The following is a 70618-nucleotide window of genomic DNA, read 5'->3' as shown; positions in this document are numbered from 1 at the left end:
AGTGCATACTCCTGAGCATGGACAGTCCGGCGGTGAAGAAGTATACAAGTCAAAAGTATCTGAGCTGTCCACCATTGGCAATTGTGATGGTCTTACTGGCCTTGCACTTCCTGGACCCAGAGTTCTCCCTGGCTTCCAGAATGCTACCACCATCCTTTACCTTCCCAGAGAACACAGGCTTGTCCTTGAACTGCTCAGTGGGATGACATCAACGAGATGAAACACTGGGAACGACTTCTGTCGTTTTGTCCTGTGTTGAGTTGTATGAGGTATCAGTGTCAAGTTCTCATCCTCAGATTTCTCCCAGAGATGGACTTGCCTCGAGTGCCATGGTGTGTGAAGTCACCGCCCTGGCATATGAATCCTGTGATAAAACTTGTGACTATTTATTACAATGTAATTGTCGTGAAAATTGTTGTGAATGAGCATGTGAAAGCAGAAGTCCTTGTAACCAAATCCTCTCTCTTTGGTACTCCCGGTGTCTTAGTTAGGGTCTTTATTGTCACGAAGAGACTTTATGACTAAGGCTGTGAGGTCCAAATTGAACCTCTTCCAGAACCTCTTGAATGAGACTCACGGAGACAGTGATTGATACGATAGCAAGAGGAGTTTAATTCCAGTATGTCAGGGTCCTCCCACTTCAAGGGGAGACAACCCTGAGCAGACTATAACAGAGAGTTATGTTGCAAACAACTGGGGCAGAATTCAAACAATTGGGGCAGAATTCGTACAGCGGTAACGAGGCAGGGTACTATGCTCATGTGGTGGGGCAGAACAACTTTCAGATCGGACTCAGTGTACCGTTCAAGACTTTCCCAAGGGGGGTCGGTTGGAAGCCACAGGTAGCTTTGTGTGACAGTTTGGCTTGTAGCTTTCCAGGAACTAAACCAGCTTTTTTTCTTCCTGGAAGGGAGGGGTCCTTTCGCTCAGAGGTTTGTGGTGGGAATTTTCCCACTGGCCCTAGATTGGCCCCCAACTCTGGCTCTTTCAAGGCAACTCTTATAAAGGACAACATTTAATTGGGGCTGGCTTACAGGTTAGGAGGTTCAGTCCATTATTATCATGGCAAGAAGCATGGCGGCATGCAGGCAGACATGGTTCTGAAGAAACCAAGAGTTCTACATCTTGATTCTCAGGCAGCAAGGAGTAGACAGTCTTCTGCAGGCAGCCAGGAGGAGGCTCTGACTCCACACTGGGAAGAGCTTAGGTAGAGGAGACCTCAAAGCCCCACTACACAGAGATACACTTCCTCCAAAAAGGCCACACCTACTTTCAACAAGGCCACACCTCCTAATAGTGCCACTTCCTGTGGGCCAAGCTTCAAACACATGAGTCTATGGGAGTAAACCTATTCAAATCACCATACAGAGTATGAAAGTTTCCTTCTGTGTTTGGACATTTGTCTGCCATCAGCTCAAGGGCTGATCAATAGTGCTGCTAAAGAAAATGATAAGGTTAACCGTGGCTGACAGCACACTCTTCCAGGGGACAGTGGCATTTGCCACTTTGTTCAAATTAATACAATCATCTTAAATCTATATTAGTGGCTTCGTGAGGAGGTCGTAAGCTTTGATCTTATTTACCTAGCCTTCTACCTTTAATTCACAATACGTTTCTTTATATTCTAGATGGTGTTCTTGTAGACTGTGTTGGCTAGCTCTCCTCTCATAACCCACTTTGATGCCCTATTTAGGTAATGTGTATTTTTGAGCAGACTTATTTATTTATTTGCTTATTTATTTTATTTATTTATTTATTTACCCGGCTGAACTTAAGATCCTTCCCACTTCTGCTTCTGTGTGCAGGGGTTATAGGAGTCCGCCACAGCAGTGGACAATTTTCATGCAACACACTATGGATGTAAGTATCAAATTAGCTGTTAGAGAAATCAAAAAAAAAAACCATAAAGCTTTATTTCTGTATCTTTAGCATTTTTTGCTACTCTTGCTTTTTCATTTTCTCTTTTGTTCAAAGAACCGTCTTTAACATTTCTTACAGGGCAGTTCTGGTGGCAACGCATACCTTTGACTTTTGTCTGAAAGAAGAACTCTTTGGTTCACCTTCCTTTTGGTAGACATTTTGCTGAGGATAGAATTCTGGGATGACAGGGTCTTTTTCTTTAACACCTTCACAGTGTCACTCCTTTGACTTGTGTCTTGCAAACTGAGAGGAAGTCCACAGCCGCTCTTTTTCTTGTTTCTATGATGATTTCTAGAAGGCAGTCATTGAACCTCTCTTTTTATCCCCGGCTTCTCAGAGCCTTAACGCTTTTTCTACTGGGGTTCGTAAGTTTTTGTGGATCCCTGTTTCTTTTAGTTTTCATCACCTTTGGAAATAAAATGGCCATATTTCTGAAAACCTCCCACTGCCTATGTCCCTAATGGGGGTCCTATTACAGATAAGTCAGACACTTGATCCTGTCCAACTGGTCCATGATGCTCTCGTTTTTACTGTTTGAGGCCTTCCCCCCTCCCCCCCCCCGCCATTCTTGTTTAGGATCATTTGTACCCACCACTCTGTCTACAAATTCATTAGTATTTTTTCTTCTACGTGTTGTTACTAGCATACCCAGGGTCACTTTTACCTCACAGATGATATTTGTAAATCTGTGTTATACCAGCTTTTCTGTCATTTTTCCATACATCATGGTTTTGAAGATTCTTTTTAATGCTTAAAATTTTTAATTGACATAGAATAATTGGATATGTTTTCAGGGTCTCTCTTTATTATGCCTTTGTTTACCCACACTATGTATACACGACACTTACGTTTAGCATTCATTACCTGGAGCATCAGAGACATGTGTGCACCGGCCACTTCAGAGGCTTCCTGTTTACCATCTTCATAATTTCCAAGTTTCTTTCTATTATTTGATTTTTCCATTCCTCTGCATAGGCTATATTTTCTTGCCTGCCTGATAATTTTGTTTGTTTCTCAGGACATCGCAGATTTTTTTTTTTTACATTGTTAAATAGTGGACTGTGTTGTGTCCACTTAAAAACGTTGGCCTTCAGGACTGGAGAGATGGCTCGGCAGTTAGGAATACTAGCTCCTTCCAGAGGACCCAGGTTTAGTTTCCAGCACCTACATGGCTTATAGCAACTTTCAGTAAGTCCTGCTCTAGGGGATCTGATGTCCGTTTCGGGCCTCCATGGGCGCTAGCCATGCATGTAGTGCACACACATGCGCGTCCTCAAAACAAGTAAAAATAATAATAAAACACTGGCCCTTTATCTAACAGGTAGTCAAGTTACATACAAGCAGTTTGATTATTTTTTTTAAGATTTATTCATTTATTATATATAAGTACACTGTAGCTGTCTTCGGACACACCCGAAGAGGGCACCAGATCCCATTACAGATGTTTGAGCCACCATGTGGTTGCTGAGAATTGAACTCAGGACCTCTGGAATAACAGTCGGGGCTCTTAACCGCTGAGCCATCTCTCCAGCCCCCAGTTTGACTATTTTGAAGCTTGCTTTTACGCTTGAGTAGGGGGAACAAGAAGAGCCCGTAGTTTCAGGATAATTTAGCCCCACTGCTTGGGTAATTTCCTCTGGAGGACTCTTTCCTACACCTGGTGTTTACTCGCCATGTGTAAATTCTGGGTTTTGTTTGCATTTCTGCTGGGTGGGGGATGAGGAGGATTATACCCAAATATACAGATCAAAATTCAGCCAATCCTTCAAATAGTTCTGGAGAAATGACTCTCCCTTTTCCTCAAAATGCAGACCCCGTAAGATTAATCACAACTGGACTTGAGTTTCCTCTGCATGTATTGGATTCTGCTAATTACATTGGTAGTAATCTAGGGCAAGGCCTCACCCCATCACAGCTTTTCTCTTGGGGATCTGTAGTCTTTTTTTTTTTTTAAAGATTTATTTATTATTATATTTATATGAGTACACTGTAGTTGTCTTCAGATACACTGGAAGAAGGCAACAAACCCCATTACAGATGGTTGTGAGCCACCTTGTGGTTGCTGGGAGTTGAACTCAGGACCTCTGGAAGAGCAGTCAGTGCTCTTAACCACCGAGCCATCTCTCCAGCACCCGGGGATCTATAGTCTTGCTGCTTGTCACAGAGTGTGGAAATATTTTGTCTTAGTCAGGGTTTCTATCCCTGCACAAACATCACGACCAAGAAGCAAGTTGGGGGGGGCTGTTATTCAGCTTACAGTTCCACATTGCTGTTCATCACCGAAGGAAGTCAGGACTGGAACTCAAGCAGGTCAGGAAGCAGGAGCTGACGCAGAGGCCATGAAGGGACGTTACTTACTGGCTTGCTTCCCCTGGTTTGCTCAGCTTGCTTTCATGTAGAACCCAGGATCACCAGCCCAGGGACAGCACCACCTATATGGGCTTTCCCCACTTGATCACTAATTGACAAAATGCCTCACAGCTGGATCTCATGTGAGGCATTTCCTCAAGGGAGGTTCCTTTCTCTGTGATAACTCCAGCTCGTGCCAGGTTGACACACAGAACCAGCCAGGACATATTTGTTTAATGTCTTTTCATGCTATGTCTGTCCACCTGCCTGCCTCTCTCTTATTCTTCTCTTGCCATTATTTATGGTGGGATCTCATAGTTGGTAGTGTACTGTGTACTAAAAAAAATCCACTATGCTGCCATGCCTAGTGGCCCAACTACTTGGGAGGATGAGGCAGGAAGATTAAAATTCTGAGGCCAACTTGGACATCTTGCTGAGACCCTGTCTGAAAATAAACTATTAAAGAAGGGCTGGAAACATAGCTCAGTGATGGAACACTTGTCTAGCACATCCAAGCCCTGGGTTCAATTCCCAGTATTTAGAAAGAGTCATTTCTCGTAATCTTTTGGAATATTATTCAAACATATATATTTATGAATGAGTTTGAAAAAGTCCTTTACTTTTTATATGTATGCATATAAATGTAGTGTGTATGTAGTATGCAGTGTGTATATAGCATGTAGTATGTATGTAGTATGTATGTAGTATGTAGTATGTGCACCATGTGAGCACTTGGCGCCTGTGGAGGACACATGGTACCTGTGGAGTACAGAAGAAAGCATTGAGTCCCCTGGCCCTGGAGCTACAGATGGTTGTGAGTTACTGTGTGGGTGCTGGGTATGGAACCTGTGTCCTCTGGGAGAGCAACAAATGTTTTTTTTTTTTTTTTTTAGTTCTTTTTTTCGGAGTTGGGGACCGAACCCAGGGCCTTGCGCTTCCTAGGCAAGCGCTCTACCACTGAGCTAAATCCCCAACCCCGCAACAAATGTTCTTAATTGCAGAGCCATCTCTCTAGCCTCCCCTTCTATATGACTTTGAAGATCTTTTCTTTTCTTTTAAAACTTTATCCCATAAAATGGTAGTGAAGCATGTGCTTTGTTAATGCGATGGTTTGGATACAGGTGGCCCAGGGAGTGGCACTATTAGGAGGTGTGGCTTTGTTGGAGGAAGCGTGTCACGTAGGGGGTGGGCTTTGAGACCCTTCTCCTAGCCACGTGAGAGTCAGCTGCTCCTGGCTTCCTGTGCATGAAGATGGAGAACTCTCAGCTCCTTCAGCGCCATGCCTCCCTGGATGCTTCCGTGTTCCCTGTCTGAATGATAATGGTCTGAAACCCTCAACCTATAAGCCTAAATGTTATCCTTTATAAGAGTTGCCTTGGTCATGGTGTCTGTTCACAGCAGTAAAACCTTAACTAAGACAATCACTGTCTCTGACACTTACTTCACGTTCACTTTGCTCTCCTCACCGAGTCCTTTCCTGTCTTAGTCCCTATTCATCACCTTTACTCACACTTTCTGGATATTTTTTATTTAAGTTGTTTCTATGATGTTTGTACTTTTGAAGGAAGCTTTTTCTCACCTCCGTCTTTATCCTATCATTTCATATATGGAAAAATTAATTCTAAACTTGCCGCAAGCATGCCTGTCTTACCACTAACTTTTTAAAGAGTTATTTGTTTATTTTATGTATGTGAGTACACTGTAGCTCTCCTCAGACACACCAGAAGATGGCATCAGGTCTCATTACAGGGTGGTCGTGAGTCACCCTGTGGTTGCTGGGAATTGAACTCAGGACCTCTGGAAGAGCAGCCAGTGCTCAACCACTGAGCCATCTCTCCAGCTCATTACCACAGTTTTTTTGTTACTTCTGGGTTGAAAGCCAATGAGTGTTGGGTTTTCTAGGAAAATAATAATGTGAAGAGGGTAATAACTCATTGATTCCTTCTTTTCTAAGATACACTTATCTTACTTTTTGAGGATTTCATACATGAACACTGCATTTATGTAACCCCCCCAGGGCTCTGCCTGCCTAGATGCTGCCATGTTCCCACTATGATGATAATGGACCGAACCTTTGAACCTGTAAGCCAGCCCCAGTTAAATGTTGTCCTTATAAGATTTGCCTTGGTCATGGTGTCTGAGTCATGGTCATACATTGCTGAGTCCATTAAGTGTTAGCATTGCTTCTCTGTATATGTGTTTAAGATCTGACCTCTTGGGTTTGGATAACTTGTCAGTGAGCTCATCCCTAGAAAAGACCAATTCTGCCTCTCACAGGAACAACTCGTTGCCTGTAGCCCTTGCTCCATGGGTGGTGCTCTGTGAGATTCCCCCCGTGCACTTTGGGATGTCAACCGCATCATTGAGTGGGTCTTGTTCGGACGGCCATATTGTTACTGTTTCATGTGTGCAGCTTGTCATATATAGAAGACTGTCTCGTAGCAGATAGCCTGGTGCTCTGCGTCTTCAGTCTCTCTGCCCCATTTCTGCCATGTTCCTTGAGCCTCAGGGATAGAAGCTGACAACACACCCATCAACCATTTTATTTCTTTCATACGACGTCAAAAATGTTGAATTCTTGCAATGACAAAACATGCCATGCCATCTGAATATTTCCAGTTATGTCTGCTGTTAAATCTTTATCACGCTTACATGATTTCCCTTCTATTTATTTTACTCTGAGGTTTTCCTAACAACAGCCAGTAAATTGTATTAGGTGCCTTCTTGGGGCTCTAAATATATATAATTACTTGTTATTTCTCTTTTAATTTGTTGATGTAAATCATTTTTTAGCTGGATATTCTATAATAAATTCTACTTGGTGTGCTTTTATGTACTGCTAAATTTTCTATGCTAATATTTTAGAAACTACTTTCTAATCTACACCCATAAGTGCGATCGTTCTTCTTGGTCACATATCAAGTTTCAGTGTTAAGTTTATAATTGTTTTATAAAGTGCAATAGAGAGTTTTTCAAAAAAAAATTTTTTTTATAGTCTGGGAGATTTCTCAGACCAGTGACTTTCTAAGTGTGACGAACTTACAGGACAGCGGAAGTCAAAGCTATTTTTACAATAATGGACACCACGTGTCCTTTATCCACGTGCACATGGAAGGCACCGGAGCAACCACCACACACGGTCTTCCATCCTCTCAGTTTTCACTGCTGCCTGAACGTGGAAGAGAAAATCTAGCTGCTCTTAAAAAATCTTTAGCAAAGCAGCAAGATGTATTCATTTTACCAAATCTTAACACTTGAGTAGGTATCGTTTTCAATATTCTGCGTGGTGAAACATGAAGGACCTACGCAGAGCATGATGGGAGCCCGGTGGGAGCCCTTAGGGAGCGAACGCGTCCTGAGATTCCGGTGCATGCTGAAAAAGGCCTCTTTTCTCACAGAAAGACGGGCCATCAGGGAACTTTAGCTCCCAGACTTGGATATTTGGCAAATGCTTTCTCGTAAAGAATGAACTTGGCAGGTCCTTAAGCATCTGCCAGTATTTGTGACTGATGGTAGAATCGAGCCAGCGGCGAAAGCGGCCATTTTGGGAAATTTTACCTGTCATCAGGAGCTTGATCCCTTCCTGGTTATTAAAGGGCTTTCTGGGGCTGGGGATGAGGCTCAGTTGGTAGAGTTGCTTATCCAGCATGCACAATATCCTGAGTTCCATGTCCAGCAATGAAGCTGGGCAGGACGGTGCACACCTGAAACCCGAGCTCTCAGAAGGTGGAAGCCGGACGCTCAGAAGTTCCAGCTCAGCCTTAGGTGCACAATGAGTTCACAGCCAACCCCGGGCCACATCAGACTACGTCTGGGGCAGGGGGAGATTCATTGATGAGACATGGTAATATTAATGAGTGGGGTTTTAAAATATCGCCTAATAAAAGTGACAATATTTGTGAGATCTACATATATCAGTGAACCAATATTTTCCAAATGACTAATGTATGATGTCACAAAATTACAAACGAGAAAGAAAATTTTATTCAAAGCTCAAGGTTGGGTCATGTGATGCAGACTCATGCCGTGTTTTGCTGAGGCAAGATCCATAGAAAGAAATGTGATGTTTGGAGAGACTCAATAGACACACACTTGCACAACTAGCTTTGTTGGTCTCATGCCTTCACTGGTCTTCACTTCCTTGAGAGAGGCATGGCAGAGAATTTCTCCTGGCATACCGCTGGTTCTGGTCGTTCCGGCTGACTCGTGCAGATTCAGCCCAGATTTAGCAGAGGCCTGAATATTTCTGTTAGACCATGCCATTCCTGCTGATTTGTGTTTGGTATCCTGACAAACGGAGGTTGGAATTGCCCCAAAGAACTACTTCTAAACAAGTCCACATCTCCTTGTCCTACTTAACCTCCTTTCTTTCCTGTCTTTGGACAGTGGGCTAGAAGTGGGTGAGGGGTTGAAGCTTTTGAGAACTCTTATTAAAAGCAGGTTTTGAAAAATCTAAGCCAACACAGGGATCTGCCTGTCTCTGCCTCCCCTGTTGGCAGTAACCTCTCCAACCCGAATATGCCCGCACAAAGAAAACACAGCTCTATTAATATGAGTACAAGCTCGCACCTAGATTGGGCAGATCTACCACCACACGATCCTATTCCCCGGCTCTGAAATCCCTCATAACTTGCGGATTTTCCATGCCACATCTTCAGCTCCTTTCTCCTCCTTCTCCTCCTCCAACTTCTCTCTCCTCCTCTCTTCCAACTTCCCTTCCCCTGCCCAAATCACAAGCTCTCGCCTTTATTTTACAAATTAAATGGGAGAAAGTTCTGATAAGGTCACCTGAGTCCTGAGTACGGGACTAGGCAGTGGTCCACCGGGCAGCGGAATTATCGTCAAAATACAGATAACTCCAGGGCAAACCACAACATCCCCAACACCCAGTACAATGTGTACCACCTTTCCCAGCTTTAAAAAGGTTGGGGTTGGTGCTTGAGGGTTTGAATTCAGGACTTCTGGCTTGCATGCCAAGCACTTTATGGACTGAACTATCTCAGCAGCCTGACAATTAGCTTTTGGAAAACTATTTGCGGCTTAATTTGGGGCTTGTTATCAGAGAGAGCAGTCACAAGGACTCTTCCCTTTTTCCAACGACGTATTTCTGTGAGGTTGGATTTTCTTGAGCTCCTTAACCAAAATAAGATATCGCATTCAACTGAATGCCAAAGTAGACATGAAAAAATACTTTTGTATTAGACATTAAATGGGTTTTATACAATATAAAATAATGCCACTATGTTACCTTGAGTTTTGAAAATGTTATTTCTCAAAAAGCACATTTACACTAGTATGTAGTGTCTTAGGGTTTTACTGCTGTGAGCAGACACCATGACCAAGGCAACTCTTATAAGGACAACATTTAACTGGGGCTGGCTTATAGGTTCAGAGGTTCAGTCCATTATCATCAGGGCAGGAACATGGCGGCATCTAGGTGCGTCCAGGCAGGCAGAGCCGATAGTTCTACATCTTCATTTGCAGGCTGCCAGTGGAAGACTGGCTTCCAGGAAACTAGGATGAGAGGCAGCTCAGGTTGATCCACTCTACTGCTACTTAAAGCCCATGCCTGGGGCTGGAGAGATGGCTCAGTGGTTAAGAGCACTGACTGCTCTTCCAGAGGTCCTGAGTTCAATTCCCAGCAACCACATGGTGGCTCACAACCATCTGTAATGGGATCCGATGCCCTCTTCTGGTGTGTCTGAAGACAGAGTACTCATATACATTAAATAAATAAATTAAAAAAAAAAAAGCCCATGCCCATAGTGACACACCTATTCCAACAAGGCCACACCTCCAAATAGTGCTACTCCCTGGGTCAGGCATATACAAACCATGACATTCTACTCCCTGGTCTCCATGGGCTTGTTCAAACACAGGAGTCTATGGGGGCCATATCTAGCCATCGCATAATTTAAAAAGCACATTTAGTCTAACTTCCAAAGTCGCCATAGTCTATAGCAGTATCAACAATGTTCAAAGTTCAAAGTCTCTTCTGAGATCCAACCAATCACTTAACTGTAATCACCAAATCAAGACAGGAAACCAACTGGGCAAACTCCAAACCCTGCATCTCCATGTCTGATGTCAAATCAGTCTTCAGATCTCCAACTCCTTTTTCATCTTTGTTGACTGCAACAAACTTCTTTTCCTGGGCTGGATCCACTCCCTGTTAGCAGCTTTCCTCAGGAGATATCCTGTGGCTCTGGCATCTTGAAAATCTTGGGGTCTCCAAGGCAACTTCAATGTTACAGCTTCTTGTTCAATGTCTGGGATCCACACATGATCTTCTGGGCTCCTCCAAAAGGCTGGCGTCACTTCTCCTGCTCTGCCCCCTGTAGCACTCTAGGCTCTGGTTGATCCACTCCACTGCCGCTGCTGTTCTTGGTGATCATCCCATGGTAGTGGCGTCTCCAATATACTGGGGTCTTCTGATGCAACCAGGCTTCACCAATAGCCTCTCATAGGCTCTCTTTAAGGTGCCAAGCCTCAAATCCTTTGCATGATTCCTTCAGTCCTGGGCTGTCAGCTGCAGCTGAGGCTGCACCTTCAACCATGGCCTTCCATGGCCTCTCACAGTGCCAAGCCTCAGCTTCTCTTCATGACCCCTTCATGCCTTCAGAACCAGTACCACCTGGGGGACTCTTACACATTACCAAGTACAGCTGCAGCTACTCTGAGGTACAGCCCTGCCTATCTCTGGAACACAGCTTCTTTGTACTCTCAGAAAACACTTACCAGAAGATTTCACCTCAGTGATGCTGGTCTCTTCTTAATCACCACTAACTTCTTAGTTCCAGCTAACCAGCATCAATTGTCCCCGTAGTCACTTCTGTTTTTTCACTCTGAAGCCAGAGCTACATGGCTGAAACTGCCATGTTCCGAGCTTTCTGGGGCTGGAACATGCCCACCCCACCTATTCTATTACCAACTTTCTGTTTCCCTCTCTGCCTAGGCTTGGCTTTCCTGGAACTTGCTCTGTAGATTGACCTTGAACTCAGAGATCTGTCGGGCTTTGTCTCCTGGTATTAAAGATGTCTACCACTGTGCCTGAGTCTAAACTTAGCTGGGTAGGATCTTTGCCCCAAATCCCTTAATCTGTTATCTCCTAGAACATAGGATTCAGTTCCATTTCACTTCCTGGTGCCCCTTTAATACTTGAACCATGTATTTTATATTTTTCCTTTCTAAGCTTGCTATGCTTGTTCAAAATGCTCTTCAGCAGACTTAACCAGAGAACAAAGTCTCTGTTGGGCTTTTTTGAGACTTCCTTTGTCAATGCAACTAAAATAAATCTTTTCACCTTAGACTCAGACTCTTCAGACAAGTGCAAAAAGCAACTGCATTCTTCACCAAAATACTTCAAAAACAATCTCTAGGCCGCATTCTGAAATCCTTCTCCACTAAAACCTCTTGGGCCAGGTCTGCACAGTAATCATACTCAGTAACAAAGTCTTCCATATTCCTACTAGGACAGCCCATTAAACCAACTTAAAGCGTTCCACTGCTTTCCAAAGTCCCCAAATCTACATTCCTCCAATCAAATGCCTATCATGGCAATATCCCAGTCCCCGGTACCAACTTCTGTCTTAGTTAGAGTTTTACTGCTGTGAACAGACACCGTAACCAAGGCAAGTCTTATAAAGACAACATTTAATTGGGGTTGGCTTACAGGTTCAGAGGTTCAGTCCATTATCATCAAGGCGGGAACATGGCAGCATCAGGCAGACATGGTGCAGGAAGAGCTGAGGGTTCTACATCTTCATCTGCAGGCTGCTAGCAGAGTACATGCTTCAAGGTAGCTAGGATAAAGTGGCACACCCACTCCAACAAGGCCACACCCACTCCAACAAGACCACACCCACCCCAACAAGGCCACACCCACTCCAACAAGGCCACACCCACTCCAACAAGGCCACACCCACTCCAACAAGGCCACACCCCTCCAACAGACCACACCCACTCCAACAAGGCCACACCCACTCCAACAAGGCCACACCTACTCCAACAAGGCCACATCTCCAAACAGTGCCACTCCTTGGGCCAAGCATATTCAAACCATGACACGTAGTACGTTTGTTATGGTATTTTATAAGTGAATTATGGCTAACATAAGGTTAACGTGACCCTTTGAAGATCATGTCAGTCTCAATCGTGAGCAGTTGGAACATGATACCTTTGTAAATGGGGTCCGTTCCAGCACTCGTATGTTGGAGTTGTTTGGTCACTTTCATAACTTAAATTTTGGGCAGGAAGTCACCCACCTCTTTGAGTCTTTCGAGTTTGTGATCAGTAGGCTGCAGGAGATTCCTTCCATCTGTTAGAAGTCCTGGTCATTGATTCTTTCTTCTTCCTAACCTTGACGTTTTCTCTCTGGAACTTCCTATGCAATTGCAGACATGCGAGGAAAACGCTGTAAAAGCTTTGGGCAAAGAGCATAGGAGACAGTAGTGGATGAGACCTGTCGAGGAAGGAAAGGATGCTCAGTGGCTTACGGATGGCCTCTCATCTGATGTTTTGTAATATTCAAGAAAACATGAGGGGTTGGGGATTTAGCTCAGTGGTAGAGCGCTTGCCTGTAGCGCAAGGCCCTGGGTTCAGTCCCCAGCTCGAAAAAAAAAAAAAAAAAAAAAAAAGAAAAAGAAAAAAAAAAAAAAAAAGAAAAAAAAAAAAAAAAAAAAAGAAAACCAGAGCCAGCCATAGTCCGGAATATCCAGAATAGAAAAGTAGCAGTCTGGAGGCCCCAGGGTTTGCTTTTCACTGCCCGCCATTCAAATTTCTTCTCAAAAATCCACCCTACCCTTCTTGGCACTCTGACTTTGCCTTAGCAAAACTGTTCACAGTTCTCTAGTAACTACGCCCTTAGGAGAGGAGGATAAGAGCTATGCTGGTAAATGTTTAATGTCCATTCTTTATGCAGAGGTGTGGACATGGGTCCATACATTCTTTTTTTTTTTTTTTCCCCGCCCCCGCCCCCCGGACGGGTCCATACATTCTTATCTAATGCAAAGCGTGCGGAGGACACCATTTATAGATGACCATACAGCACTCGGTACTCTTTATTGTAAATTCCACACGTCCAGTTGATTCTCACCGAAGGCTTCCACTGATTTTTCCCAGAGCTCCTGTGTCCTGAGCTCACATTGACGAACAAGGCCAGCTCTCACACAAAGGCTTGGTGATATTTTTGTTTAGATTAACGAACGAGACAGAAACGAAACAATGAAGATGTATGTCAGAAATACACTTATTTGTCAATGATGTGAGAGACCACTGCGTCAGACAGAGGTCTTAAAATGTCCCAAAGAATGTTTCTTTAAGGTTTATTGTCCTGCTTATAAGTGATGGCTACAGACTCTGTGGGTTTTAACTTATTTTGTATTGATGGTTTTCCACTACGGAGAGATTAGCTCCCCAGGCAATGGTTAGCAATGGCCAGGACATTTCTGCTTGTCACAAAGAGAGAAGGGGTTGCTACTGATCCACTGGGTAAGGGCCCTTCTGTAATGAAGAGTTGCCCAAGGTTGAGGAGTCTTAACCTGTATTACTACTATTATAGCTGTATTTTTGCATACATGCTAGAGGTCAACATTGGGTGTTTGTCTCTATCATGCTCCAATGTATCTTTTGAGACATATCCACAGTCTGTATAAGTTTATACCATCAACAACATGTTAGATTGAGATGACCAAATAGCCGTAAAACATTAGATGAGATTGCCTGACCTACGAGATGACCAAACGGCCTGTAAAACATTTGTAGCTATGCCTGGGGGCTGTCTGTGAGCGTCTTACACCCTTGGACATGGGAGTTTTGGCTCTTCAGTTTTGAGACTTCAGGGCTTAACCAGCACACCATTTTATTACTCCACCCAAATTCTCAAAGCTACAGACTGAATCACAACACGGGCTTCCCTAGTTTTCAGCCTGCAGATGGAAGCGAGACTTTCAGGCTGCCGTAATTGTAAACCAGTTCCCACATGAATCTCCTCGTGTAGTATCAGTGGTCACACTTAGCCATTTTTGATAATAACGCCGAAGCAATACCCACGCAGTAGAAGTCATACTTGGGATTTTGATCTTCCTCCCAGGTTAATGATATATGGTAAGATACTACCTTGAGATTTTGGTTGAAGGTCAGTTTTCAACAGTGTACTTACTAGCGTGTGTGTGTGTGTGTGTGTGTGTGTGTGTGTGTGTGTGTGTGTGTGTGTGTGTGTGTGTGTGTGTTGCTAAGTGGATATTTATGAGATTAGGTGTAATAAATGTATTTTTTTAAAAGATTTATTTATTTATTATATATGAGTACACTGTAGCTGTCTTCATATACACCAGAAGAGGGCATTGGATCTCTTTACAGATGGTTGTGAGCCACCATGTGGTTGCTGGGAATTGAACTCATGACCTCTGGAAGAGCAGTCAGTGCTCTTAACCGCTGAGCCATCTCTCCAGCCCAGTAAATGAATTTTTAAATTATGGAATTCTTGATGACTGTGATTCTGATTCTTTATTGACTGCTTTACTGATTCGTAGTCACCATGGAAACGCATCTCCGGCTCGTCCACAAAGAGTTAAATGAACAGATATAAGATGTAGGCAGAGCCATGGGGTCATGGGCTGGGGTACTGAATGCAAGGAGAAAATGAGCTGGGCACTGTTGCATGTAGCTTTTGCTACCTCACTTACGCTCTGGAATGGCTGTACTACCAGCTTACCCAGGTTCCCTCGGATCGATGAAAACACACACACACACACACACACACACACACACACACACACACACACACACACTCTTAATTTAATTTTCAACCGTCCTTATTGGCACCTCCAATCTCCCATGGCTAGCATGCCCTTCCCAATACTCATAGCTCAGCACTTCTCAACCTGCCCTAAACTTCAGCTACTCATCCACCTTCCGTTCCAGCACTACATTCCTTTTCTCTCTCCCCTGTGTCAGCTAGCTTGCCTGCAGGGACCTGGGAGTCCCGCCTATTCCTCCCAGCTCATTGGCTGTTAGCATCTTTATTGATAGATCAAGAACCAATTGGGGAACAGGACCTTAGCATTAACCCCCATCTACAGGGCACTAACACTTTACTTTTTAACTGCAGATACCATATCACCAGCTGTTTCATGCTTTTGTTTTTGTTTTTGTTGGTGGGCTTTATCCCCTGAAAATGTGAGGTAAATAAAACCTATCTTCTATAAATTGCTTCTGGTCAGATTGATGGTTTATAGGAACAAGAAAAACATTAAATGCAATGGGTTTATTGGGATACAACCTTCTTGTAATTAGAAGAACATTGATATATGTACACATACCCTGGTGGTTCTGTTTTTTTTTTTTTTTTTTGAAGGCCCAGGCCCTATCATTGATTTCAAACTACTAACTTCATGTTAAGTTGTCTTAGTTAGGGTTTTACTGCTGTGAACAGACACCATGACCAGTGCAAGTCTTATAAAAGACAACATTTAATTGGGGTGGCTTACAGGTTCAGAGGTTCAGTCCTTCATCATCAAGGCAGGAGCAGGGCAGCGTCTAGGCAGACATGATGCAGGCAGAGCTGAGAGTCCTACATTTTCATCTGAAGGCTGCTAGTGGAAGACTGACTTCCAGGCAGCTAGGGTGAGGGTCTTAAGCCTACATCTACAGTGACACAGCCACTCCAACAGGGCTATACCTTCTAATAGTGCGACTCCCTGGCCAAGCATATATAAACCATCACATTGATGGACTTGTGAAGAGTTGGTCAGAGATGTGCAGTACTACACCATTGAGTGATATCTCACCTCAGAGACACTGATGTCAGAATCTCAACAGCACACATAGTAAAACCATAGGTAAGCAACTGATTCACAAAATTCTTCAGCAGTCTCTTGTGGGTCGGTGTTGACCAGTCTGGTTTTAGCCTGCCAATGAAATAGCTACTTACCATTGTCAAATTCAGATGTTTATTTTCCGTGTCTTGGGGAGAGGTATGCAATTCCAGTTTCTGTTTCCCAAGGAAGAGAAAAGGGTCTCTGGACAGCATTGATTTTGTATCTACGCAGAGTTACATTTAACAAAACATCCATGCAAATGTGGCTGCACCCAAAGGGAGCCTACCCCCTTCCCTTCAGATCTCACTGGAGAAGAGGCAGGCACCCTCACCTGGCACGCATGACAATGTTGCAAATACATAGACACATAGACACCAACCTCCTATTGTCCTCTGTCTCTTAATGCCACACAGACTGTGCTCCTGACTTACCCCCTCCTACAGTGAGATTCTGCAATAATAGACCATCGGTTCTCAAAGTGTTCTGTGAATTAGCAGTAGCTGCCTCCCTTGGAAATTCTGGGATGTGGAAACCAGCAGCTTTATCATTAAAACCAACCAACAGGCTCCTCTGAGGGTAAAGATTGAGACCCACTATGTATGGTTATTTCTCTTCTTTTTTTAAATGTCCTATTTTATCCATTAGGATTACAATGAAATAAATTTAGGTTATCCCGATAACGTTTGGCATTGCCCTCCAGTCTCCAGAGCTGACAGATAATTTTTTTAGGATGCATTGCTCCTCCATAGGGATAATCTCATCAACTGTGTATTGATTTATATTACTTCATCTCTCAGAAGATGGCTGTTTTTAACTTCTGCGAATGCTGTGGCCCACATACACCACCAAATCATACCATCTAACACTATTTAAGCGTTTGGGGGACTATCCTGTGCTTCCCAAGCTTGCTGATTCCTTCTTCGTGGGTAGGAACTGTGCTTTGGGGGGTTGGTTTGGGCTATAGCACTTAAAGGAATGAAGAGGTCATGTCAGACACTGGAGTATTCAATCAGATGATAATAGTAGGGCATAGGGAAGGGAGTTGAGAGGCTGGTGGAAGCAGAGAAAGTCAGAGAGAGAGAGAGAGAGAGAGAGAGAGAGAGAGAGAGAGAGAGAGAGAGAGAGAGAATGTGTGTATGTAGGGGAATAGAGAAGTAGAAGCCAGATATGAGCATGTGGAGGGGGGAAGGCAATGGGAAGAGAGGGGGAAGGGACCAGAGGACCCAGAGAGAGCAGGAAGACAAGAGAAGGGGGTGGGCAGCCCCTTTTATAGAGTCAGGCACACCTGGCTATTGCCAGGCAACTGTGGGGCAGAGCTTGGACAGAATGCTAACATCCTGTGGGCCGGTTTTTTTAAAACTCGGCTGGTCCTCTCTCCGCTCCCCTGTCCTCCCCTCCCCCACCCCCCTGTATCAGGGTCTAAATTGCTCATTCATTTGTTCCCTCAAAGTATTTGCCTTTTTCGTTCTTTGATCTGAGACTCTCATGATTTAATCCATGTTTGCATAAACACAGAAATCAAAGTTGGGCATTGAAGAGGAGCTAGCCCTTTCTGAGTCTATTCAGAGTGTCCCATCTGGCCAGTGCAGCCTTTTGTTCTCCGCGAATCCTCACACTGTTAGTATCAGCCATGCCAACGCTTCAGGTTCGGGGGTCATCATCTCTAGCTCCTCAGTCAGAAGGATGCTGGTAAATGGTTTGAGCCCGGCAACAAGTATTCACATAGGGATGCCAGCATGTTTCCTCCAAGGACAGAAGTTACACATTTTTTACTTTTAAAAAAGTTGTCACGTTCAGTCATTTATTATGCATTCGCGTACGTGAATGTGCGTGTGCATATGTGTGTATATGTTGTGTTGTAGTTAGAGGGCAACTTTGAGAATCTGCTCTTTTATTTCACCATGTGCATTCCCAGGGATTGAACTCAGGTCACCAGGCTTGGCAGCGACTGTTTTTAGCTGTTCAGCCATCTTTCTGGTCCCCAGACATCTTTTAGATGAAGCATCCTATTACACACACACACACACACACACACACACACACACACACACACACAGTATAAAATTTTCTAATGAGCAATCCTATCATTTTTTTATTTTGATAAACCATCTTAACCTATAGTCGAGTTTGAACTGAACGTTAGTTATTTCATTCCTTTTAGAATAGAAAAAAAGTAACACAGAATATTGTTGAATTATGACAACTAAAACCAAAAATCCCTCCATGGCATGGAACTTAGAATAAATACGTTATAAATGGTTCTAAAACAAACAAACAAACAAAAAACAAAGAAAACCAAAATTCTACCAAGTATGTTGGTACACTCTGAGGTTGTGGCAGGAGGATTACTTTGATATCAAGAGTCTGAGACTTGCCCAGGCAACACAGTAAGCCCCCAATCACAATAAAAATAAAAAACAAATAAAAATAAAATTTCAACATATTTTTCCTTGGACTAGATTATAAGAAAGAATGATTATATCTCCAATCATCACTAAAAATCTTCATTGCTGAGTGCATAATCAGAAAACACAATAAATTTACAGGGCGTTGAATAGGCAATTAATGAGTATCGCCACCTTAAAAACTTGTATTATTCATGTATTTCTCATTCTCTAGTATGTTAGCTCTCTTAGCAAGCAAGTAAATTGAGGAACTATGAAGCGAGTTCTAGTAAAACTCTTGCCTTAACACAATTGAGATGACCTACGAAGAGACTTTAGGAGCCAGCAAGCTGGTTCAAACGGGCACAATGACCATTTAAAGAGACAAACCGACATGGACACTTGGCTTTTGTTCTACCTGTCTGCTAAAATCACAAGTGAGTAGCTGGAGGGTACCGCTAGGGGGCAACAACACTCAGCGGCTTTGCCAGCGTTAGCACATAGGGGCACTCCCTACCTCCCTTTCGTTCATCCCAACTTCCGCCGGAAGCGACTCGGGCTGTTGTTGTTCTCTTGTAATTGGGCTCTCGTTTTGTGGTAGTTCGTCCTCTACCCCCTCCCCTAGCGGGTGAGGTTACAGCGACGGGCTGGAGAGGCAAAGTGGAGCTAAGACACTGGGAGCGAGATGGACATCCTGAAGTCAGAGATTCTGCGGAAGCGGCAGCTGGTGGAGGACAGGAACCTGCTGGTGGTGAGTCCTGTGGCCGTGGAGTTTGGGTAGAGGATGGTGTTACAGTGCTTGGAAAGGTGTTGGCACTGAGAGTGTTTGGGGCGGGCACGGGGCTGACAGATCTGCCCCATATCCTGGGCAAGTTGCTGGCCCAGGGGTAGCAAGGGGTAGAGGGTGGATTTGAACCCTGGTCTGACTCAATTCGGCGGCGCTTGCTGTCCTAACCAATATCAACTGCAGGTAGACCGATAAAACAACTTATTAGTCATTATGTATTCCAAATCATATTGCCGAGAGTTAGTAAGCTTTGCCCCTAAGCGAGCTGGCACACGTCATAGACTTCAGTGTTTGTTCCTCTTTGTGGGCGCGTGTGTAAAAATTTATGCGCGAAGGACTGCGTGCATCTTGTTTACTAGTCAGTGATTTTTGACCAATGCAAACAGCTGTGTAAACCAGTCTCCACGAGGAGTTAAAACAGCTGTGTCCACTTTCCAAGCAGTCCCTGCGTGGGTTACCCGCCGAAGCAGCTTTTTTTCCATCTCAGTTTTGCCTGCTCTAGAATTTCATATCAAAAGGATAGACATTTTAACATGGAGCTTTATTTGATCAGAATGTTCTGGCTACTACTCACTTTACTGCCATTTTCTTTTCTTTTCTTTTCTTTTCTTTTCTCTTCTTTTCTTTTCTTGTCTGTCTGTCTGTCTGTCTCTCTCTCTCTTTCTCTCTCTCTCTCTTTCTTTCTCTCTCTTTCTTTCTTTCTTTCTTTCTTTCTCTCTCTCTCTCTCTTTCTCTCTCTCTCTCTCTCTCTCTCTCTCTCTCTCTCTCTCTCTCTCTCTCTTTCTTTCTTTCTTTCTTTCTTTCTGGAATTGTCTTCTGTTGTCTGAGTAGACCCGGTTACCCATTCCCCTAGTGATGAGTATTTGAGCTGTTTTTCAGTATTGGTTGAGCAGATTGTGAGCCCCGGAGAAGCCTTGTTAGAGCTCTTTGGAACGGCTGGGTTACAGAGTACGTGAATGCCTGTCATTGAAAAGGCCACGAAGTCTTTTTTAACATTGTGCTACCATGTTGCACATCTGTCATCAGTGTCTGAGCGTTGGGCCAGTCCGCACTCTTGCCCCCTGTTTATGTTGTCTGCCTTTTCAGTGGAGAGGTATCTGTACGGTTCTAATTTTCATCTTCTTGAGAATTTCTAAGTACTTCCTGGGTGACTTTTTACGTTTTTTTTTTTTTTTGTGAAGCATTAAAATGACTTACGAATTTAAATTAGGTTAGTCATTAATTCTCCGGACACCTTTATGTAGGCCTCCACTTTCTTTGATAAGTATGTTTTCTGCCTTTTTTCTTCCAGATTGGGTTATTTATTTCACTCATAGTGTGTGTGTGTGGTGTGGTGTGTGTGTGTTTATATTTATATTTATAGATGGGGGAGAGCATGATAGGGCCTCCTGGGCTCGTCAACGACAAGACAATCAGTATAGATTGGAAACAGCTATGTAGGGTTTGCGTGAGGATGGTCAGGAACCAGAAAGACAGACAGAGATACTAGCTAAAACTCCAGGAGAGAAATTTGGAAAAGGCCCCAATCCTCCAGATGGAAAATTGCACCAGGAATCTGAGGTATGGGTATATGTGTCTGTGTGTGTGTGTGTCTGTGTGTCTGTGTGTCTCTAGCAGCACAGTGGCAGTGGTGAGGCCTCTATTACTGTCTAGGCACTGGAACCCTACAGTATTTCAGCTGTACCCGGAAACACTCTTCCAGGCTCAGCAGGCTGACCGAAGGCCTCAACTTTGACTGGCCTCTGCTCTGAATCCCAGCTGTCTCCTCACTCCGGGGCTGATTGCCACTCTCTTGCTCTCCCAATATAGCCTGTGAGATGCTGGTAGATGTGGACCTGCATGGACCCAGTCAGGATGACATTAGCTACCTGTTTGCTCTCTACATAGCCTGTCAGGTGCTGGTGGGCCCAGCCAGGGTGGCACCAGGCAGCTGTTGTTGTTCTCCTTCTGTTCTGCACAGAGCACTGCTGAACGTCAGAGCTGCAGGAAGTAGGGGACCATGGAATTCTACCCGCACTCCACGGTTCTTCCCTGTGGTCTTTACCCTCTATAGCCTTCTCCAAGCAGTTCATGAGAGCTTCTAGGTCCCCTTCCTCCTTAACTCCTGAGATCTCCTCCCAGATGGATGCCCTCAACTGGTTCATGAATGTGCTTTAGAGCTTCCGCAGCGTCTCAGCTGTAACTGATAAAAGTGTTTGAAACTGTTGATGAATCTGGAGCTGCTGGTGGCAGCTTCTGGGGAAAAGAAGTTCATCATGGGGTCCAGGGTGAACCTTGAGGTCGCAAGCCTCCAAATGGCTGGGACTACAGCTGTATATCTAACTCCAGTATGTGGAGTTCTTAATGGTTACCGTTTTTTGTGTTTTCTCATTGGGAGATTAAGACAATGGAGCAAGTAGGGAAAGAGTGGGGCAATTTCTTAAAATTCAGTGGACACTCGTCATGTGAGTCGGCCGTTCTTCCTGTCTGAGACACTGAGTAAATTGTAAAGGCACCATCTTCTATAAGCTTTCAGACCTTTATGAACATTGTAAGAACATTTTGAATGGGATTTTCATTTGATGCAAAGGAGGAGCTATAAAGTAACAGAACCCAGAATTGATACACTAAGATTGCTAAAATTCCAGATAATGAGATCTCACACATTCCTCTGGAGTGCTCCTATTGATGGGGTTTCCAGAACTGGCCCTATGTACTATAATTTCTGCTTCGATCTGGAGAAAGTAACAAAAGGATATCTCTATGTGGTTCAAAATCTGTCTGTAGAAATGATCTTTGAACTTAGTTGTTAAGAAACTGAATAAAAAGGCATTTTGAAAATTCTGTTGGTATATTCTCTTTGCTGTGAGAACTGTTGCTGTCAGGTAGAATACTTGAGTTTGTCACATATCAACCCAGGTCCGCTTTGGAGAAGGGAGCCACAGTGGGGTTATCTTCAGGACTAAAAGTAGTAAACTCTTGAGAAACTGAGAAGTGTTTTTACAAGGTTTCTAGGAGTGCTTGGTAACTATGAGGCACGAACTTCTGCAAGGGTACGTTAATAATGTACTGTTTTGTCTTTGCTAGGAAAATAAAAAGTACTTCAAGCGGAGTGAACTTGCAAAAAAGGAAGAGGAAGCTTATTTTGAAAGATGTGGCTACAAGGTAAAAAAGCTCCAGCTTTTATGTTAAGTCATGTGTTTCTGAGTTTACATTTTTACAGCTGTCATTAAATAACAAAATTATTGATCTCTGTTCAATTTATCAATGTTATACGTTAGCCTATAAGTGAGAAGCCTTCTGGAGAGGTATGAGTTTTTGGTTTTGATTTGGCTTTAAAAACAAAACAAAACAAAACAGAATTTAGGAAAATATGTGCATGACTTTTGGCTTGGAATGGTTTGGCTTTTTGTGGACAGCATGAACTGGCTTGAGATCAAAGCTTGATTTTTTTTTTTTTAAATTAAGTCCCCATTCTGATATTCCTTTGTCTTCATCTCTCCTACCACTCTCTCCCCTACCTCGCCCAATCAAACAGTGTGTTTTGAAAGAGCTCAACACACTTTATTCATTCAGCCTTGATCGCTTCAGCATCCAACAGTACGCCTCTGCTTCCTCCTGCCTACTTTAAGAAGTTGGCCTTATGTTAACATTGTCCATAGTTCCTTTTGGGCCTAGTACTCATGCTTGAAATAGAGACGTAAGCTTGTTTGTTTTAAACATGGGGCAGCATTTGTGTCGTCTGTTGGTTAGAAGGAGAGTGTTTAAATCTGTGAGCTGTCTGAAAGGCTTCATTTGTGTGCCTTAGACGCATGGCTGAGGTGATCTCTCACATTGTCTCGTTGATAATGCGTGGGAGGAGCCGAAGTCTTTAAGGTGGAGAAGCCGTTCCAGTTGTTTTCAAAGCAGACATAGTTTAATTCTTGGCTGGAAGCTAACAGATTCCATCAAAACATCCTGGATCATACATTGGGTAATACTCCTGTGCATGGCCTGGAGAAAGTTCTGGAAATTAATCTGTATGGTGTAGCATTTGTAGAGGAAAGCATGAGGAATGTAGCTGCTATGGGTATGCATTTGACTTTATAGTTTACTGTTGGGAAAGGCGAGTATCGAAGGAATATTTCTAAAGATAGAGGCTTAAAAGTTTATCATGTATTTTGATAGGTTTCTTTAAAGATACCAGCTTCATTTACTTTTAGTTTAGAAAAGTAAAAGACATTTTATTATGTACATAACCACTGAGTAGCTGTGTAGACAGAAGAGTCTCATGTCTGTCTCACCCAGCATCATGGCCAGGCTTGACCTGGAGTCAGAATCCTTTATCAGAGCTTTGTCTGCTGTCAGTCTTTGTGAGCGCCGGCCTCTGCCACCCTTCCAGAAGGTAGGAGAGCAGGTCTAATGCAGTGTGCCCCTGCCTTGTGTGCTCCTTTTGTTGATGGAGATAGTGACTCCATCTGAACGAATGCCTTAGATCTTTGTCCCAGAGCTGTCAGTCAGCTGTCTCCCTCTCCCCCCTCTCCTGATACTTGTATCAGAACTCAGGCGGAAGAAATACCCACTTACGTGATGAGAAAGGATGATAACCTTTGTTGCTCTCCAGCGACCCTCCCTCCTTGGAGTAGGGACAGTACACGTGGTTATTCTTACTCCTTTGTAGACGCTAGCCCGAGGTTTTAAAGCTTGGTGCTGTTTTTGCCTGTGTAAGTATTCAAAACATTAGTTTTTTTATTTCTTTTATTTTACCTTTAACCATAACCTGTAGAATCATGAATTGCAGAATTCTTTGTTTCTTTTTTCTTTTTCTTTTTCTTTTTTTCGGAGCTGGGGACCGAACCCAGGGCCTTGTGCTTGCTAGGCAAGCGCTCTACCACTGAGCTAAATCCCCAACCCCTGAATTCTTTGTTTCTTAAGCAGTTCTTTCTGTTTCTTTGAATCTATTCCTACTTCTGAATTTTAAACTTCTCTCGTGGTTGGATGGGAACCACACTTCAGTATATTTCCAGACTATACAGTGAGGCTTTTAATTTGCAGGACTCAGTTTTCTCAGTCTGTGACTGACTCCTGCCCAGAGATGAGGACACAGATGAAGGCATTTTCCTATGCAGGGTCTTGAGTGAGAGTCCACACTCCTCAGGGGCAGTCAGCCTTCATTCCTTCTCTTCAAGGTCGGTAGCTTATTGTAGTCCAGCTGTGCACAGCTCTGAACACACTTCCACGTGCCTAGTAGTGGTTTATCCAGGGTTGGAATACTGTGTCTGAAGAAGCTGAGTGGGAAACAGTTCTTTCCTTGGTGTCTGTACAGGTGAGCAGCAGTTGGATAACCCTGGAGGACAGGTTTCTCACAGAGACAAATCAGTTGTTTTCAAGAGAGCACGTGGGCTGTTTCAGTGTCTGGGGAGAAGTTAAGTTGCTATTTAAGCACTGCTGAGTGTCTTTGTTTTGGAAAGCATTGTACTTATGCGACTCTTTATACCAAGAATGCGCTCGGCAGGCTGCATGCTCTCCACGTGCCCTGTTCCTGACAGATGTTTGATCAGCTCTTGGAAGCATGCACAGTTACTCTGCAGCCTGTGCTCAGGGGACAGGGGATTACCCTTCAGGAGGGACACTCTAGTAGGCGGTGGCTAGGGCGAGGACATGATGAATAGGTTGGCAAGTTTGAATCTCATTTCTTTTGCCTATTAATATAGGTACAGCCAAAAGAGGATGACCAGAAACCGCTAACGTCATCAAATCCAGTGCTGGAACTTGAACTAGCAGAGGAAAAGCTTCCTATGACTCTTTCTAGGCAAGAGGTAAGGGTTTGCTTATTTTGTAGCCAGAAAGAAAAATCTTATGTGGTCAGCCTTCTTCCCCATGAACTTGAAATCTCAGTTTCCTTTGGTAGTGTTCTTACCCAGAAACCAGCAGCAGTAACAGCGGAAACCGGGGCTTTGGGTGTGGCGGCCTCTCAAGAAGCCTGGGCTTGGATTCCCAGCACATACACATGGTGCTGCCTCCCAACTGCCTGCAACTCCAGGTCCAGTTTCCTTCTGGCCTCTTGGGCACCAGACCTACATGCAGGGAAGACACACATGTAACCCCCAGCCCCCGACATGTTTAACATTGTGTGTGTGGGCACCCGTGTCAGGACACATGTGGAGGTACGATGACAGCGCTGTGCAGTCGGTTTTCCCCTTTTACCTTCCCGTGGGTTTCAGGCATCAAACCCAGGGCACGGGGCTTGTGCAGCGTTGCCTCCCCGTCATTGAGCCTCTCTCCCACCCAGTAGTCAGCTTAAACAATACACACACATTTACACATTCTAAGTAATTACTCCAGAGGACCTGAGCTGTCAGTTATAAAATGTTAAGGCCTTTTCATAACGCAGCTAGCATGTCTGTTGTATGAAATCCTGGAAGAGCAAACACTGTGCATTTTTTGTTTTCATATTTCAAAATGGTGTTTGGTCATTAACATACCTATTAACAGAGACTTAAAGGAAAGGTCGTGGTTATATGAGATGAGGACCAAAAGTGTGTTTCTTCCTTATATTCTGGTGTGTGTGTGTGTGTGTGTGTGTGTGTGTGTGTCTGTCTGCCTGTCTGTCTGTCTGTCTCTGTCTGTCAGTGTCTGCCTGTCTGTCTGTGTGTCTAAAACTAGACTGTTTACATTAAGGTCTTGCTTTAGATTTGCATTATAGATTCATATGTCAAACTGATAGAAATTATTTAGAAAAAAATTCATGTGATATTTGTGTAAAAATAGTGCTGGTGTAAAGCACTTTCCCCCTTTCATTCACAAATGTATCTATTCATAAGTGTATCTATTCTCAAGTGTATCTATTCACAAGTGTATCTATTCGCAAGTGTATCTATTCGCAAGTGTATCTATTCGCAAGTGTATCTATTTGCAAGTGTATCTTTTATAACTGAGACGTGTTAAAATTGACTTGAAGGATCTCCGTGCTGTCATAGCGACTCAGTGGAGAGTGGGCCTCAGCTGAATCCCTGGGACATAGGAGAGAGCCCACTCCTGTACGTTTTCTCCAACTGCTGCACACATTTCATGGTTCACTGCCCACCCAAATACACTCCTTTTAAAAGTTTGAAGGATTTTATATTCCATCCAGAAACACCTATTTAGGTAATTAAATCATATTTATTAAGCTCAGGTTTCAGTTTAAGATAAACATGCAGACTGTCTTGAGATGTTCATTTAGGTCTTCCCTTTTGAAGCTCCCTGGCATTTATCTCTCCTCCTAGGTCATCAGAAGACTGAGAGAGAGAGGAGAGCCAATGAGGCTGTTTGGGGAAACTGACTACGATGCTTTCCAGCGTTTAAGAAAAATAGAGATTCTCACACCAGAAGTTAACAAGGTAAGAGGTTAGACCAAACCTAAACCGTAGGATAGTCCCACGTAAGCCAGGGCAGCGTGGGGTTTGAGTGACAGCATCATCATAGGCGAACACGGGAAACAGTATCCGCCTACTGCCGCTGAAGTAAGCCTGTGCTTCTAAGGGAAGTCTGTCTTAAGCATAATGCATTGATTTTGACAAATAGCATGTGAACATATTAGCAGACCGTCTGCATCCAAGGATAAAGAATATTGTCACATCTGTTCCTGGGCAGCTACCCTTCTGACTGAAGACACTGGACTAAGTCTCACTTGCTGTTGTGGTGTTAGCATTAGCATTTTTGTATTTCCTGTATGTAGAAACAGTTCTGCTGCTCAGGATGACAGTGCCATCCACGTTGTTGTGCACAGTTCCCATGTTACCGCTCAGTTCGTTTGGTTACACGAACATACGGCGGTTTGCTCCTCAGTTCGGGCCACTGCTACCACGAACACTCATAAGCAGGGTCTCAGGGAGGAGGTGTAGTCCCCCACTCTCCTAGGAAAATATGTTTTCTTGGCAAATATCTACAGGCAGCATTGACGAGAGAGGAGAAGTGCGTGCCTTCTAAGTGCTGGGCAATCCTGAAGCTCAGCCTGGGGTATTGTTAGACGTTAACGTTTAAACCTTTCTCCTTCTCGTATGTTAAAATCTCAGGGTTTTATCCGTGCCCCTGATGTGACGATGACTGAGCATCTTTTCCTGCTTTCCTCTTTGTACAGTGTCTGTGTTGTTTCATTGCTGTGACAAGGGGCCTCACAGTTATTTGGTGACACTCTGAAGGGATGCAGTCCCTTAGAGCAGGGAAGGCAGGGGCTGTTGGTCACACTGCATACACAGGGGCAGAGGGTCTGGTGTTTGGCTTTTTCTGCTCTTTGTTTCATTTGGGACCACAGGCCATAGGATGGAACCCCCACACTTAGTGCAGGTGTCCAGCCTCAGTTAACCCAGTCCCAGGAGTCACGGCTCCCCAGTGATCTGTCTCCACAAATCCCACAGGTTCATGAAAGCCTTTTGCTCATCTTTTAATTGGTGTGTTTGTCTTTTTCTTGGTGAGTTGACAGTTCCGTATTTGTGCTGCAGGTAAGCCCTTTGAGAGGAGCACAGGTAGGGTTTTTGACTGGTTTCTTCCTCACCGGTGTATTGCTTACTTCTTAATGGAGTATTGCTGAGCAGAAGTTTAAATTGTGATGAAGTCCCAATTGATGGATTCTTTCTTAATTTTTATTTATTTTAATTTAAGTTTCTCAATAGTTGTTGGTCTTGTGCTCTGCTTGAGAATTCTTTGCATATGCCAAGGACTTGAGGAGTTGTTTTGTGTTTTCTTCTGACAGTAACAGTTGTAGATTTTGTGTGGGGGCTCTGGTTACACGTCAGTGCGCAGCATCTGGTCCATGGGCAGTCGACAGGGATGAGGCTTTGATTGGTTGTCTGGTTCTGTGGGTATCAATGTATTGTTTGCTCAGCTCCTCTGTGGCTTCATTAGCTCTTTATCAATTTACTCTGTTAAATACTGAAAGATGTGTATGGCTGGCCATATACCAGACCTTCCTAAGACTTGGTGCTGTGAAGGGTTTGTTAATATCAAGTCTTCTTGGTTATTTGGGACTTTAATGACACCAGACAAACTCAGGCTATCATTTGGTTGGTCTAACTAGGTAGTCCTTTGCCTAAGGTGTGATTACAGACCAATGGAAATGGTTGTGTATGTGAGGAGCCCTCCCCACCCCCTTGGCCTGGTCCTACCTTTACTCACAGGCTTACTCCGTCTCTTGGAGTGGTGGGTGTAGCTGGGGGTTGGTTAGGGGTCTTGCTCCATGCATTCTGTGTGCTAGTTAGTGCTTCCTGTCTGCTTTCCTTGTTTCCAGACCACTGTCTGCATTGAATCTCAGCAGAGCCAGTCCAGCCCTGTGGTACCAAGTTCCTGGGATATTTGTGGTCTTCTTTGTCTATAATGATGTGTTTGCAGTGTGTCTCTCTAAAATGCCTCTGAAAATATTGTCTTTATTCTTCTAGACACAATGCAGAAAGAATTAGTTGCTTCCCTCTCTGGGTTCCCATAATTAACCTCTGCTGATGCACTTAGTACCTTCCACTAATGGCAGAGTTTTGGACACATATATCCTATCCCTGGGGTCAGGGGTGCTTTGTTTTAGCATATGTGGCTTAGACATAACATATAAAGGTCGTGAGGAAAGAGCATAGGTCTAAAGGGCCTGGATTGTATTCCTGGATGTCAGTCATTAGTTGTGTGACCAATGGCAAGTCTTTTAATCTGCTCCCGGCCTTGTTTGCAAAATAGAGACAGCGTGGCCCTCTGCTCACTGGGACAACTGTTGGGCACCTGGTCCTGCACATTACATAGAGCAAGGCTCAGTGTTTGCTAAGTTTAAAGGGTTTGAGTGATAGAGGATGTAGGCTGCTCAGATGCGGCGAGTGCTGTAGTGAGTGACAGTGCTCACGGCCTTTACTAGCTCAGAAAGGAACCTTGCCAGACTTGAGAACAGCCCTAGCTCATAGTAAACGTGAGGTAAACCAACAACTACTACTTAGAACCACTCTCCGGAGTGGGTGGAATTAATCCTATTTACAGTGAGGCAGCCAAAGCATAAAGGTCACGCAGCATGGGTCTGAACCAAGTCTACCTTTGCTCTCAGGCCCTGCCACATAACATTTCTCACTCTTCTCCCTGTCTCTCTCCTCAGCATCCCCAGCCCTGCTCCCTGTCTCTCTGCTCAGCATCCTCAGCCCTGCTCCCTGTCTCTCTGCTCAGCATCCCCAGCCCTGCTCCCTGGTTCTTTGCCTCACAGCAGGTGCTAAGGGAGTCTGTTCTCTTCTCCTTAATTAAATATTCAAGCCAGGAGATACATCGAATGTGAATCTTGCTACTTTGGTAGAAACAAAGTTTAGAGCCTGGTTAAAGAGACACCAGGTGTTTTTCATTGACCTATGGGAGTTCAGAGCAAGTGGAATGAGGGTAGACAGGTATGTGACCTGGGAAAATGGATTGGGGACCTCTGATGAGACCTGGTCACAGTCACTAAGCTTTGTTATTAGAACATTATGATGAGGATTTTTAGATTTGTATTATGTCTGTCTTCTTGCTCTTCACAATAGACTGGACAGTGTATGCATTGTTTTAAATATATGTATAAGAGAACTTCCCAGTGATGCTAGTGTTAGTTGATGACGTGATCTGTCTCCTCCCCTGGGTTGGACCAGCCCTTGACAGGACATGCATCGTTTGGCATGGATTTGGGAGAGGAAGGTTGAGACAAGTTCATGTAGCCCAGGCTGCTCTAGAACTGAACCACCTGGTCCTCTTCCCTCTACCTTCAACTGCTGTGGCTACAGCTGTGTCCTACCATGACCGGTTTACAGGTCCTGGAGAGCTTCCTGCCGCTAGGCAAGCACCCTGCTGACCGAGCGACAGCCCAGCTGCAATGTATGTGATAAGAAGGAAGGAGCCCAGATGACACACGGTGGCGCTTCCTTCCTAACTGGTGCGCTTCTTGTTCTCACCCTAGGGCTTAAGGAATGACCTGAAAGCGGCTCTGGACAAGATTGACCAGCAGTACTTGAATGAAATCGTGGGTGGTCAGGAACCTGGAGAGGAGGACACACAGAATGATCTGAAGGTTCACGAGGAAAACACCACCATTGAGGAGTTAGAGGTAGGCTCTGCCCCAGCTCAGCCTGCTCCCCAGCTTCCCTTCCTCCGCAGGAGCAAGTCACTGAGTTGGACGGTGTTTCTGCACCGGTCACTCCTTCCTTGTCCCGCAGGCTGGCTTCGCTCCCTCATTCTCTCGCTCACTCACCTGTCCTACCTTCTGAGGTGATCACTGGAGCATTGGTGTGCATCCTTCTGTTTGCCGGTGATGTGCCTGAAAAGCTTACAGTTTTTATTGCATGTAAAGTAATAGTGTTGTGTTGTGATGATCTTTATTTTATTGCTGTTTCCCCATTTCATATTGTTTTTAAGATCCACACTTGATTTTCTTGCTTTGGCTGTATATTACAGCATTCTTGTATTTTAGATTTCTTGTAACAGTGGGCACTTTGGTTGCTCTCAGCTCTTCCTTAGCCAGAGACATGGACTGGAACAGAATTGTGTTGCTTATCCGTACATCTTTAATTCGTCTGAGTGCTACCAAACGGCTCTGTGGCATGGTTGTCCCAGGGCTGTCCCACTAGCAGCACATGAGGGGCGTGTCCATACATTTCTGCTAGCACTTGCCACTGTATAACCTCCTGATTCTGGCACTGTGTTCATGAGAACAGGTGTGTAATCTTCATGAAAAACAGTCTTGTGTCATGTAAGTGTCTAGCTTTAACAAATGCAGGTTAGAGTTTTCTGTGTTTACTTTAACACAGTACAAGCTGTTGCTTGTGTTTGCTTCGGTCTCTGGCTTCTGAGTGTGCAGAGATCTCTAGAGCAAGGTCGTGGGTGAGGACGCCATTTTATTGCCCTCCCCTCATCACTCGTGTAAGATGCTTTGTAACTTTTACTAAATAATTGGAGTGAGCATTCCCTCATCAGTCAGACTCGTTCCCTCCCTCTCTCTGTCCCTCTAACCCTCCCTCCCCTCCCTCTATTCCTCCTCCCTGACTTCCCTGTTTTTTAAAACAATGCAATATACTTTACCCAAATAAAGTATACAGTCGAGTGGCTCATGAAACATATCCACAGGGCATTGTCACCACCAGCACAATCTGATTGTAGGCCATTTTATCCATCTAGGCGAAGTGGCTGGCTCTGTTACAGTCACTGTTGGTTTATATTAAACTTGCAGGTTGAGGCTCAGCTGTGAAGACACCGTGTACTGCTCTTGAGAGCTTGGTTCCCAGCACCACCACCACCAACCCCCCCCACCCCACGACACACACCCCCACCCCCCATTGACCCCCTCCCCCCACCTGCTGCTGAACAGCACACAGCGAAGCTCTGGGCTCTGAGCTCTGAGCTCTCACACACATGTCCAAACACAGATATGTAGCGGAAGACAATAATAGTCTATGAACTCTGTGTGTGTGTGTGTGTGTGTGTGTGTGTGTGTGTGTGTGTGTGTGTGTGTGTGTGTGTGTGTGTACACACTGTGTGCAGGACTTGTGGCGGGGACATCTGCCACTGCATGCGTGTGGAGTGCAGAGTATGACTATGTGGGCCTGATCCTCTCTCTGCTGTTCCCTGGGTTTTGGGGATTTACCTCAGGCTGTCCGGCCTGCCGTAGCAGGCAGCACTTGCCTTACCCTTGAGCCATCTTGCTGACTCTTTTACCTCCCCATTCATAATTCTCTACCTAGAAATAGGCAGTTTTCTCTGACTTGTCTAGCAATTTCAAATACATTATTAAAGCCTCTGTAACCAATGCTGGTCCCACACTCTCATACACCTTCTGTTTAAACTGCTCTGTGTTAGTGAACAGTGTTCCCTTTCTTCTCTTGAGGCACTGGGGGAGTCCTTAGGGAAAGGTGACGATCACAAGGACATGGACATCATCACCAAGTTCCTGAAGGTGAGTGCCGTAGGGAAGGGGCGGACAGCACTGTGGACACTGGGACGGAGGGGGGAGGAGCGTTCCTAGGTTGGGTGTATTCTGTTTGTACCTGTCAGGTGAGTGCCTGGTGAGAAGTGGCTGCCCCACTGGCGCCCCTCGCTGTATATGCGGTGGATGTCGAATGGAAATGTTGTAGGCCCTTTCTGTGTAGGGCCTTCCCTAAAAGCCGGAGAAAATGACCGCACCGTTTGAAGGGGTTTCCTGTTCTCTACAAATACCTTAGAGGGAAGTGCCAGGGGGAGGTGGGGAGGTGGGCAGGAGGGAGCTTGGGAGGACATTGGCAGTGCAGAAAGTGATCAGATCTAACCTTTGAGGAAGGTCCGTTTCTTGAATACTATGTATACTCGCTCATTCTTGCTTATTTATTTATTAATTCTTTATTTGCTGTCAGCATTTCTCTTTAGTTATTTGAGGAGAAATGGTCAGATCCTAAATTCATTTAAATGTTTGTGTTCAGACTGGGAGACTTAATCAAGGAGTGCTTTTGTTTGTAGTTACATTTTATTTTAGTTTGCTGTTTAGAATTTTAAAGCATTGGGTTGTGAATGCTTTAGCTGCCAGGGTTCTAAGCTACCTGGGCTACAGTGTAGAACTGGACTCTCAGGGGGCAGCAGCACAGAGCTGCCTCCGTGAGACGTCTGTCCTCACGTCTGTCCTCACGCCTGCCTTTACCCTCACCTGCCCCTGAAAGAGTCTGTAGTTAGACCCAAGGGGCTCTGGGTTCCTGAGAACTCCACATGGATCACAGTTTTAGTTTTCTTTCTTTTTTTCTTCCTTCACTAGTTGTTGGTGGGATTTTAAAATTGATTTCTCTGTTCTTTGAAAGTCCAAATAGTATATAACATACTTCAAACACTGATCAAATATCAAAATGCATATAATATGGTATAAATATGATAACCTAGATTAGTTGAATTATGTGTAATAGGTACAAGTAAACATAGAGTGAGTTTATTTCAGTCCAGTCATTAAGGAATTGATAGCTTGCTCTTGAGGAAGTGGTCCATCTTCACACCGTAGCCGTAATAAATTATGGCTGTTTTGACTTTGAAGCCCATGATGAAACAAACAAGTTCTTTGTTAATTAAATCTTACTTGATGACAATTTATTCAAGAAGGATGGTGTGGTGAGGATGATTCTATACCAAGCGTCCCTGTGGTAGGGATCTTCTCACACACACCACTGGATGGCATTGCAGCCTTAACTTTTTTCCCAACAGTTTCTTCTTGGTGTTTGGGCTAAAGAATTGAATTCCAGAGAGGATTATGTGAAACGCAGCGTGCAGGGCAAACTGAACAGTGCAACCCAGAAGCAGACCGAGTCCTACCTCAGACCACTTTTCAGAAAGCTCCGGAAAAGGGTAAGGCTTCTGGGAAATACTTTTTTTTTTTTTTTTTTTTTTTGGTTCTTTTTTTCGGAGCTGGGGACCGAACCCAGGGCCTTGTGCTTCCTAGGCAAGCGCTCTACCACTGAGCTAAATCCCCAACCCTGGGAAATCCTTTTTTTTAACGACGTTTTTGTTTGTTTGTTTGTTTGTTTAAATCAGAATATATAGAATAGTTTTCACTACTTATGGTACCTTCTAAAACTAGTTGGTTTTTTTTTCTTTTTTTTAGAATCTTCCTGCTGATATTAAAGAATCAATAACAGATATTATTAAGTTCATGCTACAGAGAGAGTACGTGAAGGTAAATTTATACTGTGTGTTACAGTTACTGTGACCATTACAGAACGGGGAGAGTTTTACATAGTACATGTAAGAATGAGCGTAAAGCAGGCAGGAGGGAAACATTCTGTTCTCTTGGTGTCGAGTAACAAATTTGAGCCCTCACTGTGTTTCTTAGTCATTTTAAAGGGTTCTTCAGCATATGCTCGATGTGCAGGCTTGTTTGTCCTATGGACGGGATTGAATTTCAGAGTGTTAAATAGTTGATTACGGCCCGGAATGAGTGCTCCCATACAAGCAAGGTTCTCAGACCACTGCAAAAGCTCACTTAATTGGAAACATAGCTGAACTCTTGCCCGGCTGACTCAGACGAGCTTACCTATGGGCTGTAGTGTGTCTGTGTTTGGAAATTGCTCTTGGAAGGCTGACAGGACTCATCCCTCCCTCCACAGCACTGTAGAGCTAGCTGACTGCTTGGTGGGAGTGCAGTTCCCATCCAGTCTAGTGTGTTAACTCTTGAGTGGGCTCGGCAGAGGTGTTAGAAAGCACCAGGGTCCAGACCTTAGGGAGAGCTTAGAAGCCGGCATTGGAGGGAAGGCAGTTGTAGACGGGAGAGAAGCTTGTGGATGCTGAAGATGCAACACTGGCCTCTGTCTTGAATTTTGATGGCTTTTATTTTAAGGCTCTTGGCAGGTGGCAGTTTTGGGGTGAGAGGGGAAAGCTTCATGCTTCACACACTTTAGCTGTGCGACCTGTAGACCAGTGTCCAGGCTGTGCATCCATCTGTTGTGGACCCCATGTGGTTGGTTGTCTCAGCAGATAAAGCATTCTCCCTGTCCCCACTGCTTCCAGAGCCCCGGAGTGCTATGGGGGGAAGATATGATTGCAGGTTGAGTGGTGAAAGACTGGCTAGCTACTGTCTGCCTCCCAGCCCCCATGATGGAGACTACATCTAAAATAGAGTCTAGGGAAAGGACTGAGGGAGCTGAAGGGGTCTGCAACCCCATAGGAAGAACAGTGACATCAACCAACCGGACACCCAGAGCTCCCAGGGACTCAACCACCAACCAAAGAGTACACATGGAGGGACCCATGGCTCCAGCTGCATATGTAGCAGAGGATGGCCTTGTCAGACATCAGCAAGAGGAGAGGCCCTTGGTCCTGGGAAGGATTGATGCCCTAGTATAGGGAAATGCCAGGGTGGAGAAGTGGGAGGGGGTGGGGAAGCACCCTCATAGAAGCAGGGGGAGGGGTAATGGGATGGGGGTTTCCAGAGGGGAAATCAGGAAAGGGGGATAAGGAAGGATAACATTTGAAATGTAAATAAATAAAATATCCAGTTAAAAAAACTAACAGAGTATCTGTTAGCGCGTGGGATGAACTACCTGTTGTTCAGTTGAAATGCATTGTTTCCCGTGCAAGGGCTAGAAAGGGCTGTTTGTCTTTCTCACTTGCTTAGAATTGACCTCTGTTTTCATGGCTATTTGTGTTTCTGGGCAGGGCTGCACGTCACCCTGAACTTTAATTCCTGATTTGATCAATGGAATATATTACCTTTGTCAAGAGGCAGATAAAATGTATGTCAGGAAGGGCTGTGCAGTACTCGAAATAAACATTTGAACCTATAATACAGTTTTTGCCCTTTTGATTTCTTAAACTTTCTTTCAGGCGAATGACGCTTACCTTCAGATGGCCATTGGCAATGCTCCCTGGCCTATTGGTGTCACTATGGTCGGCATCCACGCCAGAACTGGCAGGGAAAAGATTTTTTCCAAGCATGTTGCCCATGTCTTAAATGATGAAACCCAACGAAAATACATTCAGGTAAACGGCTTTAAGGAACAAGATTTGCTCTAACAATCTTTCTTTCTTTTTAATTAATGGTGCATGCGTGTGTGTGTGTGTGTGTGTGTGTGCGTGCGTGTACACATATGCGCATATGTGCCTTGGCATGCATACAGGCGTCAGAGGACAACTTTGGGGAGTTAGTTCTCTCCTACATTTGTGTGTTTGGAGAATTCAACTCTGGTCTTCAGGCTTGCACAGTAGTTGCTTTTACTGAGTGTCCTGAGGGCCTTGCTCTGTCATTCTGTGATCCTCCAAACAGAAAGCTACAGTCTAAGAAGGCTTATACTAGTTCCTTCTCTGCGGGGAGTGCATTCAGCAGCCTTCGGTGGACACCGGAACACTGGAGAGTACTGAACCCTATACACCCTACCCCACAGCCCAGATACGTATTTAACTATGGGGAAATTTGGTTTATTAATTAGGTTGAGTAAGAAATTAACAGCACCGGCTAGACGTGGTGGCATATACCTGAATTCCACTACTCAGTTGGTGGAGTTAGAGGACCCTTGTTTTAAGCTAGCTTGTGTCTCAGATAATCATAATACACGGGGGGAGGAGGGCAGAAGAGGGGCTTGTTAATAACTGCTTATAAAAAAGAGCAGTTGTATTGATCTTCTGCAGCGAGAGTTGTGTGAATACGGCCTCCCTGGAAACGTGGTACTCTGACCACTGTGCTAACGTGAGGAGTGGTTTCTGCATAAGGAGGTGAAGTGAGGCCGCTGATGTAGGGGGTGCTGTGGTGATGGAGGCTCCTGCTGAGCTTCTAGTGCCCCTGTGACAGTATCTTCAAGCCATCATAATGGTTGACTGAAGGTAATGAAGTGTGGAGGATAAAACCTCAGAGAAGGGAAGTGACGTAGCAGGGCACAGCGCAGGAGGATATTGGGAAGTTCCTCAGGATGGGCACTTGTCTTTAAGACAGCTTCATGGAGTAAAGGACACCATGACATCATACATGATGATGGGAGGGAGGGAAAATCAGGCTTTTAATTTCTTGGCGCTAAAACAAAACTTGTGGAATTTGTTTTATTTTGAAACAGGGTCTTCCTGTATAGTTCAGGCTAGCCTCAAACTCAGTGTCTCTACCCCCTGAGTGCTGGGATTATTGGTATGACTCATATCCAGCTTGCTTAAAAAAAAACAAAAAAACAAAAAAACACAGGCTGCAGATTGGGCACTTGAGAAATGCGGGGCTCAGTTAAGCAGGTATGGTGTTTAATGGTACTGTTGATCTGTGACTAGGAATGTGGATGTGGTGTATGCTGACCTCAGAAGGTATGGACAGCGAAGTCGGCTTCAGTGCATGCAGTTATTTTTTGTGTATGTTGTTGTTTCTAAGTAGCAGATGAAAACTCTTTTTAATTATAGGACCAAGTCTGAAGTGTTTGTAGTTGTTTCTTGAGATTATGCCTGCTCCTACAGACTTGATCATGTGGGGCTAAACTTTCCTAAAACTCGATGTGAATAAGGAAACAGTTATAATCTAGCTTGGGCAAATTGTCACAAATCTCAAATTATATGGAACTTCCCTGGTGGCAGTTCTTAAATCTGAAGATGAGTTTCAGAAATTTACTTAAAATTTTCTTAAAAGGGTTAAAGTCCCTTCAGATGCTGTGCCTAGAGCGGTCGTTCTCGTCCATGAGGACCTTTGTTTGTATCTTCCTTCCAAGTGCTGACTGTCAGTTTGTGTGGCACACTTTGTGCCTTATTCACATGCATTACATGTGGCATTAAAAGCATCTCGGCCTGACCCCAGTGTGGCTTGTGCAGTTTATAGAGTTCAAATACACGTGGGTGAGTTCAAAGGCCTTTCGGTTTTTAAGTTTTAGGATTGCATTAATGTTTTTATTACGAGTGAAGGGGTGGCATGTGTGCCGTGTGATGGTGTGTGTGTGAAGGTGCTATAGAAAGGTCAGGGCACTGGTTCTCTGCTCCCTTTGTGCAGGTTCCAGGGATCGAACTCAGGGCACTAGGCTTGACTGCAAGCGCCTTGGCCTGCTGAGCCTCTCACTGGCCCTATTTTCATTTCTTGGAACCACAGATGACTGTAGTAAAGGCTAACGCTTTGGGTTAGAAAGGAGTGGGTTTTCCCTTTGACAGTTGAGTATAATCTCCAAGGATTATATTTGTTAATCGTGCTCATTTATACCGGGGTAAATGATAGTGTTTAAAAGTTCAGACAGTTAGAACTGCCTGCCCCACTCCAGTCTTCCCCATAACAATATTCTTTGATTCTTGTGTTATTTAAGATACTTTCACTGAGTAAATGTTTAGGCTGTTATCACGGCATTTAAATAAAACTATCATATAAATAAAATTTAAGTACTAAAAGAGGGGGAGCTGGAGAGATGGTTCAGGGGTTAAAAGCACTGGCTGCTCGTCCAGAGGTCCTGAGTTCAATTCCCAGCAACCCCATGGTGGCTCACAGCCATCTGTAATGGGATCCGATGCCCTCTCTGGCACACGGGCGTACAGGCAGCAGAGCACCCATACATTTAAAACATAATACTAAGATAGAACCACTATAGTTTGCTATTTTGAAAAATATTTTTTCAAAATATTTGTGTACATGAATGCCTGTATGGGTAGGCGTTTATATGTGTGGGAGTACATGTGCCTGGATGTGTACTTGGTGTTTGGAGGCCTGACGCTAACCTCAGATTTGTTTCTCAGAATGGCTATCCACAGTTCTTTTACAGAAGGAAATATTTCTATGTCGTGTGTATGAATATTTTGCCTGCTAATGTCTGTGTGTACCGTATTTGTGCCTTGTACCCATGGAGGCCGGAAGAGTGTTTGGTCCCCTGGAACTGAAGGTATAATTGTGACCCACTGTGGGTCCTGGAAGCCTAGCCTGTGTCCTCTGTAAGATTAGTGAGTGCTCCTAACCACTGAGCCATCTCTAGTCCATCCCTCTGTCCTCCTATGTTTGTTTATTGAGACGAGGTCTCTAACATGGTACTCGATTAGCTGGGTTAGCTGGCCAGCAAGTCCCAGGAACCCTCCTGTGCTGACCTCCCCGTGCTGGGATTACAGATGCACACCACTGTGCCTGACATTTTACTGAGCTCTGGGGACTGACTGAGCTCTGGTTCTCATGCTCGGGCAGCCAGCGCTTGGGAATAAGGTACAGTTTTTCCTTGTCTGACTCTCCTTTTCAGCCAGGTTTGATGGCTGGAGTTGCATCACTTGGAGGCTAAGGAGGATTGTGAGCTTTGAGATGGTCACAGTGGCATTCTGAGTTTAAGGCTAGCATGGGCTATAGTCAAGGTCAGGAGATTTTCCGTAAGATGGTCAGGGAAGGTGGTGTGTGTGCTGTCTGAGACAGTCCAGCTATGCTGCTATGGAGAGGGCACGGTGTTTTAGATTCAGCCCTTGAACGAGGGAAGCCTTGGAATACTAAACAACAGATCTAAATCTCCCCTCGAGCAGATACTAGTGACATGTTAGCGACTTCCTAGTGTTTCTATGATTCACTTGGATGATGTGTTAGTCAAACGTTTTGTCACTGTGTCTGATAACCTGAATAACAAAATCTGGAGGAAGGAAGGATTATTCAGATCACAGCTTCAAAGACTGTAGAACAGTGGTTCTCAACCCTCTTAATGTTACCACCCTTAATAGTTTCCCATGCAGTGGTGACCCCAACCATAAAACTATTTTTGTGGCTTCTTCATAACTGAATTTGGCCAGTGTTATGAATCGTAATGTAAATAATTTTGGAGATAGAGGTTTGCCAGAGGGGACACAACCCACCAGATGGGAAGCCCTGTTTTAGAAAGTTCATCTCGTGATGCACTGTTAACTCATGAAGGACAGCCCGAGAGGCTCCAGTGTGTGTGAGTGTCACAGTAAGCAGTAAAACACAGCACAGCAAATTAACCCTCGGGGGTTAATTTGACAAGAACAAGCCCACATTTAAATTCTCCACTTAGCTCCATCTTGCCTCCATTCGGCCCGCCTTGCCGCTGTGTGTCTGTTCTGTGTGTCTGGTCTGTCAGCCTCAGTTCCTGTGTGCTGTGCTTCTCTGTAACAAAGGGCTTGGGCAGCCCAGAGAACACGGCAGGGAGAAGGCTGTACCGACCCCAGCTGACTCTGGAGTAGCACTCAGTCCGTGCTGAAAACGTGGTGATGGAGATCTGTCTTAGGTTACCTCCCACCTGACAGCTCATCTCAGTGAGTGATTCCCACAGCGTAAGCACACACACACACACACACACACACACACACACCCGTCACGGTCAGGGCATGGAGTGTGTAACTTAAGATGAGAGCTGTGCTTGCGGCTCAGCCTGTACAGCCGACTGCCTCAGCCTGGGAACTCCAGGGTGCAGTGAGGGCGGCTGTGTGTTCTCACAGAGGCTGGGCACACAGGAGTACGAAGTCTTGAGTGATCCCAAGCCATGTCGTTAATTTTCTGTGAGCTCTGCCAGAAGTTTAGTCTCTGAGGGCAAGAGGTATTTTCAGACTAAGTATCACGGTGCCATTGCAGAGGTCATGGTCATTGTAAGTAAATACATTTATCAGATTTTCTGATAAGAAACTAGAACAAATATGGGAGTGTATTCACATGGAAAAGAAATAGACATTCCAGAAGTTCTTGACATTGGCACAAAGGACAGTTTCTAGTAGTAAGGACGACAATAAAAACCTTGAACCCAGCGGCCCACCCAGTCAAGCACACAGTCTGAGTGGCAGTGAGACAGTGGACGAGTACTGTAGTACACAGAATTGAGTGTGGGAAAGCTGGTGGCATGTGTGGTCACCAGGGAAGCACATTAGGTCACAGTCATACAGGATGGCCTAGTGCTGGGTAAGGACATAGCTTTCTACTGCTCCCCCACATTCCAGAACTGCACTGTCAATAGTGCTTAATAAATGCTTTCTGATTGGATGGCGGCTCTGTGGTGGGCGTCTTGTTCTTGTCTAGTCGTTGGGGATGGAGACTGTTGATGGGAATCTCTCCGCAGTGCTCATGGTAGAAGAGGGTGCTTTGACCCCTGCAGCGAAGGGCCAACTAAGTTACAGAAAGTTTGAATTTTAGGGTTAGGAAAATCTTTTTTTAAACTTCTTATTTCAAAAGTCACAAGAAGTTGCAAAAAACAGTATGAAACAGATTTTTAAAAATTATTAGTGTGTATGTATATTTATTTAATATATATGTACCTGTGTTCAGATGCACCAGAAGGGGGCATCAGATACCATTATAGATGGTAGCGAGCCACCATGTGGTTGCTAGGACTTGAACGCAGGACCTCGGGAAGAGCAGTCAGCTCCCTTAACCGCTGAGCCGTCTCTCCAGCCCCGACACAGATGTTTATAAGTGGGCAGAATTGCCCCACAGTTGGGAGAAGGTGGCAGTGTTTGCGAGCATTGAGTTAACAGTCCCCACAGTTGGGAGGAGGTGGCAGTGTTTGCGAGCATTGAGTTAACAGTCCCCACAGTTGGGAGGAGGTGGCAGTGTTTGCGAGCATTGAGTTAACAGTCACATCTGCTTGCATCTGTCTGATTCTTCTCTGCCATTTCTCTACCTGTGGCAGGCCAGGCCTTTATACAAGAGAGCTGAGCATTCCGACCGCGGCCTCCTGCCCAGCCTCTGGTTCTGCATTTTCTTGCATGTAAAACGAAACAACACTGCGTTTCCCCTCAGTTCTGCTGTGAGAAAATGGATCTTGGGTGTACAGTGTGAGTGGCCATGTGCTTAGTCTCCTTGGCGGCAATCATTCCGGTTAGTCTTGCTGCTTGTAAAAATGCACTTCCAGTGTTCCTTGCTACTCTCTTTTAAGAGACTCCAAAATATTCTTTTCTGTAAAACAAACTTATCTTTGAAATGTTGCCACAGGTTTTTTTCTTTGTAAATCAGCATTGTGTGAAATTAAGCACGGAGTTACTCTGCCGTTTATCCTGAAATTCAGGCTGCAGCTCAGGTAGGAGTAGGCTGGGCACTGCATTAGTCTGTAAACTCGTTGATTTCCATTGCATATAACAGACGACCTTTTGTAACTTCTGGTCTCTTAGTGAGATTGATTTGAAAAATCTTCTGAGAGGGTCGTTTTCAACATGTTGTCTGAAGTTCAAATTAGGGGTTGGCAAACCTTTATTTTATTTTATTATTATTGTTTAAGATAGTAAACACAGACTGGAGAGATGGTTCAGCGGTTAAGAGCACTGACTGCTCTTCCAGGTTCTGAGTTCAATTCCCAGCAACCACATGGTGGCTCACACCCATCTGTAATGGGATCCGATGCCCTCTTCTGGTGTGTCTGAAGACAGCGACAGTGTGCTCATATATATGCGACCTCTAGCAAATATATAGCTCAGACCTCTTCTACATGAAGATATCCGCTAAGGAAATCATGCGAAAATTATTTAATAATTACATCTTTTAAAATACACGTGAAGGAATGCTTAGTGTTAGAGTATATGCCTTAGTCATTTATAGCCTACTGTAAAAATCTGTATCGGGGCTAGAAAGATGGCTCAGCGGTTAGTGTTCCGGATAACACACGCCGCTTTAAAAGCTAAGATGTGGCTCGAGCGGATTCCTTCACATTGCCTTGTTTCTCATTGTCTCCCAGCAGTCAGTGCTCCTCTCCTTTGTAAATGCTTACCCACTTATATTTTATGTCTGTGAATCCCAGCTGTGGGCTGTCATGTGGGTGCTGGGAACCGAGCCTGGGACCTCTGCATGCGCAGCCAGCGCTCACGTCTTTCCAGCCATAGTCAGTGCTGCGCTTGACTCAGCCTTTTCTAGTTCTGCCTGTTACATGACATAAATGAAAACTTAGAACGTGACAGACTCCCGTTTTTATTTGAAATGCTGGTATAACGTGTTCTATGAAGTGTGCTGGAAGCCGTTCAGGAGACTTCACTGAAACATCACTTCATCCTGCTTTAACGCAAACTCTGGTAGACTTCAGCTGTGGACACCGAAGTGTTCTGTTCCTCATAAAGTGAAATACACCCCGGGGATTTCCTCCCCAGGCAGATGAAGCCAGAGCTGTGCAGCTTATTAGCGGACCTAAGTCTACTTCTAGGTTTAAATTGCTGTAGAAACGTCAGGGGTGGCCCTTCCTGCCCGATACAGAGGAGACGCTTCAGCCTAGCTTTTGAGAAAGCTTTCGCACAAATTATGATTTAAAGACCCTTAGGGATGGAGTGGTGAGAGTAACAGTGTAGGTTTGCATAGAGGACGTGTGTAGCCTTTAGAGATTCACTGTGAATATGGCTTTCTCTTACAACCATGGTTTAGGGGAGGAAGAAATCCCTAGTGTATATACATACGTGGGGCCGTGGGCATGACATAGTCAGAAGTCAGATGATCTGCAGAAGCACCAAGGGCTCTCGTGGGGCCTTTACACGTACGGCCAGGAGCAGCAGAACCTCTTTAGTGGTGTGAAAATGGCTGGAACTCGGCAGCAGGGGGAGTTGAGAGTGGAGGAGTGCTTTTTATCCTGAAGCACATGCCTGGCTAGCGGGAGAGCTCTGGGGAGCTTTTCCTTCCCACTGCTAACTGAAAGATAGCCTCTCCACACCCCGAGCCTTAGAGAACTCAGTCTGGACGACGGTTGGATCTGGAAAGGACTCTTAAGACTGTCCCAACATCATGCTTCAGTGATGTTAACTCTGTTAGACCATAGCACAGTTCACAGTAATTGATATTTATGTTCTCAGTTTTACTAGGAAGCGAACTGAATTTGTTTTTCATGGTTTCACTGGGCGGAGAATTACTTGGTCTGAGCACAGCAGCAAGCATGTATTCTACTTCCTGAATGTGTGGTGAGCTCATTCTGGACTACTTGTGAGACCCTGTCTAAAATTATGCACAGAAGACAAAAGCAGAAATAAAAAATTGTTTGAAAATTTAGTTAGAGTTTTAGAGTTCTAAAAATGGATTTTTAGGTGTCTGAGGCTATTTTTAATGCTGTCTCCGTGGATTTCCACATGAGTTCTTCAGTTACTGTTTGTATAGCTGCAGCCCTGTAGTTCCTTCCCACCGTGTCATGAGTCTCTTGTCTAAAGATGCCCACTGTGTCATTTTGAGGGGCACTACCTAAATGACCAGGCCACATGCTGCGTGTTCTTTTATACCCATATTACTACTCTAGGCTTGCATTCCATTATTTTTCTTACTGTAATGAGATCTGGGTGGTTTTAATTTTCATGAACTTAAGATTTAACACATCTTAAAATAATTTGTGCTAGAAATTGGTATGCCTTAGGATCATTGAAATTAAACATTGCTGTTCTCTGATGTTGTTTTAATAACTAACTAATCAGTAATATTACGAAAATTTCAGTGAGGCATTTAACAGGCATTCCTTGTAAACAGGGAAATTTGGAAATTGATTAAACAATTAGTAGGATTCTTTTCTGATTGCAAATTTCTATTTTCAAGAGAAATCTATAGTGGCTTGCTGCAAGTCTCTACTGTTGTCTTTGGCCTGTTTGTAAGGGTACAAAGGATTTGCATGAGGTCTTGAAAGCCTGTTTTCAAAGCCTAGTGATGGTGAGGAAGGTAAGAAAAACACCTCAAGTCTGCCGCCCAGCTAAGAGCTTTAACAGGTCAGACCCAGAGAGGCAGTGAGGTTTTCCTGGGTAGTTAGGGCTCAGCTCTCTCGCAGCCTGTGTGAGGAGGGCCGATAGCACAGGCACCCAGAGACAGTGCGTTTGCTGCTCTAAATACTCCACTGTGAGAGTGTGCGTGTTCATGTATTCAGATGTGGGTGGAAAATTGTATTATTTCTGGGATTCTTTGCTCCTTCTACTTTGTTTTGTTTTTAAAAGTTTCAAACAAAAATATGTAGCGTATACAGAAGTAACTCCCCTGGCTGGGATGGCCGAGATCGTTTCCTCTGTGTCCCAGGAGCTTCTTTCAGTTTAACTTTAGAGATAACAGAAAACTGTCTGAGAGAATCACACCTTTGGACATGTTTCTCTCCTCCCAAACTCAGATGGCTAATGTCACAGCCCTGTAGAACACATATTTTTTAAATTAATTAATGATGTGATGAACGGTGCCCTTGAATGAACACTGGTCTAGGTATCCTGAGTGGAATTGCTGGCAGTGCTTCAGTTTGGAGGGGACGTTGACAATCTGAGTACTACGGAGAAAGGTAGTTAGTCAGTTCAGCCATGTCGTAATGAACTTTCATTTTGTGTTCCTAGGGACTGAAGAGGTTAATGACAATCTGCCAGAAGCACTTTCCTACAGACCCGTCCAAGTGTGTGGAGTACAATGCGCTGTAAGGTGCTGTATGTAAGGTCTGAGCATGGTGTGTAACAGGAGCCTCTCCCTCGGCCCACAGCCCGTGGACTTCCAGCCGTACCATGGCGATGAGGGGAGGAGCTGCAGGGTGCCGCTCCACCTGGTGCACTTCCTGTTAACTTCAAAAACTGGGGTGCCTTTCACATGGTATTGGACTGCAAACTAATTTTCGTGTCTTGATTTCATTTTAATCAGTTGAAAATTAAGTTCTAAAAATGTTATCTGGGTTCCCCCCCCCCCCTTTGGAACAATTTCAAACTTTATTGTCAAGATAGCAGAAGCTTAGTTCACAAGAATCAGCAGTGGTTGGTGAGCTACTTGCAAACACCTTTTCCTTTTTTGGTGCATTTCTCTCTACACCATCATGACAGAGGAGGACCAGCAAAGAGTAGCAAAGTGAACGGACACCACACAGTGCTGCCCACTGTCTACTGGGCTGTCTTTATACCCTTTCCAAATATCGTGCTTTCTCTCAAATGTCTGCTCTAGCAAAGTATCACATGACTTCTTTCCAGGCAGCGTACAGGAAAGCACCATGTGTCTGTTCTTAGCAAAATATACCCCCACCTCTTTGCTTCAGCAAAAATATCCTCTTATAAGACAGCTTCCAGAAAAACCTCACAAGTCACAGCCAAGTCTCCAAAAATCCAAAATTCCTACTTTAGAGGCTTTTATGTGGCATTTAAGAAATGTTGATTTTCAAATACCTTTCACTGAGCTTCAAGGAGTCAATGTCTCTATTTTAGAATACAGAATTTACATTCACACAATGGTATTTTCACAAATATATCCTTTAGGAATTTTTCTGTCTCTTTGTCTCTGTCCATGTCTCTGTCTCTACCCTCCATATTTCTCTGTTTCTCTGTATCTGTCTGTTTTTCAGTTTGCCTTTGTCTAACTCTGTCTCTCTCTTCTGTGTGTGCGTGCATGTGTGTGTGTTCCTCATTTTGTCACGAAGTCTTTTTTGTTCATGTTCACCCTGACCATTAGAGTAGAATTTGTTGCCACTGCACATGACCAGAAAGACTGTATATAGATGACTGAAGCTAAGAGGAACAGTCATGATTTAGTGAGCCACACCTCTGGTAATAGTTGACAGCCTGACATTGGGATATGGACAACAATCTACGCAAGCTCAATTGAAACAATTCTACATAAGCCCACTTACTGACACTTTTTTTTTTGTGCTTTTTTTTTCTTCAAAAACATACTTCATATTTCCTCTTTTATTATATAAATATCGGTTTAACCTTTTACTGTAAGAATATAAACGTTTTAAGAGGATCTTTGTTATCATTTATACAAATTCACAAACAGTACAATTAATTGATAAAGGTCTCTGGGTTTCTCCATGGTCTCTCATGTTGCTGTGGAGGACTCTTGAGGCAGGGCAGCTGCGTGATGCGCTCCAGGCCGCGCTTGGTGATCCTAGTGCAGCCGTACAGGTCTATGCCTGTGAGCTGGCTCAGGTGCTCAGCGATCAGCCCCAGTCCCTTGTCCGTGAAGCGCACACACTGTCCAATGTTGAGCATGCGCAGCCCGTGCATCTGTCGCACCATGCGGTTGATGCCACCGTCACTGATCTGGCAAGAGCAAAGGGAGAGGGACTTGAGGCCGTCCAGTCCCTGGGCTATGTAAGCCAGGCTCTGATCTCCCACCTTGTCACAGAATGACACATCCAGACCGGAGAGGCGCAGGCTGCCCATGGCCAAATGCATGATACTGGTGTCGCTGATGTTGTCGCAGGAGCGCAGGTTAAGGCTGCGCAGGCTGCCCATGTGCGACAGGTGCAGAAGGCCCGCGTCCGAGATCCGGCCACAGAAGCTGAGGTTGAGGAGCCTGAGGCCCGTCAGCCCTCGCGAGATGTGCTTCAGAGAAGGATCCGTGAGTTTCTGGCAGTCCTGTAGAGCGAGCTGTTCCAGGCCCAGGCAGCCCTCCGCAGCGCTGCGCGTCTTGCCGGCCAGGTGCCCTGTGCCCACGTCCGAGAGATGGCGGCAGCTGCGGGGATTAAGGCTCTTGAGGCGCTGCAGCCCCCAGGCGATGAACAGAAGACCGGTGTTGGTGATGTTGCTGCAGCCCCCCCAGCTCCAGCACCTCCAGGCCCTTGAGGTACTGGGCTATGCGGCCCAGGCTGCTGTCTGTGATCTGCTTGCAGAGGCTCAAGTTGAGAGCGCGCAGCGAGCCGATCTCCTGCACGAACGCGTGGCCCAGGCCGTTATCGGTGAAGTTGTAGCAGCCGCTGAGATTGAGGCTCTCGATGTTCGCCATGCCCTGGATCACGTAGCTGAGGCTGCGGCGGAGGCTGAGGATCTGCACGTGGCGGATGCCCCGGGCCTGAAGGCTGGGGAACACCAACGGGTTCGCCCGGCCACACTGACTTGTGGTAGGCGGCGTCCCGCCAGGCCGTGCACACCTGCGCCGCGCGACCCTTGTCTCGGACGTCCAAGTAGCCGAAGATCATGGCCAGCAGCTCCGGGAACAGGCACGAGATGTGGGTCTCCATCTTCCTCCCCGCCCCGGGAGGCGCCGAGAGCGGGCCGCCACGGGCCAACCTTATCTGGGTTTTAAATGTGGAGACAACAATACCACAGGAAAGGGGATTTGGGATGACCATTCTCAAGATCCAAAATGTGTCATTGGATACCTAGAAGCATTTGAGGGTGTCTTCGAACTGTTTGTAAATTGTGATTTGCACATTTTTCTATGTGGTATTTATAGAAAATATTTTTTGTATTTCAACGAAAGTGTGGGACCACTGACTGCTCCTTCACAGTTCTTATGTTCGTGGACTCTTCGCTGTCTTGCAGTAGGTGTAATGGTACCAATAAGTGTTATTTTTCTTGGGTTTCAGACTTGTTTTTCTTTCTACAGAGCACGTCTGTCACCTTGCTGGACAGACAGAATTAAGGAGATAGAAGGTTGAAAGTGTACCAGCATAAGTTCAGAACACCAGTGCATCGAGGAGGAGGGAGGAAGTGGGCCGTGGCCATGGGCCAGCAAGAGCAGCAGCCTGGTGCCTGGATCCGGAGAGTTCCTGGCTGCACTGTGCCTCACTCAGTCCTCACTCGCCTTACACAATGAGGACTTGCTCTGGGTCTTACAGAGTGGAGCTTTGAGCACCATGACCACTCGGTGCCATGGTGCTGAGAGATCTGGACTAACACAGTGATCTGTGCAGATGGGCTGTTACCCCGCCAGTTGAATGCGTCAGAGAAGGAAGAGCGGGTGGGCCACATCAGGACTGACGGCTCCTCACCTCCGTGCTCTAACTCAGTCACCGGCAAGTTCCATCTTGCTGAGCCTTGGCTCCCTTATCTGACAGTGATGAGAGTCCACCCTCACATGGGTATTGTGTGGGTAAGAAGGATGCTGACCACTGCCTAGCGGATGACAAGAGGGCATTATTACCGCTCGTTACAGTGTAGACCACGGCCTTTCTGGGGCCCTGCGGCTACAAGTGCAGAGAGCAGGGCCTGGAGGCTGCTGTGGACCGTCCAGAGTCACAGTTGCTTATGTTGGCCCCTCGTGAGAACGAGTAGAAGCCACTTTAGCTACTTGGGGTCCAGTGTGGGCATAGATAGCATGGCCTCTCCAGTTATTTGCCAATGGCAGCTGTCTTGGGTTGAATCAGTGTTCCCTGCACTACAGCTGAAGCCTTTTCTTAGGATTAAGTCATAGAACTTAGGGGTTATTTGACAGAGGAAACTTTGATAAGATGTTCAGCAAATCCCTCCTGTGACATGAAGTTTTGTCATGAGGGTCTTCTTTATAAATCCTATTGGAAATGCCCAGCTCACTCACTCTTCATCCACTCCTGGGTCACACAGCATGGTAAGTCACTTTATGTTGTCTCCCTTCTCTTGATAATATCCATGTGAAGAGGGAACTGTATCTTGATATCTGCATTCCCTAACACTGATCTGTGTGCGCTGGGCTTTTGTTTTGTGCTTTTCCCTGGTTGGTTTGTGTTTGAGCTTGTTTTGTGTGCAGAGGGAGTGTGTGTTCTATAGGACTGACTTTAGTCATTCTCAGTTCGGGTGGAGAAGCATGGTACTATGTGGCTCTCTCGGTCAAGTTTTTCATAACCGAAATTAAAAAGCTGTGTACAAATTAAAGAAGCTGTATGGAAACTGCTGGGACATGTTGAAAATGATCTTTCCTTCAAGTCATGGACATTTACTTCTACATAGACTATATATTTTAAAACAATAAAGACATAACTTTCCTTTTAAACAGTCACAACTCTAATTGACTGTATCCCTTTCTCTCCTCCATCCTCTTATCCACAACAACTGGGATTCTCTGTATGCACATTTAGTAAAACACCCTTTCCTTTAGGAATAAATACAGGTGCTGCTTGATTCATTGTGGGATTCGTCCTGATCAGGCAAGTGAACATAGAGTACGTCAGAAATACATCGAATGCTCCTAACTTAATTGGCTCGACCTAGACTGCCTTAAAGTGCTCAGAACACGTACATAGCCTGTGGCCAGGCAAAGCCGCCCATCATAGCTGTCTGTAAAGCCTTCGAGGTTCATGGACTGTTTAGAATGTGGTACGGCTGCTCTGGGTTAGTTTCAGTAATTTTCTCTGAGGATCAAGTTTGATAGTTCATTGTAGAGAGACCACTACCCAGACACTACTCAGGAGAGGGTTGAACTGCGCATGGCTATGGACAAGACCCCCAAGTTTCTGTTCCAGGGTACAGTTTCTTCCGAGAGCTTGCTGATGTCACAGGATGTAAGGTGAGTGGTCATAAGGAGACTGTCATTCCCAAGGAGTGTCACTGTCAAGTGAATGGATCTTTCACCATTTAATGGCCTATGGTGGGAAGTCTGGAATGGCAATAATTTCAGTATTGGAGGGTGGGGATTAGGGAAATACAGCAATGGTCAAAGAATTGTCTAGATACTGTAAGAAGGTGGTCCTGGGAAGAATGAGGCAGGCAGAGGTCACGAACAGAACTTGGGAATCAGTCGTAGGCTGTAAGACTTGGGAAGTAAGCAGATGGGATCTGTAACCGGTACTACTCTTGTGCAGCTTAAACTAGCACAGTGCTTTAAACCGTGCTGGAGTTTGAGCGCAGTAAATCATTTGGGAGTGCAAACCTTTGTTATTGCTGCTGAAAAGGAATTCTGAAGCTGAACGGCTTGGGAAAGACGAGAAATGTTTTCCCAGCCTTTGGGAGGCTTGGCTTTGGGTGTTCGTGTCTGGTTCCGATCCTGGCACAGACCCCTCTAGTGCTTCTCACCACAGAAGGGAGGCCGGAATGAAAGGGAGTCTTGAGCTTCAAGTCTCTTTTGTCTGAGCATCTTGAGCAGATAAATGAATGGACCGCACCTCCTCCCTGTTGCAGTTTCCCCCACAAAGCCCCTGGAAGCATAACTTCATCCTCTAGAAATGTATGGTGTGGCATTGTATTGGGAGTCTTGAACCGAAAAGCACTTTCTCACGGTATACTGACGGAAGAGCTTCCAGCTGTCTAGAGAGCCGAGGCCAGCACAGGTCTCCAGAGGGTCGCTTTGGGGAACTGCCGTGATAACTGGTTTTCATCACAGACTGCAGCTGCGGTGGCTGAATTTTAAGCCCTGGAACTTTAACAGTTAACAATAACGTTAAAGTCTTTTGAAAGTTTGAAACCAGTTTCTGGGGGTGTGGAGTAACTAGGCAGTGCCCTGTGGCTGGCTAGCAGCTGGCCAGCAGCAGCGGCTGGATGTGAGCTGACCCCAGCCACAATTTTGGAGTTGTGCTCATTACAAAAAGAATAAGGTTTATACCCTGGCCAAAATAGTTTACTACTAAAACGTTGACTATTTGTGTATTTTCCACGTTTTAAACTGGGATACTTTTACACAGCATTCTTGAAGGAATCCGGGCCCGTCATTTGTCTAGCTCCTTCCCTATCCCTAAGCCCTGCTCTGAACAAACCGTTAGCTGCCCTTCCTCCCCTCAGTGGCCAAGCTCAGTGCATACCCTCAGGCCAAGGCCAGCAGCCACTGGGGCGTTTCCACTTTCTTTTTGGGTGTTATTGGGGGTCTCAGCTTCATTCTTTGAGCTTCCTGCAGGGCAGCTAAGTCACTGCCACAGGCTTTCAGCTGCAGTTTTACCGTCCAAGCCAAACTGCCCTCGCTCTCCTTTTGAAGCCTTGGAAACACCATGACCTATGGATAAGGCAGCTGAGCTTGGTTGAGACTCTGCCCTGCTCTGAAGGAGTGAGTTGTAGATTTGAGTGTTCCTGATGATTCCGGCCAACAGTGATGCTCTAAGACCCCGTGCCACATATCCACCCACACAGAAGACTGGAACGCACTGCCTACCCATGTCTCCTGTCCTGGTTTTTATTTGCTGGGGTTTTTGGTGAGTTGTTTGTTTGTTTGGTGTTTGGTGATGGTGTGTGCACACGTCATAACGTGAAGATGTCAGAAGGCCTCAGTCCTCACCGTCCACCTCGCTAGAGACAATGGGATGTCTGTTGTGCCTCCGCATCCTCCAGGCTGGCTGGCACACAAGGCTCTGGGGCTTCTGTCCACCTCCCATCCTCTTGTAGGAATGCTGTAATTGCTAGCATGACTATGCGTCTGGCTTTCACGTGGACTTTAGGAATTGTCACCCTGGCCCTCAGGATTGTACTTCAAATGCTGTCCCCTACTGACCCGTCTCTGCAGCTTGCTCTCTTTAAAGAATATGCTGGTTGTGGCACTCTCAGCCAACGACCTTCTAATACATCCCCTAATAGCGGATTACTAGCTAAGTTAGGGAAGGAAATGACTTGTTGAATGAAGCCAAAGCATAAGGAATGTAATCCTCCTTAATATACAAGTAACACTTGGCTCTCACGGTCGGTAAGAAAGTTAGCAGATCACAAAGCCCCGTGGACTTCCTTAAGGTATGTATCTGGTAAGTTAGGCTTGCTTGATTTTGTGTTTGTGTCTTCCCAATTCGGAAGTCTCCGTGCTCGACTGCCCATGTGACTTGTTCAGTGCAAGTTTAGGTCTCTAGTAGTCACTGTTGTGTATAGTCGGGGCTCACGAGTGGGAATGGTTCCACGTTTGCATGAACCCTATGTATGCCTTTCTTGGCGAGTATAAATTTCTATGGATACTGTCCATACCAAGGCGACTGCAAGGTATATACATTCAGCTCTGGGAGTTCCCGTGGGGCGTATACTAGTTCTGCTCCTGCTCTGGGGATTTGAGAGTTGGGTTTGTCAGCGTCTGCTCACATACGAGGTGTCTTTTGAAAGCTTTGCTTTAGCAGTGTTACATTGTGGATTTAATTCGTGTTTGCCTGATGATGAACCCAGTTGAATACCTCGTTGCTATACATTTCCTTTTATGAGGGCCCTTATAGAGACAGACTTCATGTCTGTTGTTTCCTGTCGAGTTTTGTATATTTTCTTGCTAATTTATTTTTTTTTAAGAATTTACCTATTTATTGTATATATATGAGAACACTGTCGCTGTCTTCAGACACACCAGAAGAGGGCATCGGATCCCATTACAGATGGCTGTGAGTCACCATGTGGTTGTTGGGAATTGACCTCAGGACCTCTGGAAGAGCAGTCAGTGCTCTCAACTGCTGAGCCATCTCTGCAGCCCCTCTTGCTAATTTATACTTATGTATCCATTCCGAGGACGTAGGTTCTGTACCTCTCTGAGGCTGACGTTGTGATAACTGTTAATGGTAGGGAATGAGTCTCCTGACCAGCTTGGATATTGGTATAACCTTTTCTTTGAGTAGAGACCCCATTAAAAATATCAATTCAAATGTTAATTTAAAAACATTTATAGACTTATTTTTATGTTCACGAGTATCTTGCCAGCATGTGTGTAGGTATACCACACGTGGGCAGTGCCTGTGGAGGTCGGAACAATGTCTGATCCCGCAGAAGAATCGGTACAGATGGAGCTGCTGTGTGGGTGCTGGGAAGCGAATCTGGGTCCCCCGGAAGAGCAGCAGGTGCTCTCGGCCACTGAGGCATCCCAGCCTGGATGCCAGCTTCTTCCTCTTCGTTTAATGCTGCCCTCCTAGTGCATTCCTACAAGCGTAGGATTTGAGAGAAGGGAACTGAATGTTCGCACTTTTTTATAAAATCTATCTTTTTTATAAAATTTATGTTCCGTTATATATTCATTCATCTGCGTCTGTATCTGTGAATGTAAGCTCACGTGTGGCAGCGTGCACACCACCTGTGCACATCAGTGAAGACAGGAGAGCACTTCCTTCTCCTCTCTCTGTTCCTCTCTCTCTCTGATTCTGGGACTCATGTGTATTTACTCCGGAGCTCGAGTCGCTGCATCCTGACTGCCTTTTCCCTGTCTCGTGTAGCTGTGGCCTTCACCCTGTTCTCACACCAGGTGCACTTGGAAGCGATCTGAGGAACTCTCTGTGCAAGCTTACCGCCATTCTTCCTTAGCTGACTTGGTAGATACAGCATCACTCTTTCTGTCACGGGCTAAATCTACTGTGCCCGCTTTCCGGATAAATGATTTGGTTTTTATTTTCTCCCCCTTTCCCACAATGCAGTATAAATCTCACACAGATGGATATTCATATGTGTTTTGTTTACTGCAGATGTGGGAAGAAAAAGGGCAGGCGGGGATAATTGCAAGAACTTTGACCTGAGCCCTGGAGGATGGAGCTGCCTGTAAGTCGAGGGTGGCGACTGGAGCATGTTTGGAGGGGAAAATCAAGAGTTAGGTTCTTGACATTCGTGCTGTTGAGGAGGCGATAGGAAGTGCAGATTGAGGGAAGAGGTAGGTCCAGAATGGATGCAGGGTACTGGTGTCGTCAGCAAAAGGTGGCACAGCAAACCATGAGAGCTGTGTGTTGTGACAGGAATCTAAAACGTCCTCAGGAGGCTTGGGTGTTTGAACACACGGTCCCCAGGTGCTCTGTTGGGAGTCGAGGGACCTTTGGGACTTGAGGCCTTTGTGGTGTAAGTAGTTCACCAGGGAGTGGTCTTTGAAGTTCCTGTCTGCCTCTGTTCCAGGGTTGCATTCTGTGACCTTGTCAGCCAAGAATCAAGATGCCCGTGCTTGCAAGGGCCTGGCACCACGCCTTCCCTGCTATGAAGGCCTGAAGTCTGTCTAAACCCGAGTCAAAACTCTCTTCCCTCAGGTTGTTTCTCTCAGCCACTTTGTAAATTGTGAGAGAAAATACAGGGAGCCAAGAGTAAGAGAGTCCAGACAGAGCTGTGAGGTCCATGGAAGGTCTTTGGATTGTGCTAGAACACGGTCTGTGTGAAGGAGGTGTCTCAGTCAAGTAAGGAGCAAATGTGTTTCTATTAAGGATAAAAAAAAAAAAAAACCTGTGCGCGCACGTGCGTGTGGGTGTGGGCGTGTGTGTGCATGCACGCGCACGCACACACGTGCGCATCCTCTGCAGAGTGCAGGTGCACCTCTAGTCTATCAATTACTATCTACACTATTGCCATGTAGACCTTTCAGTCCTTGGCTGAATAGAAGTAACTTGGCTGGGATCGTGGCTTAGTGGCTGCTCCACCTTATCCTGTCATCGTAAAGAGGCCAACTCCTGGAACAAGATCTGAGTGAGAGCTCCTGTGTGCAAACGCATCGCTACAGTGTCCTTGGGAATTGGCTTAGGTTCCTCCCAGTTTAGTGCTGGTAGAGTTCCTTGCCCCTTAAATATCCATCCATCCTGTGCTGCTTTTTCTGATCCACGAGCACCTAAGATTTTGAGCACCCAGATTCCATACCAAGTGTGCGGTGGCTTGACGGAGGCCACTCTCTGCTCTGCAGACCTCAAGTGGATCTGCACACTCTTGGGAGAGTTGTGTGCGTTTTTTAACAGTTATTCTGGGAAGTCCAGGACTGGATATTTTTAATATTTTCTATGGATCTAGGGTGTTTACTTTGTGTTCTCTAGGAATCAAGATAGAAATGAGATTTTGTTGACACTATGTGAGAGGAAGTAGGGTCATGTATGTGTATGTATATGTGTGTGTATGTGCGTGTGTGTAAAAGGAACAGGAAGCATGGGCCAGTGCCACCTTCCTGAGTTTCAGTTGCTTTCATATGATAGGTCTTAGAGCATAGGTTCATTTCTGACTTCTTGATGTATAATGTATTTACATTATTTTTTGTTTCAAGTATAGATTGTTTTGGGATGCTCCAATACTCCTAACCTCCTAAGAAGTTTCCCAGTCAGTTGCCAGAGTTCAGGAAGTAGTAAACACCGTTCTATCTGCTCGCTTCCAGACAGGTCCAGCTTCTTAGTGCATTGTTGCTCTTGTTGGCAGGCTCTAGCCTTTCTCAGACAGGAAGGGCCTTCCATGCAGGATGCTCCTGGGGGCTAGACTAGTTTCCTGGTAGAAAAGAGCTGTCTGTTGGTTACAGTGGGTGGGGGGGTGCAATTGCAGCAATCTGCTGATGCATGCCAGTAGCCAGATGCCACAATTGGGGGACTTTTGGAAATGCAGCAAGCTGTTGTGTAGATGGAATGGTTTAGAGGGTGGATAATTTATAGCAGAGAACCAGCCTCTACCAAGCTAACAATACCATGCGTAGTTGGGTGTGTGTGGTGGCCAGAGGCAAAGAGATTGTGATTTCAAAGCTGTTATGCAAAATGAGAACTGTCTCAAAGAACAAGCCAAACCCAAAAGGCATACCATAGGTAGACTGAGACTTATAAAAACAAAAGGAGTTCAGAATCTTCTCGACATGTAGATTTCTAGAACATGGTTACACATTTATCATTTAGAAACAAAGAGTGGTCCAAGAGGCGACTGGGATGTTTTCATTTTGAAAATGCTTTAATAAGTGTTGACAACACTGTTCTGAAAAATGTAAAGGTACTATACAAATTCTTAATACAAAAAGAATAAATTAAAAGCAGATTTCTTTTTTTTAATTCTGCAACTTTGTCTACAACATACATCTTTTTCATTGGTTACAGTTGAACAGAATCCAGGAAAATCATCTTACATGCTCTACAGTCAGTCAGGAGCGACCTAACCTTTCCCCCCAATTATTAAACTAGAGTCCATTTTCCACAACTCGTAATAAACTATTGACATGAATGGATATGTAAAACTTTACACCTAGTTAACTAAGCAGTAATTGGTCATCTGATAGCACCTGGGTGAGGCTTGCTATATTTAGAACTAAACTAATACTGGATGAAAAACGAACCGGGCTTTGAACAGTTCCAACACTCACCTGCATAAAACAAGAGAAACCAACCTGGCTCACAACATAGTCTTCTGGCTGAAACAAGCAATCTCTTACATGTACCCGACGAATCCAATAGGGGCTTTAGATCAGACTGGGGACTTCATGTTTCATCTTCCTTTAAAGAAATGGGGATCTGTCAAGAGTTTGCAGGTGCTTGGATACAATACCTAGAGCGTTCACCACCAACCACAGCGACCATTTATCATGTCCGTCTCAAAGGACTAATGCTTACTATACTATGTACATTGTAGTAACCGAACACAGCTAAACAGTAAAACCTGTTTTACTTAATCTCTGTCCTTACTACCAGACCATCGCGATGGTGTTCATGGTTCCCACTCCGATTCCCTCTGCTCCCCAGATCTATATCACTTAGATTCTCTCTGTATCTCTCATAGATCCGAAGGACTTCGGAATTGATTTCCAAACCGCTGTCTGTGTTACAACCCGTAACCATGTAACCTTGTCTTGTTCTTTGTTTCCTTTTGGACTTTGTTGCACCATAGTTCAGGCTAATTACTCAGGCATCTCCTTTGGGATCAAAGAAAATGGGCACAGTGTGTCACATTTCCTGTTAGCTAAGGAAGGAAGGAATAATCCCCCAAAGAACCTCTTTTGTAGCTCCCATTATTGGACTAGGAGCAACAAAGGTAGCCCGGTCTCCATGGAGCCCCAGGGTCATTTTGTACCATTGTATCCAGTTCCTACCCTTCCTATAGGGTTATCCCTGACGTGTCTGGGAAGAGTACTGTTTCTGGAAGCTGGGCTCATCAAGCCAACCATGCCCAGCTCTGGGGTACCCAGCCTCGAATGGGCGAGAGAAGGCCGTGGCGAGCCATATGGTATGAATGCCCCCACTTGACTTCCAGAGCTTTCCAAGCCACTGCAAAGTGAGCCACAGGATTAGCCCTTTCCGGTATCCATTTCTTAACCTTCCTGGTCTCATAGAGTCTATTGTTATTCTTGGATTTACATACACGAGAAGCAAAGTCTTTTGATGCCACAGCTAACTTCTACATTTGCTTTCCTCCTGGCTCCTGGGTGCATTTCCCATAGGAAGGCTTTGCAGAAGTAACCCTGCAAGCCTTGCGCTTGCACGGATGCACACGCACTACCTCCACAGAGACTCCTGCGCCATCTTTAGTAACCCGACTAAGACTGTGCGCTGGTTAGTTATTACAAAAGTAATTCTGAGGCCTTTGAAGATTGATGGCTTTTCGGTTGTGTGTTAAGCATAGCTCAAAACACATGTAAACGAGCAGCTTGCACGCATGCTTTTTATTTGAATTTTTTTTTTTTTTTTTGCCTTTTTTTTCCTCTTGGTATCTGTGGACAGAGGTGGTATATAGATCAAGGTCACAGATACTGCCGGAGGTGGATGGGCCCTTTGGAAGCTGAGTTGTCTCAACTCTGTTCTGCCTGCCGACTGGTAGACAGGTGTAAAAAAAATCTTCCTACCTAAGGGCGTACTTGAGTTCTCTGACTAAGCGACACACAGGAGAGGTCTGTCCAGGTTCATACAAGGGTTGACAAACATACAATGAACCACAACAGTAAAACACTTGACTAGATCGCAGTGTGCTTTTTCCCTTGGTTTCCCATAAAAAAAGGAAAATGAAAGGCCTTGTACCAAAAAAGAAAGGTTACACTTTTACTGGTTGTTTTTAACGAGAGAGAACTGCTTTTGGCAATGATCACCTTCAGCTTCCTCCCAATCCCAATAAGAAAGAAGCTTTGGGGGCGTAGGCTGAGGCCCCTGCATAGGGCAGTCCTAACGGTACCCGGCTCCCCCGTCCCAACCTCTGTTTTCCTTCACATCCGAGTCTGCCAGGACAGTCAAGCCCTTCATCTTCACTGTCCTGTTGGGTTTGTTCCCAGTCTCTCAGATCCGGGGCTATGGAGTGCTCCAGGAGATGGGTCACACATGACAGGACGTGGTCTACAAAGGGTTGACCTTCACTGGGGCTGCATAGAAGCAATTTAGACTTGAAATTTCACTGCAGAAAAAGTGTGTTCCTCTTGGCCCCTCCTCTCTGTTCATTGTTGAATGGGTCTAATCTTTGGCAGCATAGAACCGGTTGGGATCTTCCGATGCGTCTCTGGAGCACCAATCTTAACGCTTCACCTTAGGAACTCTTGCTGGCTGTTTGACTACTGAATATTTATTTCAGGTGGAAACCGATATCCCCACTCGGCACTCTCCTCTAGAAGCACTTGGTTGGCCCAGGGTGGCAGCCGGAAACAGCTTCACAGTCTCTGCAGGCAGGGCTTGCTTTCCTCGTTCTCTACCAAGGCTTCTCTTCCACAGGAATTGCATGTGTTGGCTTCCCTGACAGTTTGTGACCTGGGGCTGTCATGGCAGAGGGAAACCACCAAGGTGCCATTGAGGATTGTTATCTGGCTCTCCGGACAAGAGAGCCAGGGACACACAGTGGGTTCGGAACCTTCCAGAACGTCTCCTCAGTCAGGTTTTTGAGGTTGAAAGGGATGTGGAAATAGGAGAAAAAAAGTGCTGAGGGCCGAAGCTGGTGCAGGTGACAGTGCATCTGGGTAAGGCAAATGAGAGGCAGTGAGGTGACTTGGAATGGCGTGGCGGTGCTCACATCGGCCCGGTCGGCCGGCTCACACGAGGGTCCCGGGCTTGGCTTTTTCCTGCCCGTACCATTGGACGTCAGCTAGCTCTGGATAGAGGGAGGAATCCAGGAAGCAGCTGTCACCGTAGCTCCTGTGGATCGGAGAGAGAGAAGACCAGAGTTAGAGGAGAGCACTACATAGTGTTCAGGATGCGTACGAGTGACGTGCCCTCTACAGACGAGCTGCCGTCTGCCCTGCCCCACAGAGGTGAGGCCTGGCAGTCTCCTACAGTGGCTGTACAGAAGGTGTTCAGAGACCGTAAGTGTCCCACAAAAGGGACCTCCTGAAACCTCGGCAAATGCAAGTTAACACTCAATGCGGTAGTCCTCACGATCACGTGGGAACCTCAGAAATGCTCACGTCCAGGCCTGAGTCTGGACCTGCTGCTGTTGGCCTGGGGAACTGCCCAGTCCCACTGATAATTTTCAGATGTAGCAAAGGCCGAGGAGTCCATGGAGCTGTAATACCTCACGGTGACTTCCTACATGACAGCCAGGGGCTTGCCTCACATCAGATCCATCACTGCACTTCTGTGGTCAGTTATCACTGTCCCAGAAGAGAATAGTCAAAATGTGACCTTCCCTAGAGTGGTACTAAAGTGACACTCTAAATCGAGTTTTTAATGTTTTTAAAATCAATACTGTTGTGATTTTTATAGAGGTATTTTTTTCAAAACCTACAGTCGGGACTGGGCCTGTAGCTCTGTGGTAGAAAGTATGCTTAGCATATAAAGGTCATGCACTTAATCCTCAGCACCAAAAAATAGTATAAAATAAAAATGTATTTGTGTCTACACAGAAACACATATATGGAAGAAAGCAGACCTTTCGTTAGGTGAGTATTTCTCATAGGCTAGAAGGAGTGATTACTAAGTGTCAACAGCGCTCACACGGATGAGTGGCCACAGCTCTACTCGGAGTGCTCTGACTGTTCCTAAGCTACCCTTCCGTTCCCAGGCCTAGGCCAGGGGCATACCTTGGGGTCAGGCCATTTTAAAGAGCATCTTAGAGCTGTGAGCTCACGCAGAAGACAGTCTGTCACCCTTACTCCTCATTTGCTGACCTCTCCAGAACTCACCGAGTGAGCATTCAATGCCTTGTAAATGCCCCTCACCTGACCCAGCAAAGTCCACGAGAGCTAGAAAAATCCCAAGTACTCTGGAATTTTCAGGCAAACCACCAGGACGGTCTTGTGCTTGGAGCCCTGGAAGTCCACGAGGTTAATTCTGATTAACTGTGGCTTTAAAAGCAAAGGCCCTTAGTTATGTCACTGGCCACGGGTGACTTTGTGTGTCTCTGTTGGCTGGGGGTAAATAAGTAGATGACTCGGTTATGCCTAATCTACAAACACGGTCTCCCCATCGCCAAACTGGCTTTTGTTAATGGCGCCAGAAGAACCAAGGACTTTGGGAAAGGTGGACTCTGCTACAAACACGAAGCACTCCTGGGGAAACCATTCCTTCCTGTGACCCCTGTCAGACACATGACCAAGGGCCGCCAGTTAGCTCTCCAGCCACAGCCACAGACATGGCGGAGGAGCTTTGAAAGCAGGAGAGTGATTATTTCCTCGCCGTGAATGCGAATGACTAGCAAGGTCTGGCCCCAGCTTTTCCTCAGCTTCCCAACTTATCTGCGTACCCATGCTTATTTGGTTAAAAGGCTTGGTTCCACACTCCTGTGCAGCTTCCTAGAGTCTTCTAGAAGCTAGTTTTCCCATTCAGCTGTGAAGTGGGTCTCCTAGGGACACTTTCCTGACTGCGACATTGACTGTGAGCACATGGGAAATGCTCTGAGGAGTCACGTGTTGTTTCGTTTCACCTAGACCGTCCTCCACGCTCGTCACGCCCACAGAACACAGGCTGGCAAACAACATCTCACACACCTTAACGCCATAGGACACGTTTGAATCTCTCTTATGCCTGATCCTAAGCAGTCTGGGGTTAAATCACTTTTTAAAGAGTGAGTGACGTTTTTTCTCCATATCCTGCTGTAAACTGAGAATGGGGTTTCCCTGACCCAGCCAACTGCCTGGACAGATCTGGATTGGTGAACAGTGCTGTAGGTCAGTGGCCATAAAGCCAGGGTGGTAAGACCACTGTGTCGTCCTTACTCGGCTGGCCCTTTGTGTGAGCTGCTACCCAGCAGCGTTCTCTCTAGTCCATCTTGAACTGACTCAACCGTGCTCCCACGCGAGTGTGTTAAGTCTTCTCAGACATCTGGTACCATCACCGTCACTCGAAGCACATTATACTCCACAGTGGAGGAGAACAATGACTCCAGCTTCAAAAATGTTGTGACACCATTCTCTCTCACTTTCACTGTCACCAGCGTGTGAGCTGTCTGGCCATCTTCATCCCGCCTTGGCTAACTGTAAGAACTGATCATGGTCTTGTCCTACTCCACACCCAAGGCTAATGGGCTGCTCTTCCTGTACTGAGTGAGTTGTAGAGCCCTCAGTATTTTCATGTGGCTGCCTCGTACTCATGACTCGGTTTTCGTTCTTTACTAAAGCCCTTTTCTCACTCCTGCACGGCCCCCTTATCACTTTATTGATCTCTGACGTGCTTCTTGACGTCAGCGCTGTACGGTTAGTTACTCCGACTTTCAGGTCCCTCTGTTCTGTATTTGGGATGGCAACGCTTTGCAGATTTCAGTGTGCGGTTGACTCCACAGCCAGGGTGGCCTCCAGGAGTCACTCTGGGCTCCCAGGTGGTGGCGGCAATTTACAAACCACGTTTTAAAAAGCAGGACTCTGACATTTGGCGCCACATGCAAATGTCACCGAAAAGTGGGAGGATAATGAGTTACAATATCTGGGTTTTTTAAAACAGCAGTGGCGTGGTGTTCACGGAAAGTGCGTCCAAAGCTGGTAAACAACAATGGAGCACTGTGATTTGTTCTTGTGCTTAAAGCCTAGAAATCTAAATATACTGGCGGGGGGCGCATGGGGACTACCCTACATCTGATGTAAAAACACACATCCAAACATATAGCACCACATGTAGCTAGAACTGAAACATAAAGATAATAGCTTCCACACCATTCAGACATTTCCTCCTGGAAACTATGACAAGGGCAGAGGCAGCACATATGCGGGACATCTGGATCACACACGTGGGCAGTAAGAACAAAACGTCCCCTTACAATACCTCTATTCATCAGTACTTTGGTGAGTTGGAGACCCAGACCCATCCATGATGGGAGAGTTTTCTGTTGCTTCTCTGAACAAAGGAAAGCGGAAGGAGAAGAGAAGAGAGGTCGTGTTACACAGGAGAATGGACACACATGATTAGTAGCAGCTTATTAACACACCGGAAAGACCCAACAATGATTATCTACCCACGTGTCTGTGACAGTAAGAATCATGCAGAACACTCGGGCTCCATCAGTGAGAAACAGAACCTCAGGAGTTCTGTTAGGAAGGCAGACGGTGGCAATTTTTACCCAATGTCTTCTTATCACATTATTCTTGAGTAATTCTCAAGCTGACAAAACGCTGGACTTCAAAGACAATGCCCCTCTGTTTCCAGTGTGTTGGGAGCCCTCACTGGCTACATGTGGTAAAGGAGGCAACTCGAGTGGGTGGGCACGGGGGGGGCTGCTTGTAAATTTCAGAGCCTGTCTTATCAAATGATACAGTCATATGGTTAGATAAAACAGCACGGCCCACAGAGGATCCCAAGCGTCCTGGTTGGATGATAACATTTAGCCTAGAGAGGTATACAGATGTGTGGCTCTTGTATGAATTAGTCCTGAGAGAGTCTCAGAGCCTAAGCCAAGAAGCTGTCTGGATTGAGCATCTGGTGTTGTAGAGAAGATGGTATGGACGAGTGTCAATTATTTATAATAAAAAGAGAGAGGGGTAGCCACTGGCAAAAGCCATCTTAGGAGTAGACGTGAGACGCACTGCAGTTGCTGACTATGTATTTTCCTGATTTGAAAAGAGTAGAGGCAGTGTGGGGGTGGTTCAGCGGGTGGTTCACTGATCCTAATGACCCAAGGGTTCACTTAAGGACACCCAATGGGCCTACCCCAGGGCTTCTGATTCAGTAGGTTTTGGATAGGCCCCAGAAGCCCAAACTGACCCACCAGAAAGGTAGAGTGCATGGTTTGTGTTCTCTGTCTCACTTACAACAGATCTAGCTACTTCCCTTTTTGGGAAACAGACGGGATTCCATGGAACTCCCTCATGTTCAAAGAAGCCGTCATCCTTTGTGTCGTGAGTACTCAATAAGTGTTGGCTTCCCCGCTTCTCCACCCAAAATGAAGTTTCCAGAAGAGGCCTGGTGTCAAGTCACTTCAGATAAACGTGGAGGAGTAAACTCCTCCACGCATGGGAGCCTGGACGCAGGCCATAGAAGCAACTGTGGGACTGTGGTGTTCTTACAATCCAGCTCACAGCTGTCAGATTTTCCCAGACACGCTCACCCACGCCCAACAGGGGATTAAGCCGGATACAGGGCCCATCCAGGGACCAACAGGTGTTGACAGAGTGGACCGTCTAAGAGGCAGCAACAGAGAGAAGCCGGGTAGAACGTGCCAGCGTGTGACAACAGAGCAGGACACTTGTGTCTTACTCTTCGGCAGATTGGAGCATCCTAACTGGCCCTAAGTGCACACTTAAAGCTGACTTCCAGTTTCAGTGTTTTGCTGTGGACAACCTCTATTTAAAAGTCTCAAGGCACAGAACCCCCTTCGCTGATGAAGAGCAACTGCTTAGCCTAGACACCGACCAGGCTGGAGAGATGGCTCAAAGGTTAAGAGCACTGACTGCTCTTCCAGAGGTCCTGAGTTCAATTCCCAGCAACCACATGGTGGCTCACAACCATCTGTAATGGGATCTGATGCCCTCTTCTGCTGTGCAGGTATACATGCAGACAGAGCATTCATGTAAGATAAATATTTAAAAAAAAAAAAAAGACAGTGGCCACACTGAGAAGTCTGTGTAATATCTGAGGGTTGTTTCTCCCAACCCTACATTTTTGCGGGGGAAAAAAAAAATCAAATGCTGCCCAGAATTGAATCCACTTCTTTGCCTTGCTACAGTCCAGGAATCTCTACCTACCTTTAAATAAAACACACAGAATTTGTTCCCCATCAAAAACAGTAGGCCAGTCAGGGAGAAGGTGACAGCTCAGGGAGATCGTTTTGATTCTGGGCACCCATTTGCTGATGCATCCTCCCTTCGCTGGGAGCTCAATACTGAGGAGAGCCTTCCTAGCCAATGCAATTTAGAACCCAGGAGAACCAAGTCAGCGACTTCATGGGACAACTCACCCAGTCTGCCAGGTCAGGATGTGGTGGGGACTGCTTGGTGGGGTGGCTCCAATTTCACTTGACGGTGTTGAGCTTCTCTGGCTTTGAGGTAAGGCAGCTAGAGGTAGTCGGTGTGGGAAAAGCAGGGAGAAGACGGGTTAACACCAAGTATAGAGCATGAAGTCAAGGACAGACCCAGCGGCAGGTGATACCAATGTCAGACAAGAAGGATGTGATCTTGTAGGTAGGGTCCTGGTGGCCCCATGGCATTCATTTATTAATACCCCAACTTCATTTTCTCTTAACTTTGTCCTTCCATTCTGACCGAGGTCACAGGATGGTTTCTATAGTGGCCCAGAACGGGAAGCCCCGTGTTTCTGCTGTGGAGAACTGAGCACATTAGATGGGGCTCTTCTGTGAGGACCGTGCTGAATTGTTGGAAGGGCCTCCAGACTTATTATCTGCTACTTCAGAAACCCTGCAAATGAACAGTGCTCTTAACAGCTCCTGTGTGTCATGGGTTTGCTCCAAGCGTGAGATCTGGTTAGGAGAATTCAACACGAAGTACTGAGTTTCCTTTGCACTTTTGGTGGTGGCCGGGGTGGGTGGGGTACAGTTTATTAAAATCTCAGTAATATCTTCCTGCTGTTTAGTAAAGCAAATCCACACAATGGCAGTTCTGAGAGGATGAACCACTCATCTTTTTGCCATTGGGACTTAACCACTGGATCTGAGAGGACTAGCAAGGATCATGGCCTTCAGAGGGTACATGTTAATGTATCCACTCTCAGAATCCTGCTGGGAAGCCAGTGGTTTAGCTTACAGATAAATAAGCAGAGCAGGAAAAGGTTGTAGGACCGTGAAGTCCCAGGCGCGCCCAGGGCTGCCCAATCTTTGTAGTCCAGTCCGGGGAGTTCGTTTGGCGTGAGCGCCCTAGTGAAGAGAGCAGTGGGAACATGGAGGCAGAATGTACAGCTTCTTTTCCGGCTGTTCCTTTCGGGGACTCTCTCCAGACCCTGCCTGACCTGGGGTTCCAATGGTTTTCACTTTGCCTTTATTCTTGTTTTCCTCCTACCCTTCCTCGTTTCTTCTGCCTACAGTAAAAGGCTGTTTGTTTGTTTGTTTTTTTAACTACTTTCTAAGTGGTATGAGTGTAGCCATCGATCTAGCGAAGGTAAATGCTCTACTAACGTCGGTTGTTAGCATTGTCATTTCACAGGAGCTTCTTAAGGGAAAGGACATTTCTCCCCGCTTTGTACAGTGCTTTGGGTTCAAAGCTCGGTGTGACACAGTATCAAAGATGCTGAAAGTAGCAGAAAAGCCAGGAGCAAAAGAAGTTACCTATGCAGACACAGTGGTCAGGTTCGGAGAGCGAACACTTCTTTTCCCAGGGCCTCAAGATCCGGGCCCCACTTTCAACTCAACCTTGGCAAGGTTAGAACCCGGGTCTCTAACTTCCTAGACTTTTCCTTCACCAGGTAAAGGTGCACCCTTGGCAGGATAAACCCCGTGACCTGACTTCACATGGCATCACATGGCTTTTTATCCTTAACTAGAAGGGCTAAAAGAAATGCTCGCTCTGTGCCTAGGTTTAAGGAGGAAGGAACACCTGGGTTGGGATAAGAACCATGGATTTCCCAAGTTCCACAACAAGGCCTCCAGAATAAATGACTCCCTTTCTTGGTTGTGAAGTCTAGGCAACCTTCAGGCTACTCCTGTCACCACTGTCCCGTCGTCCTGCTCACCTGACGTGGCCTTGCACATCTGGGGCATCCTGGTGACCCTGCTGTGCGCCACGAAGGTGCTCTGGGAAGAGGTGCTGTACTGAGAGCCGCTGTCTGAGGAAGTGGAGCTGGTGTGCGACAGGCGGCTGTGCTCCTTGTGCGAGGCTGTGGAGCGCTGGTACCACAGGCGCAGCTCATCGGACACAGCAGCGCGGCCGGAGCCTTTGTCGTGGGCGCCGTCACGCCCCAACGAAGGAGTCCGCAGGATCTGAGAGCGGGATGGCGTAAGGCGGCCTGCATCGCCCTCGTCACCACCCCCGCGCCAGCTCTCTTTGAACAGACCACCAGCCGTGTAAGAGTTGGAGGTCTTAAACTGCGCCTTGACGCTGTAGTGGCCCTCCTGGTCGCTCTCCAGGCTGCGTACCACCACGGGTGTGGCACTGCCCTCGATATATAGTGGGTACTCCTTGATGCGGTACTGCGAGCTCGGCTGGCTCTGGCTGTGCAGGTACACGCCACCTCCCGCGCTCGCAGCCCCGCTGCGTGCCGCCAGGTTGGGCATGCTGCCAGAGCTAGCTGAGCCCAGCGCGCCTGCTGCCCGCTGCCTCTGTCGCTGTCGCTGCCGCGCCTTGGATGGCGAGTCCTCAGCCAGCGTTGAGTAGTTGGCATTCATCTGGGCCGGGTAGTAGTGTTCTGAGCTCGAGTGGCTGGTGCAGGACGAGCAGTCATCCATGGGGTCTGAGCCATTGCTGCTACGAGTCCTCGGGGTGTAGAAGTCGGGGCTTCCGGTGTCGTTCTCTGAGCCCAGGAGCTTGCCCTGGGACTCCAAGCTGGAGCTTCGATGCCTAAAGTGCAGTGCGAGGCTGTGCAGTCTCGTCGGGCTGATGTCCACCGACCTGTTGGGGAGACGCATGATTGGTCTTAGAGTTCTGGATCAAAGGGTCCCATGAAAGCCATAGGCCAGGCTCAAGCCTCTACCAATGGGAGAGCCCAGCAAAGTTGCCCCTGGAAAGCTAGGTAATTCCCTAGGTCCCAGGTGAGAAAGGGAGTTTAGAATCCCTGAAGTCCATGTAGAACCTAGGAGGTGGATGAAAAGTGTTGACCAATGTCCTGCGGGCTTTTGCTTCTTAAGAAAACGATGCCATCGATAGAGAAGCAAATTACCACGTCCCAAGCGTTATATTAACGCCTTTAAAAGACTGATTGTAGGTAATAAAACAAAAATCCCAAAGTCCCTCAAAAACTAACAAAAAGTCTAACAGAGGCCCTCCCGTGATTGAACCAGACTCCTCTGGAATGAATGCTGACATTGCTAATGTACCAATGAGTTTCTTATGAGGGTTCCAAAAGGGAAGTTGGTGGAACATGGAGCCCCTACATATAAATGATACAGATACCTACCAGCAATACGCTGCCTCCGATCCAACAATATCAACAAGAGGAAGGTGATTGGTGCCCAGCGATAGGATGCCTTATGCAAATTCACAGGGACTCTTGGCTACATACAGCAGAAGTGTGCTATATAACCCTCACCAGTGGCCTTCCGTGACCCGGCTTTACTTCTTAGAGAGGGGATATAGTTCAGGGAAGCCTGTTTCTCTATTCATTTCTTTTGATCATTATAAATGTATACCCTGAGGTAGTAAAGTCAGCTCAGAATAGATTTCAGACCTCGTGAGAAAGATCTATGAGGAACGGGATGTGGAGCAAAGATTGGCCTGGGGTGTATATGGCTGCTGCACTTCCCCACATTAACTGGGCTAGTTTTCCTGTTCCCACTCCTACTAGGATCCTTGTCAGCTGTCTCCAGGAGGCTGGGGTTCCCTGTCTCCACAAGTCACTGGATTGAGTGTCCAGGGCAAAGTGGGCTGGATCAAGTCCAACCCTAGCTCACCTGTTAGCTGGACTAGGTTGGAGCCAATGATGTCTGACTATACTAAGGTCTGCCTTTCCCACAAAGGCAGGAGGCCTGAAGACTCACCTTGTGGAATGAACGTAGTGGGGACTCCGGACGCGCAGGTCTGGGGTGGATGGCATGCTAGACTGGGAATTCCAGTGTGGGAGGCTTCGGATGGGACTATTCTGCAGGGAGCTGCTTACTCCTGCCTCAGTACAGCTCCCTGTGCTGGGAAAACGCTTGTGGCTACTGCAAGCAAGCAGAGGGATACCATGTTCGTCACACAAATACAGTGTGGCAGCACTGGTAGGGGCTGACTAGCTTGGGACAGTAGATCTAATTGTAGGGAGAGCTTGCCTGGATCTCCAACTCTCACTAGTCCACCTCTCCCCCCTCCACCCCTGCAGTTAAGCACAGGGTGATTGTTCTATGGACTCTTCATCCTTAACACGTATCATTTTCCAAGAAATAAAGTACCTGCTAGGGTACCCTCTTGGAGCTGTATCATTGAGGAACATGAGGAAAACAGAAGCGGACCTAAATGCCTCCAGATAATCCTCTCTACGATGTTGATATTAACCAAGTAATGAGCTGATAATGTGAGGCTCGCATTACAGCTTCTTGGCTCCAGAAATCAGCCGGAAGATGGGGTAAGGTTCTATACCACCTTGAGGATCCACTGATTGGGCTCTCCCTTGCCATTCTGAAATACTGCTGGCTACAATTTCCTAATTAATTCCTGAGGAGTTTAACAGCATTAAAGTCATCTGCCAACAGGTCGACTGTGAGCCAAACCCTCCCCTCCCCCCCTCCCCCCACCCACACCTTCAGATGACAAATCTGTACTTCTATGGGTTTGACAGCAGAGGGCTTCGTGTGCGAAGCTGAACTGTAATTTCCATGAAGGAAATGAATATCCTTTGGGAACACTGTGATTTGTAGGTTCTATGTGGGGTAAGCCTTTGATTCTGTTCGAGTGAGTGTGGCCGGAGACCTCATTTGGGCGTCCCAATGCAGCTCACCTGGAATGACCGTGGGAGGAGCGTTTCTTCACTTTCTCATAAGGCTCGTCTAAAGATGACTCGCTCCACATTTTGGGCTTTAAGGGTGACTTGTCATAGTCGGTACGGTGATAGTGCATCTGCCTGAGTCCCTCCAGGGACTGCGGGGGAGGAGGCCTGTTGTGCGTTGACGGAGGCCGAGGAGGGAGGCCCTTGTGTGGCGATTGTAAGGGGGATATTGTGCTGGTAACCTGAGAGTCTTCTGCATAGACAGAAGGAGGAGAAACGGATCAGAATCTTCTGGTTAAGTGTGAATAAAGTCTGAGTTGGATTCAGTGCCACCAACAAGGGATCATGTCAGACCAACGAATTCCATACCAATACTGTACAGGCAAATGGAGAATTATGTGCTAACTCTCGTTGTTGTTGTTTAATTTGGAGCTAAGAAAAGAGCCCAGGGCCTCAGACATGCTGAACAAATGCTCTCACATGGAGCCATGTCATAACTTACGTTTGAAGAAACTCTAAACATATTTCATTTGCTCTGGGGAGGAGGTAACCTTCCTGAGGATTTAATCTGCTCTGTTAATCCCTAGGTCCTCAGGGTCAGAACAACAGCTGGCACCCAGTAGGTCCTCAATAAATATTCGTTGGAGAAAAAAAAGAGTTGAAAGTGTACCTGTGAAGTATAGCTAAGTGCTGACAGAGCTGACTTCTTCCACCCGTACACCCCTCACAAGTCACTCACATTCTCTCTAGTCTGTTCTGCATATTTAACTCAGTGATGTCGGAATGGAGCCCAGGGCCTCGGGCTAGGCTCTTCCCTAAGCTATCTTCCTCAGCTCAGCTCAGGGCGTTTTGGACGGAGAGAGTCCTAGTCCTGTGGGACCGTAATGGCCCAGGATTACAGAGGAAGAAGGGTCCAGGGAGCTTCAAACCGGGATACCTCAGAGGTAGGCCGGCAGGGGTTGGCTATCTCCCCAGTCTCAACCCAGCGCCATAAAGCAAGCTCCGGCCACAACAGCCCTAGTGAGAATTTATTATCCTGACAGTGATCAGGCTTCACTCCTTGTTTGACCTTATAAGCCCCTCCCCAACTCCTGAGTATATAGATGAAGCGTCTTTCAACATCCCTGTCTTGGTCATTGGTACAGGTCACACACTCTCCCCCGAGACCCTGGTTACCTCACCAGGGGCATCATTGACTCCACCCCACCCCAATAAACCAAACCAGTTCTCTTCCTGGATGTGTTCACTGCCTGCACACTCACTCCCCTACACCAGACTAAACTTCCCTCCCTCTGCTCGCAATACAGGCCCCATCCCCCAAGTGGACACCCAGCAGCACTGCCCAGTAGTACCCTGCCTCCACCGTCTCTGGGAGTACAATTTCGCACATCTGGATGCTGGATGGCTTCCAAAGGAAGCAAACCCATTTAGCCAAAGAAGGCAGATGTCTCATAAGGCACAGTGACTCTTGCCCGGAATTCCAGCACTTAGAGGAAGGCAGATCAGCAGTTCAAGGCCCGCTTCAATTACACAGTGAGTTCAATACCATTCTGAGCTACTTGGGACCCGATCCAATTACAAACAAAACAACAATCCCCAAAGGTGCATTCATTCTGGAACAAATGAGCTACGTGGCAGAGAAGGAAGGAAACTGAGTAGAAATCTAGAGATGAGGCGGGGTGAGGTATAAGCAGAAGTTTCTACTCAGCTAAGGGGAGGGCGGAGAGAGAGGGAGGGAGGAATTCTGAGTATGACTATATAGTATGGAACTTTGAATTCCAGGCAAGGAGTTACGATTGGGCCTGAAAGCTACAAGAAAACTTTCTTACTGTAAACATTGTCAGGGTGAAAATCCTGTTTTAGAACTACTATTCTTGCTGTTTTGACCCTGGGAAAACCAACCAGAGACACCAGGAGGGTTTGATGAAGAGATCTGGTGATAGG

The 70618-nt window shown here is 45.9% G+C and overlaps 3 protein-coding genes across 6 annotated transcripts in view; 1 reads left to right on the top strand and 2 right to left on the bottom strand.

The window, feature by feature from the left end:
- Window positions 1-19011: 19011 nt before the first annotated feature.
- Prpf18 (pre-mRNA processing factor 18) lies at window positions 19012-45179 on the top strand. 3 transcript variants are annotated; one of them, XM_032884480.1, is made up of 11 exons: window positions 19012-19223; window positions 22326-22403; window positions 22520-22546; window positions 24932-25036; window positions 26486-26599; window positions 30145-30291; window positions 32065-32133; window positions 33396-33536; window positions 33793-33864; window positions 35511-35666; window positions 44859-45179. In XM_032884480.1, the coding sequence occupies exons 1-11, from the start codon at window positions 19158-19160 to the stop codon at window positions 44937-44939; spliced, it is 1056 nt and encodes a 351-aa protein (XP_032740371.1). In that variant the 5' UTR covers window positions 19012-19157; the 3' UTR covers window positions 44940-45179. The 3 variants fall into 3 exon arrangements, with proteins under 3 accessions (XP_032740371.1, XP_032740373.1, XP_032740372.1); XM_032884482.1 differs by lacking the exon at window positions 44859-45179 and adding an exon at window positions 35950-36776; XM_032884481.1 differs by lacking the exon at window positions 22520-22546.
- A 114-nt stretch (window positions 45180-45293) lies between these two features.
- On the bottom strand, window positions 45294-47468 carry LOC116883367 (F-box/LRR-repeat protein 14-like). The gene is given in 3 exon segments (XM_032884479.1): window positions 45294-47039; window positions 47041-47326; window positions 47328-47468. Coding segments are annotated over 3 exon segments (1179 nt in total). The 5' UTR covers window positions 47462-47468; the 3' UTR covers window positions 45294-46280.
- Window positions 47469-57441: 9973 nt separating this feature from the next.
- Window positions 57442-70618, bottom strand: part of Frmd4a (FERM domain containing 4A) — a 314400-nt gene continuing 301223 nt past the window's right edge. The window contains exons 10-15 of one of the 2 annotated variants that reach the window (XM_032884486.1): window positions 68687-68927; window positions 67749-67913; window positions 65789-66663; window positions 64065-64161; window positions 61937-62008; window positions 58770-58879 (exon numbers count right to left, since the gene is read on the bottom strand). In XM_032884486.1, coding sequence (XP_032740377.1) covers window positions 61939-62008; window positions 64065-64161; window positions 65789-66663; window positions 67749-67913; window positions 68687-68927 — 1448 coding nt within the window. In that variant the 3' untranslated portion in view covers window positions 58770-58879; window positions 61937-61938. Of the gene's footprint in view, window positions 58880-61936; window positions 62009-64064; window positions 64162-65788; window positions 66664-67748; window positions 67914-68686; window positions 68928-70618 lie in introns of both variants that reach the window. The other variant, XM_032884487.1, reaches the window with a different exon arrangement.

Source organism: Rattus rattus, chromosome 14 (genome assembly GCF_011064425.1).
Source record: "Rattus rattus isolate New Zealand chromosome 14, Rrattus_CSIRO_v1, whole genome shotgun sequence".
Lineage (NCBI taxonomy): Eukaryota > Metazoa > Chordata > Mammalia > Rodentia > Muridae > Rattus > Rattus rattus.
Note: the sequence above shows the minus strand (reverse complement) of the source record. Positions and strands in the feature narration are given on the sequence as shown.

Excerpts from the sequence above, each read along its gene's own strand:
- Prpf18 (XM_032884480.1), top strand. The coding sequence starts at position 19,158 with ATGGACATCCTGAAGTCAGAGATTCTGCGGAAGCGGCAGCTGGTGGAG. Across the intron at positions 19,224-22,325 it reads AGGACAGGAACCTGCTGGTG|GAAAATAAAAAGTACTTCAA; the intron begins GTGAGTCCTGTG and ends TGTCTTTGCTAG. Across the intron at positions 32,134-33,395 it reads TCATCACCAAGTTCCTGAAG|TTTCTTCTTGGTGTTTGGGC; the intron begins GTGAGTGCCGTA and ends TTTTCCCAACAG.